The 69584-nt window shown below is 47.5% G+C and overlaps 4 protein-coding genes and 1 long non-coding RNA gene across 9 annotated transcripts; 3 read left to right on the top strand and 2 right to left on the bottom strand.

Annotated features, from left to right (window-relative positions):
* The first annotated feature begins 13451 nt into the window (after positions 1–13451).
* LOC148687000 (uncharacterized) lies at positions 13452–24577 on the top strand. Its single transcript, XM_088662463.1, has 4 exons — positions 13452–13541; positions 15960–16086; positions 21729–21842; positions 23415–24577. Exons 1-4 carry the CDS (start codon positions 13452–13454, stop codon positions 24575–24577), a joined length of 1494 nt encoding a protein of 497 aa, XP_088518589.1.
* A 4011-nt stretch (positions 24578–28588) lies between these two features.
* Positions 28589–40530, top strand: LOC118080908 (uncharacterized). 2 transcript variants are annotated; one of them, XM_035106928.3, is made up of 2 exons: positions 28589–28769; positions 35225–40530. In XM_035106928.3, the coding sequence occupies exon 2, from the start codon at positions 35239–35241 to the stop codon at positions 36829–36831; it is 1593 nt and encodes a 530-aa protein (XP_034962819.1). In that variant the 5' UTR covers positions 28589–28769; positions 35225–35238; the 3' UTR covers positions 36832–40530. The 2 variants fall into 2 exon arrangements, with proteins under 2 accessions (XP_034962819.1, XP_034962820.1); XM_035106929.3 differs by having other exon boundaries at positions 28644–28769; positions 35228–40530.
* Positions 40229–43510, bottom strand: LOC148686999 (uncharacterized). The gene is made up of 2 exons (XR_015948477.1): positions 43386–43510; positions 40229–40681 (listed from the first exon to the last, which is right to left on the bottom strand). It is a non-coding gene; the product is annotated as an uncharacterized LOC148686999 (long non-coding RNA).
* Positions 43511–43623: 113 nt separating this feature from the next.
* LOC118080907 (E3 ubiquitin-protein ligase TRIM58-like) lies at positions 43624–57353 on the top strand. 2 transcript variants are annotated; one of them, XM_035106927.3, is made up of 6 exons: positions 43646–44094; positions 45972–46067; positions 48116–48346; positions 51267–51289; positions 53192–53298; positions 55487–57353. In XM_035106927.3, exons 1-6 carry the CDS (start codon positions 43714–43716, stop codon positions 56080–56082), a joined length of 1434 nt encoding a protein of 477 aa, XP_034962818.2. In that variant the 5' UTR covers positions 43646–43713; the 3' UTR covers positions 56083–57353. The 2 variants fall into 2 exon arrangements, with proteins under 2 accessions (XP_060127218.2, XP_034962818.2); XM_060271235.2 differs by lacking the exon at positions 45972–46067 and having other exon boundaries at positions 43624–44094.
* Positions 57354–57615: 262 nt separating this feature from the next.
* Positions 57616–68327, bottom strand: LOC118080080 (uncharacterized). 3 transcript variants are annotated; one of them, XM_088663332.1, is made up of 9 exons: positions 67868–68327; positions 66151–66234; positions 64937–65131; positions 64084–64106; positions 63869–63981; positions 62172–62204; positions 61316–61404; positions 59256–59379; positions 57616–58369 (listed from the first exon to the last, which is right to left on the bottom strand). In XM_088663332.1, the coding sequence occupies exons 1-9, from the start codon at positions 68267–68269 to the stop codon at positions 57762–57764; spliced, it is 1671 nt and encodes a 556-aa protein (XP_088519458.1). In that variant the 5' UTR covers positions 68270–68327; the 3' UTR covers positions 57616–57761. The 3 variants fall into 3 exon arrangements, with proteins under 3 accessions (XP_088519458.1, XP_088519459.1, XP_088519460.1); XM_088663333.1 differs by having other exon boundaries at positions 67918–68287; XM_088663334.1 differs by having other exon boundaries at positions 67840–67917.
* Between the last annotated feature and the right edge of the window lie 1257 nt (positions 68328–69584).

Genomic DNA, 69584 nt, shown 5'->3' with positions numbered 1-69584 from the left:
GCTGGGAATGTTTAGCCTGGAAAAGAGGAGACTGAGAGGAGATGTGATAGCCATCTTCAAATATCTGAAAGCGCTATCACATGGAAGATGGAGCAAGCTTGTTTTCTCCAGCTCTGGAGGGTAGGACCCGAACCAATGGATTCAAGTTACAAGAAAGGATATTCTGAGTAAACATCAGGAAGAACTTTCTGACAGTAAGAGCTCTTTGACAGGAGGTTGTGGCTATCGTATCTCCTCTCAATCTTAGATGACATCGGTTTTTAATGTTTGACATTTATTGTGCTTTTAATATTCTGTTGGGAGCCACTGAGAGTGGCTGGGGAAACCCAACCAGATGGGGGTGGTATAAATATTATTATTATTATTATTATTATTATTATTATTATTATTATTATTACAGTATTATTTTCTCCAGGCTAAACATACCCAGCTCCTTCAACCGTTCCTAATAAGGCTTGGTTTCCAGACCCTTGATCATCTTGGTTGCTCTCCTCTGCACATGTTCCAGCTTGTCAACATCCTTCTTAAAGGTCACTCACTGCCAGACACTGCAGATAGGACTGAGTTAGACAGAGCAGTGGATTGATTTCATAGAAGGTAGTTTCGATGTTCCTGCGAAGAACACCTGAGAAACCTCGACCACCCCTGCCAAAGTCACGCCAGGCCCCCTGGCCTCCTCGGGTTGGCAGATGCGATGATGGTCATCCTCTCGCAAATGACTGGCAGCGGTCACCAAATCAGCACTCTCCTGGGATCACAACATCCTGACTCTGCTTTTAAAAGACAGGAGCTAATGCCTTTCGTTAGCTTCTTGCCAAGTAGAAGAGAAGAGGCAACCCAGGCAGCCCCAAAGGGACAGAGGCAGCCAGAGGCCAGAGGCATTATATAAACAGCAGCTAGGAAGCAAGAAACACTTTCTATCAACAGTGATTAACTTGGCCATTAAATACATGGCAAGCTCTGCCTTGGGTGGCTGGAAAGAGCTGCTGTTATATGGCTTCGGTATGACATTATTATTATTATTATTATTATTATTATTATTATTATTATTCAGAGGCGTCCTTCCCATAGGGGATAGTGGCTCGTTGTGCCAGGGCAACGGCCTCTCAGGGGCGCCCCAGCATTGGCGGGGTGCAACAAGCCACTAAGCCCTATTGAAGGCACCCCCAAACTTTGGCCCTCCAGATGTTTTGGACTACAGTTCCCATCATCCCTCACCACTGGTCCTCTTAGCTAGGGATCATGGGAGTTGTAGGCCAAAACATCTGGAAGGCCGCAGTTTGGGGATGCCTGCCCTATGGCTCTGCCACCGCCACCGCCTCCTCCTCTCCTTCAGCCACAGGAATCCCCTGCCCGCCGAGCTGCTGTCGCTTGAGGGAGCGGCAGAAGCGGTGGTGGCGGGAGCAGCTCCCGAGGGGCCTCCTCCACATCACCGCTGCCCGCCGCCCCACCACCACCACTCCCGGGCACAGGCGGCGGCGTGACAAGCACCTCCTGCTCCTTAGGCCACTGGGCAGCAGTGAGAGCACTGGCAGCAGGCTGTAGTCAGGTAGCCCCAACGGCGCCCTCCACCCCAGGCTAAATTTTGGGAAAGAGAGGGGGCGCCGGAGGGACCTTTGTGTTTAAGATGGCCCTGTTGTTGTTGTTGTTGTTGTTGTTGTTATTTACAGTTGTGCTGAAATTTCTCAGAAGGCATCCTCCGCCCCAGAAGAATTTCTGAGATGGGTGTGGTGGTGGTTGGTTTTAACTCAACCACTCTGGAAAAAAGAAGGCTGCTTTGCATCATTTTCTATGAGTCTTCTCCACCATTCATTCTCCCTCCCTCCCTCTTTCTCCCTCTCTTTTTGAAGCAGATGCTGTTCTCCACCGCCAACACATGGCCGTGGAAAGGCATTCGGTCCTGGGCATTGTGGAGGATGCAAAAGGGTTGCCAAGCTGCCAACACAGTTGCAGCTGTTGCCTCTTGTAGCAGCAGCAGCAGCAGCAGCATCCAAAAAAGGAGGAAAGGAAAGGAAGGAGAGATGGGCTCTTCCTGTTGCCAATTGTGACTCCCAGTCCTTGAGAAACTGTCGGATAATTTTCCACAAACCAACTGGAGAAAATCAGTGAAATGATCCGCTCAATTTCTCTAACCACAATTAGGGTGGAGACATTTTGAAAGGCCAAGTACTTATATGCTTTTTTGTTTGTTTGTTTGTTTGTTTGTTTGTTTGTTTGTTTGTTATGATAACTTTATTCTCACCATCCCTCCAAGATGTTCAGGAAGACAGGAGTGCCTGGCGTGCTCTGGTCCATGGGGTCACGAAGATCTAGACAGAAGAAGAAGAAGAAGAAGAAGAAGAAGAAGAAGAAGAAGAAGAAGAAGAAGAAGAAGAAGAAGAAGAAGAAGGAGGAGGAGGAGGAGGAGGAGGAGGAGGAGGAGGAGGAGGAGGAGGAGGAGGAGGAGGAGGAGAAGGAGAAGGAGAAGGAGAAGGAGAAGGAGAAGGAGAAGGAGAAGGAGAAGGAGAAGGAGAAGGAGAAGAGTAGTTTGGATTTGATATCCCGCTCTATCACTACCCGAAGGAGTCTCAAAGCGGCTAACATTCTCCTTTCCCTTCCTCCCCTACAACAAACACTCTGTGAGGTGAGTGAGGTTGAGAAATGTGACTAGCCCAAGGTCACCCAGCAGCTGCATGTGGAGGAGCGGGGAAGCAAACCCAGTTCCCCAGATTACAAGTCTACCACTCTTAACCACTACACCACACTGGCTCTCAAAAGACTAAACAACAACAACAAATCATCCTCACAATAACCCTGTGAGGTGAGAGACAGGCAGACAGACAGACAGACAGACAGATCCCAAGGCACTCGTGAGCTTTCTGGCTGAGTGAGAATTTGAACTCAGGCCTACTCTGTCACAGAGGAAGCTGGTCTGATGCATCAGGGGAAAGGAGGCACTGCCCAACCAAACTCAGCCAGATCTCGGCCACTATCTATCTAGCTGCCTGCCTTCTTACTTACAGCCAAACCCAGGGATGGTCCTGGCTGTCAGTTTCCTCCTTCTTGGTTTCAGTGTTGCCGGAGGAGGAGGAGGAGGAGGAGGAGGAGGAGGAGGAGGAGGCTTGAAACCACACTGGTCTGGGTTGCCTCCACCTGTCCTTGGCTCTGACTCCACCTACGGTTTGGGCTCCCTGGCCAGAACATAAGACGAGTCCTGCTGGGTCCATCTGATCGGCAAGCCCAAGAGTCTCAGTGGTTTAGGCCATGGCGCCATCCGCATCCTAACATGGGGACATGTACAAAATTGGCACGCGCGCACCCTGGACCACCAGAAGGGATGCCGTTCATTCTACATCTTGCTTCCCTCACTCATTCTGTTGCATGCGTAGGCCAAGCCAGACATAACCATAAAACCACAGAGTTTGAAGGCCGCTTTTGTCCCCTTTCTTGCTTGATGCATCCCCAACAGATGGTTGTTCAATGAGACCCTTAGTGAGGGTAAACCCTTCACCCTGCTAGTTGGTCCATTGTTGGTCCATTGTTTCAACCGTTCTTACCCTAAGAACATGAGAAGAGTCCTGGTGGGTCAAGCCAGTGGTCTACAGTGGTGCCTCGCTAGACGAATTTAATTCGTTCCATGGGTCTTTTCTTATAATGAAAAATTCGTCTAGCAAATCCCATAGGAATGCATTGAAATTTTTTTGAATTTTTTTTTGCCCATAGGAACCTCCACTCGAAAAATCCTTTCGTTGAGCGAAAATTTCGTTAAGCAGGACATTCGTTACGCGAGGCACCACTGTACTTGGTCCAGCACCCTGTTCTCACGGTGGCCAACCAGGTGAGAAGCCCACAAGAAGAACCACAAGAAGCAACAGCCACTTTCCCCACCTGTGATCCTCAGCAACTTGATATTCGGAGTCCTCCCGTGGTGGAGGGAGAAGTTATCCAGTAGCTTCCAGAAGCTTCTCCCAATGTTCAACCAAAATCTACTCTCCTATAATTTCTAAGTGCCTCAGATCTATTCCTGCCCTCTGGGGAAGGCGAGAACAAGTTTCTGTATGACCCTCCGCTCACCCTCAAAACTGCTATATAATTGCAAAATAATGCGGGTTGGGTGGGATTGAGAGAAAGAAAACAACGCTCCCAGGAATCTGGGACAATGCGATGGACTGCAGCCTGTCTGAATCTTCCTTTGAATATTACAGCTCGGAAGAAAGTCATCCACTTCGCTGACTATCTAGGCCAAGCAAGGAACAAGCAAGTGATGTCTTCGCTGTTTTCACCCTTAAGCAATTTAGCTCTAGGTGCTGAGCATCAAAAAAAAAAAAAAAAAAGGTTCTTTCTAGCCAAAATGCCTTTCTCCCATACTTCCTTACATTTATAACCCATCTTTCAGCCCATCGAAAGATCCTTTTTCAAACCATCAGGTGGTAAGACCCACAAGTGCATCATCCTAGGCCATTCATAATGCTGTATTCTTGCAATTAATTTTGTCCATCAAAATAAGGTGGGGAGGCTGTTTTATGGGGAAAAAACCCTACACAAAAAACAAACAAGCCATGGTACATCAGTGTTTTGGAAGCAAAGGTGGTTGGTGGGCTTATCTCCTCTGTCCACATGGGCCATTGCAAAACAACCGCAACAGTTTGGCACCAGTTTGGAGGGGATCCCAAATGTTGTGGTTTGTAGTTAAGGTTTTAAGGGACACAGGTGGTGCTGTGGTCTAAACCACAGAGCCTCTTGGGCTTGCTGATCGGAAGGTTGGTGGTTCGAATCCCCACGACGGGGTGAGCTCCCGTTGCCACTGCTCCTGCTCACCTAGCAGTTTTAAAGCACATCAAAGTGCAAGTAGATAAAGAGGTACCACTCCGGCGGGAAGGTAAACGGCGTTTCCATATGCTGCTCTGGTTTGCCAGAAGCGGCTTAGTCATGCTGGCCACATGACCCGGAAGCTGTCTGCGGACAAACACCAGCTCCCTCAGCCTATAGAGCGAGATGAGTGCCAAAACCCCAGAGTTGTACGTAACTGGACCTAATGGTCAGGGGTACCTTTACCTTTACCTAGTTAAGGTTAAGTACAAAACCCGTGTTTGATGTAGCAATTGCTCAGTTTGCGTGGCACTTCAAAAAAAGTTTTCACTGCAAAATGCTGCAAAGGAAAAAAAAAACCTTCAAAACTTCAGCACAGTTTTGGAGAGGATCCCAAAATTCCAGGTTTGTAGTTTTGCTGTCCACATGACCATCACACATTGGGCTCACAGCAGGAGAAAGGGCATCAAACCAAGTTAATCATTATAAAAGGCCACCCCGATAGTAGCGAATATTTCTTGAGCTAAAATGGACCGCTTTTTAAAATTGGTGTATAATTAGAGGAAGCCAAATTTCCAGCTTCTGACTTGGACCAGCAAGGTGCCAGTGGTCAGAATGTCAAACTAGGATTGATGAGATCCAGATTTGAATACCGACTCCATCCTCCTCGATCCAGCCGTTTTCTCTCAGCCCAGCAGACCTCACAGGGTTATTGTGAGGATGCGGAGAACCATGTATCCCACCTCCTTTTTGCAGGATGTCATTGTGTTAGGGAAGACCAAGGTCTTCTGCATTTAATGGGAAAGTCCATTTAAGCTTTTCCCTGATGAGCCTCCAAAGATAACAAGGCACAACATTCACTTTTTAATCGGAGTTTGGCTCCCTTACACAGAGGAGGTTGTGAGGAGAAAGCGTTATGAGTTTATTAAAAAGATGTTAATTACCGTCCCTACATTAATAGCTGGCTAATGGGAGAAAAGCAATCTCCCTTCTGTCTATGAGTGACAAAGTAAGTAGCTACGGCACACAGGGAAGAAAGCGTTAGGTTTGCTCATCTCATTCAAAGAGACAAAGCACAAAGAGAATACGCTTATTTTAGTCAAACATTTTGGATAGAAGGGAGCTCACAGTCTAACAGAAGCAAGGATCATATAATAGACATGCTAATTATACAGCATATTAACAACTTAATTGCATAATAAGTATACATTTGCTTTTCGATTTTGCATTGTTGTTGTTGTTTAGTCGTTTAGTCGTGTCCGACTCTTCGTGACCCCATGGACCATAGCACGCCAGGCACTCCTGTCTTGCACTGCCTCCCGCAGTTTGGTCAAACTCATGTTCGTAGCTTCGAGAACACTGTCCAACCATCTTGTCCTCTGTCGTCCCCTTCTCCTAGTGCCCTCAATCTTTCCCAACATCAAGGTCTTTTCCAAGGATTCTTCTCTTCTCATGAGGTGGCCAAAGTATTGGAGCCTCAGCTTCACGATCTGTCCTTCCAGGGAGCACTCAGGGCTGATTTCCTTAAGAATGGATAGGTTTGATCTTCTTGCAGTCCATGGGACTCTCAAGAGTCTCCTCCAGCACCATAATTCAAAAGCATCAATTCTTCGGCGATCAGCCTTCTTTATGGTCCAACTCTCACTTCCATACATCACTACTGGGAAAACCATAGCTTTAACTATACGGACCTTTGTCGGCAAGGTGATGTCTCTGCTTTTTAAGATGCTGTCTAGGTTTGTCATTGCTTTTCTCCCAAGAAGCAGGCGTCTTTTAATTTCGTGACTGCTGTCACCATCTGCAGTGATCAAGGAGCCCAAGAAAGTAAAATCTCTCACTGCCTCCATTTCTTCCCCTTCTATTTGCCAGGAGGTGATGGGACCAGTGGCCATGATCTTGGTTTTTTTGATGTTGAGCTTCAGACCATATTTTGCGCTCTCCTCTTTCACCCTCATTAAAAGGTTCTTTAATTCCTCCTCGCTTTCTGCCATCAAGGTTGTGTCATCTGCATATCTGAGGTTGTTGATATTTCTTCCGGCAATCTTAATTCCGGCTTGGGATTCATCTAGTCCAGCCTTTCGCATGATGAATTCTGCATATAAGTTAAATAAGCAGGGAGACAATATACAACCTTGTCGTACTCCTTTCCCAATTTTGAACCAATCAGTTGTTCCATATCCAGTTCTAACTGTAGCTTCTTGTCCCACATAGAGATTTCTCAGGAGACAGATGAGGTGATCAGGCACTCCCATTTCTTTAAGAACTTGCCATAGTTTGCTGTGGTCGACACAGTCAAAGGCTTTTGCATAGTCAATGAAGCAGAAGTAGACGTTTTTCTGGAACTCTCTAGCTTTCTCCATAATCCAGCGCATGTTTGCTATTTGGTCTCTGGTTCCTCTGCCCTTTCGAAATCCAGCTTGCACTTCTGGGAGTTCTCGGTCCACATACTGCCTAAGCCTGCCTTGTAGAATTTTAAGCATAACCTTGCTAGCGTGTGAAATGAGCGCAATTGTGCGGTAGTTGCAGCATTCTTTGGCACTGCCCTTCTTTGGAATTGGGATGTAGACTGATCTTCTCCAATCCTCTGGCCATTGCTGAGTTTTCCAAACTTGCTGGCATATTGGGTGTAGCACCTTAACAGCATCATCTTTTAAAATTTTAAACAGTTCAGCTGGAATATCATCACTTCCGCTGGCCTTGTTATTAGCAATGCTTTCTAAGGCCCATTTGACTTCACTCTCCAAGATGTCTGGCTCAAGGTCAGCAACCACACTACCTGAGGTGTACGAGACCTCCATATCTTTCTGGTATAATTCCTCTGTGTATTCTTGCCACCTCTTCTTGATGTCTTCTGCTTCTGTTAGGTCCTTACCACTTTTGTCCTTGATTATGGTAATCTTTGTACGAAATGTTCCTTTCATATCTCCAATTTTCTTGAACAGATCTCTGGTTTTCCCCATTCTATTGTTTTCCTCTATTTCTTTGCATTGCTCATTTAAGAAGACCCTCTTGTCTCTCCTTGCTGTTTTTTGGAAATCTGCATTCATCGATTTTGCATAGATGTATGCAATCCAACATGTGTGTATAGCTCCAAAGGATTTGGTATAGCTGGCACTCTTGCTTCTCCCTCTATTAATTTTTTTTTTAAAAAAAATTACATATGTAAATTCACCCTAAGCATTTTTTTTAAAGGAAGTATTGTAGCCTTTCCCCCCCAAGGTTTAAATTGCATTGGCACAATTAAGGAAACCTTTGTTCCTTTTAAAGGCAATTTGAACTCCTGGCAATTAGCAGGTGATAATGTTTTGCTCCATGACCTGAAAAGCTTCCAGACCTGGTTTCTGCATAACAAATCTCTCTTTAAAGGGCTTGGAGCAAGTCAGTTGGCCGCCCCTTAATTTGGTTAACTGAGTCTCAGGGGGCAGGAACTGGGATTTGTGGTTTGCCATCTCCTTGGTAAAAGGTAAAGGTAAAGGGACCCCTAACCCTAATGGGTCCAGTCGTGATCCGACTCTGGGGTTGCGGCGCTCATCTCACGTTATTGGCCGAGGGAGCCGGCGTACAGCTTCCAGGTCATGTGGCCAGCATGACAAAGCCGCTTCTGGCAAACCAGAGCAGCGCACGGAAACGCCGTTTACCTTCCTGCTGTGTTGTTGTTGTTTAGTTGTTTAGTCGTGTCCGACACTTCATGACCCCATGGACCAGAGCACGCCAGGCACTCCTGTCTTCCACTGCCTCCTGCAGTGCTAGCTTCAAGAACACTGTCCAACCATCTCATCCTCTGTCGTCCCCTTCTCCTTGTGCCCTCCATCTTTCCCAACATCAGGGTCTTTTCTTCTCTTCTCATGAGGTGGTGCTGTCCCGCTGTAGCGGTCCCTATTTATCTACTTGCACTTTGATGTGCTTTTGGACCGCTAGGTTGGCAGGAGCAGGGACTGAGCAACAGGAGCTCACCCCATTGCGGGGATTCGAACCGCCGACCTGATTGGCAAGCCATAGGCTCTGTGGTTTAACCCACAGCGCCACCCGCATCCCTATCTCCTTGGTGGAATGCATTAAATTTACATTCCATCTGATTCCCTTCAAATGTCTTTTGTTTTTTATGGAGGGGGAGGTACTACCTAGGACAGGTTTAGGGCTGCTTCTGATGGAGACAATGTGCATTTCATGCCCAGAGGAGGATGGCAGATGCTCTGGGGATCAAAACCTTATTTTTAACAAGTTGAAGGAGCTACCGTAGGTATGTTTAGCATGGGAGAAGAGATGATTAAGTGGCGATATGAGAGCTGTCTTCAAATATTTGGAGAGCTGTCGCATGGACTTGTCATTTTAGCCTACCTTAAAAAAAAATGTTCTGTCCTTCTTCTTCTTTGGCAATTACTCATAGCTGAGCATGGAAGATTGTCTTCCATGAACACAGACTTAACGGTGTGTCCGTAAGTGACTGTGGAGGCCAATTCTTCCTGGCGTTTAGTCGGAGATGGACTAATCTTTGCTAGAGGTTTTTAAACAGAAGGTGGATCAATGATGCAGCCCCATTTCCTGCATTGGTAGGGGGTTGAACTAGATGATCTTGGGATGGCCTCCAGCTCTGCAGCAGAGCACCTGCAGTGCATGCAGAGAGTCCCAAGTTCAAGTTCAATCACTGGCATCTACAGGTAGGACTGGGAGTTGCTGAAAATAGGGACGCGGGTGGTGCTGTGGTCTAAACCACTGAGCCTCTTGGGTTTGCCGATTGGAAGGTCAGCAGTTTGAATCCCCGCGACGGGGTGAGCTCCCATTACTCTGCCGCATCTCCTGCCAACCTAGCAGCTCAAAAGCACCCCAGTGCAAGTAGATAAATAGGTACCATTGCGGTGGGAAGGTAAACGGCATTTCCGTGTGCTCTGGTTTCCGTCACTGTGTCCCGTTGCGCCAGAAGCGGTTTAGTCCTGTTGGCCACATGACCCGGAAAGCTTTCTGTGGACAAACGCTGGATCCCTTGGCCTGAAAGTGAGATGAGCACCACAATCCGATAGTTGCCATTGGCTAGACCATCCAGGGGTCCTGTACCTTTTTTTACCTTGTCTGAAATCCTAGGCAGCTGCTGCCAGTCAGTGTAGACAGTACTGACTAGATGAACAAAGGGTCTGAACTGATAAGGGTCTGAACTGAAAGGGTCTGAACTGATAACTAAACTGATAAGGCAGTTTATTGCATTCCTATGAAGTCCCTTCCAACTCCCCAAATCTATAGCAACTCCCTGATAGGCAGGAATTAAAACGCCTCCATCTTTTTCAGCATTTCGATGAAGTTGTGACTATTGCAACGAACCTTGGTTGGCCAGCCGACGAGCATATCCAATTAACTAATGGATGGATATCCATTAGTTAATTGTTAATCCATTAGTTAATCCATTAGTTAATCCAATTAACTAATGGATGGATAAAGGGCAGAGGAACCAGAGACCAAATAGCAAACATGCGCTGGATTATGGAGAAAGCTAGAGAGTTCCAGAAAAACGTCTACTTCTGCTTCATTGACTATGCAAAAGCCTTTGACTGTGTCGACCACAGCAAACTTTGGCAAGTTCTTAAAGAAATGGGAGTGCCTGATCACCTCATCTGTCTCCTGAGAAATCTCTATGTGGGACAAGAAGCTACAGTTAGAACTGGATATGGAACAACTGATTGGTTCAAAATTGGGAAAGGAGTACGACAAGGTTGTATATTGTCTCCCTGCTTATTTAACTTATATGCAGAATTCATCATGTGAAAGGCTGGACTAGATGAATCCCTAGCCGGAATTAAGATTGCCGGAAGAAATATCAACAACCTCAGATATGCAGATGACACAACCTTGATGGCAGAAAGTGAGGAGGAATTAAAGAACCTTTTAATAAGGGTGAAAGAGGAGAGCGCAAAATATGGTCTGAAGCTCAACATAAAAAAAACCAAGATCATGGCCACTGGTCCCATCACCTCCTGGCAAATAGAAGGGGAAGAAATGGAGGCAGTGAGAGATTTTACTTTCTTGGGCTCCTTGATCACTGCAGATGGTGACAGCAGTCACGAAATTAAAAGACGCCTGCTTCTTGGGAGAAAAGCAATGACAAACCTAGACAGCATCTTAAAAAGCAGAGACATCACCTTGCCGACAAAGGTCCGTATAGTTAAAGCTATGGTTTTCCCAGTAGTGATGTATGGAAGTGAGAGCTGGACCATAAAGAAGGCTGATCGCCGAAGAATTGATGCTTTTGAATTATGGTGCTGGAGGAGACTCTTGAGAGTCCCAAGGACTGCAAGAAGATCAAACCTATCCATTCTTAAGGAAATCAGCCCTGAGTGCTCACTGGAAGGACAGATCGTGAAGCTGAGGCTCCAATACTTTGGCCACCTCATGAGAAGAGAAGAATCCTTGGAAAAGACCTTGATGTTGAGAAAGATTGAGGGCACTAGGAGAAGGGGACGACAGAGGACGAGATGGTTGGACAGTGTTCTCAAAGCTACTAACATGAGTCTGACCAAACTGCGGGAGGCAGTGGAAGACAGGAGTGCCTGGCGTGCTCTGGTCCATGGGGTCACGAAGAGTCGGACACGACTGAACGACTAAACAACAAAAATGGATGGATTAAAGCTGCCTGTTCTGTACTGCTCTAGTAGCACAGGCCCATTCACGATGCCCACTTCTTTCCTTGTCAGGGTGAAACCCAGCTTGCATATTTTTCAACTTTTCAAGAGTTTGCTAAGGAATCAGAGGCCGTTCCTTCCACCAAAGCTCTTCCATCAGAAGTAATGGCTCCCCCTGCTGACAGTTATGGAGAATTACCACTGTTATTATATTTACATTACTGTACAGTACATTATATTATATTTACATTATCTATCGTTCTTAAGTAGGACTGTCAACTTTTCTAACCCAGCTCCAATGCTTTTATCACCTGCACAACTAGCAGATATTCAGCAAGTGGGGCTTGTCCTAGCATGCAGTGGCTGGGGAAAGAAGGGGGGGGCGGGATTTCTGCTGGCTATTTTGTAATGGGCACTTTATGCATTGACAGATTAAACTAAAACCTCATCTTTCTCCCACTCATCAACATTTCTCTCTCTTGTGCCTCATCATACAACCAGCCAGCCCAGCCGGCCTGTGCTTTTGGCTGCTGCAATAGCAAGTACTGTGTATCACATTTACTCTCCAGTTAGAAGAGAAGAAATACTTGTTTTCTGGCACTTGAGACTCCAGACCAGGCACCCCAAACTGCGGCCTTCCAGATGTTTTGGCCTACAACTCCCATGATCCCTAGCTAACAGGACCAGTGGTCGGGGAAGATGGGAATTGTAGTCCAAAACATCTGGAGGGCCGAAGTTTGGGGGTGCCTGTATTAGATCATTCCAGTTGATTACTGCCTATAGTTGCCATTTGTGTTTAACTGCTTGCCAATTGCCAAATACCATTGCTTTAGTCTTGGCAAAATTCACACATAAAGGTAAAGGTAAAGGGGACCCTGACCGACTCTGGGGTTGCGGCGCTCATCTCACATTATTGGCTGAGGGAGCTGGCATACAGCTTCCAGGTCATGTGGCCAGCATGACTAAGCTGCTTGTCTAGTTTTCACTTCTTCTTTACTCTGTTTTGGGGTACTTGCTTTGAGACGTGATGGTTAGGTACCAGAACTTCAACGAACAAATCCCAGTATACTGCTTCCCCCCTCAGGGTTCCCAATGAACATTTTTTGGTGCTGATCTCCTCGCTTCACTCAGCCAAGAGGGGCTCAGGCTAAGGGAGCATCTCTTAAGAAACCTCCTCTGACCCTCTCCCTAAGGAAGCTACTTCAGAATTTTTAAAAATGGCTTTTATGCCAGGGTCAAATATGCTTAAGCCACGTCACCATTGCTCCGAAATATCTGGTTAATCAGATGCAAGGCGACACAACAATCTGAAGATGCTCCGAGGGACACTTGAGATCATCTTCTTGGGCTCAGACCAAACTCTGGTGCGCTTTTTTTTCCTTTCTTTTTTTGAATAACAAAGAGTGGGAGTGGCAGGGGGGAAGAACAGAAGTCAAATAAATGGATGTTTCTAGGAGAAGACGTTCCACCAGCAGGATATACTACCTGGTGTGGGGGCCTTTTATGGATGTATTTTCAGTGGTAGGCTTATCTGATATTCTTTTAGTCCATAGGTGTTTTTTTTTTACCAAGTTCCCCATTCCCCCGTCATTGAAATGGTTTCTTCCACCTCTAGCTTCATGATCACTCTTCTCTCGGGACGCGAAGTCCCTTTGCGCCCTTTTTTTCTTCCGCCTTCATGAGGACTAGCAGCGCGCAAGTTCAGCCTCCTTTAAAGGTTCCTTCCACCCACCGCTGCCCCTTAAGTCGTTGGAGGCGTTGATGCTGCCGCGCTCTCTCTCCTTCCTTCCTTCCTTCCTTCCTTCCTTCCTTCCTTCCTTCCTTCCTTCCTTCCTTCCTTCCTTCCTTCCTTCCTTCCTTCCTTCCTTCCTTCCTTCCTTCCTTCCTTCCTTCCTTCCTTCCTTCCTTCCTTCCTTCCTTCCTTCCATCATCCATCCATTCATCCATCCTCCCCCCCCCCACTTGTAGGATTTTTGTTTGGGGCTGGCGCTGGGAACGGGGGGTAGTGGGGCAACTCCAGGAACCAGTCCGCTTTACCGATCGCCTGTTGCAGAAATGCTGGAGCGAAGAGACGCCGCGAGTGCCGACGTCCGAAGTGAAAACTTTGCAAAGGCTGCAGGAGGTCCTGAGCGGAAAGATCTTGAGGTACAGCGGTGTTGGGGAACGTGGGCAAGTCTTCTGTCTGTGAAGTGGTTTGAAGATCTCGCCAAAGGGCTCCAGGAGAGCCGGTGCCAGTCAGTGTAGACAGTTACAAGGACCAATGGTCTTAACTCTAAAACAGTTTGGGAAGGCAGATTCCTGTCCCCCGCAGCAGCATCCACACAATTTCACCCAATGAGTTGAAATCTCAGTGGGGTTGGGTCAGATCAGAAATCTCAGTGGGGTTGGGTTCAGGCACAAATCTGCCACCCATGAAATTTCCCCCTTTTTCTCGTCTCCAAAGAGTTTTGTGGCAGCTTTAAAAGATCAGCTGATTTATTATGACATAAGCTTGTGTGTGGTATTCTCTAAAAGGTAGATCTTTTTCTTGCCAATTTTATGTAGAAGTGGAGCCACGATGCTCAAGTGGCAGTGCTTAAAAGCCCACATCCTAGCTGTGGTAGCTATTGCGGAATAATCAATCTGGAAGAGAAGTGCGTACAGTAATTGCATGTGTTTTACCTAGTTGGTTTATTATTATTGGCCTCCTAGTCACTTTGACTCTCCCTTCCCTACAGTTGAAATTTAGATTAACTCCTCACCGAAGGAACCCACATTTGTTTGTTTGTTTGTTTGTTTATATTAAATTTGTATACCTCCCTTCATCCATGGATCTCAGGGCAGCTCACAGCAGCCATGATAAGTCTGCAAAATGCCAAATACTTATTTGGCACATTTCTTGGTGAATCTTAACATCAACATCTTTATTGTTAATATTAGTGGAGTTGGGGGTGCCCAGCCATGAATGATATCTTCAGAAATCCGAAAATGAGGAATCATAGAATTATAGAGTTGGGTGGGACCCAAGGGTCATCTAGTCCAACCCGCTGCAATGCCTCTTAACGTAAGTGCACAGAAAGCTGCCTTTAAACTGAATCAGACCATTGGTTCGTCTTGCGCAGGATTGCTACACTTACATGAAGCAGCTCTTCAGACAGGGAGTCTCTCTCAGCCCTAACTGGAAATGCCGGGCATTTGAACCTAGGACCTTTTACCTGCAAAACACTAAACCTAAACCTATATATGGCCTTCCATATGTTTGGGCCAAAACTCCCATCAACCCTCACGGTTGTTGTTGTTGTTGTTGTTGCTGTTGTTGTTGTTGTTGTTGTTTTAAAATTTCTCGTTTATTCATTCATTTATACATTTCACTAATTTTACAATCATTTTGACATTTCAAAACTTGACTTCCTTCCCCCTCTTTCTGCGGTTCCTTAAATTTAATTTTAATATCTTCTGCATATCCAAATCAACTTAATTCACTCACTTATTCATCTTCTTTAAATATATACTCTTATAAAACTGCAGGTTGTTACACTGATCTGTTTATCTGTTAAATATTCAAGAGACCATTTCCATTCTTTTGTAAAAGATTTGTTATCTTGATTTTTTATACTTCCGCTGGGGCTGGTGGCAGTTGGGATCCAAGAAATTCTGGAGGACATCAGGTTGAGAGCAAGTCAACATTGAGAGGAGAAAGAACCAATTTTGGGGGCACCAACTGAGGAGGAAGGAAACCCCATTGTGCAAGCAGAAATCCCTGGTCAGGGCTTCATCCAATGTGACTCCTTAGGAAGGGTTGTTAGCCAAGCAAGTCCTCCCCAGATCAGTAGGTCAGCGGTTCGAATCCCCGCAATGGAGTGAGCTCCCCTTGCTCTGTCCCAGCCCCTGCCAACCTAGCAGTTCGAAAGCACACCTGTGCAAGTAGATACCGGTAAATAGGTACCACTGCGGAGGTAAGGTAAACGGTGTTTCCGTGCGCTCTGGTTTCTGTCACGGTGTCCCGTTGCGCCAGAAGCAGTTTAGTCCTGCTGGCTACATGACCTGGAAAGCTGTCTGTGGACAAACACTGGCTCCCTTGGCCTGAAAGCGAGATGAGTGCCGCAACCCCATAGTCGCCTTTGACTGGAAGGGGTCCTTTACCTTTTTTAGACCCACCGAAATCAAATGAGCTGAAGTTAGTTATGCCCATTAAACTCCCTTAGGTCTGCTCTGAGTTGGACTAAGTATTGGAATGCAACCCTCTCGGACCTTTCTGTGACCAAGTCCACATAGAGCAGTGAATTTAGAAGAAAGCACACGAAAGCTCATACCCATGACAAACTTTGTTGGTCTCTAAGGTGCTACTGGAAGGAATTTTTTTATAGTGAATTTAGAGTTGCACACGTAACTTGCTCTGAATCTGGGTGGGCGAAAGGCGCAGGTAGGCAGCGGAGAAGGCACTGTACACCTGTACTGTACACCTGAGCTAAGCCCACCTGGGTGTGGGAGGGAGATCTGGACTGCAGGCATTCTTCCTCTCCCGCCGCCTGCCACACAGTGCTGATTTTTGGGAGGGGCCTGGCTCTTTCCCCTCTGCTTTAGGGGCCTACAATCCTGGAAGAGGTATCTGTGGTTCTCATGGAAGAAAAGGAGTTCACCTTGGACCCCCACCTGCTTGCCCTCAGTGGGAATAACATCCAGCAGTATTGCACCATGCTGTCCTGGCTGGGTAAGTCTTGCATCTTCCATTACAATCTATGAAGCATTTCTCCAAGCTGCTCTCCAGCCATTCAGTTTGGTTTCACAACAATCCTGTGAGGTAGGTTCATTGGAGCGATTGTGGTTTTCCCCAGGGCCGGATTTAGGTTTGATGAGGCCCTAAGCTACTGAAGGTAATAGGGCCCTTTATATGTCCAGCTGTCCTTTGTCAACAACAAATGGTCGCTGTTTTTTTGTGTTGATTGTATGCTATATGGTAATTGATGGACCCAATAGGTATCTAAAGCCATTTGCACAGAACAAAATATGTATTTTATCAAAGTAATTGATATAGAAATGAGCAAACCAGTGATATTTTAGGGAGCAGGCTAGCAGGCAGGGCCCATTACTTACATCCTAGGAGCCTAACAACACAAAACACTGTTGCTATATATTAATAATAATAATAATAATAATAATAATAATAATAATAATTTATTTATACCCCGCCCATCTGGCAGGGTTTCCCCAGCCACTCTGGTTTTATTTTATTTGTTTTTTATCTTACATTTTTGGAAACGTAAATCCAGTTTTCCCCCCTATAATTTTTTGGGGGCCCCCAAGAGAGTGGGGCCCTGAGCTGTAGCTTGTTTAGCATATACGTAAATGGTGCTACCCTGTAAATGTCATCATTAGCAGGATTGTAGATGCAGCTATTATTATTATTATTATTATTATTATTATTATTATTATTATTATTATTACCATCATCATCATCATCCACTACTTCATGTTTCAATGAAGTCTCTAAGCTCTTTGCAACATTATAAAAATGTCACGAATGCATATAAAAATACAATTTAAAACATCCACATTTAAAAGCAGTACAGAGCAATTGGATGAAAACCTCTTTTAAAGCATTGATATAAGCCAGGGGTTGGCAAGGTTTACCTTGCCTGGGCCAGTTCACTCCAGCAGAGATCCCTCTGTGGGCCGGATTGCACCCGCACCCATGATTTCCAACATCTGCGCCTGTGCAGACACAATTTCCGGCGTCTGCGCAGACATGATTTCCAGCACTGTGCTGGTTTAGTGCAGCACGCAGGGACTCGCCAAGCGAGTGGCTCGGTTTGGGGGCGGCTCGGGGGCTGCTTAAACGACCCCCATGGGCCGCTTGTTGCCGACTCCTGATGTAAGCTAAAAAGTGGTCTTTCCCAGGCACCACTTGAAAATTGCTGAGGGTTCTTGGTGATTTTGCTGCCCATTGTAGCAAACGGCATGCTGTATGATTTTTAAATTGTATTATTGCAGGCATGTCATGGACACACACCCCCCCCCAATGAAGCTCATGGACCGCTGGCAGGGCTGGTGCGTCCATTTAGGCGGACTAGGCCATTGCCTAGGGCGCGAAAATGGAGAGGGCGCTGCCGAGCCTGCCCCGCAAAACCCCCGTGCCACCGCCACCCTCCCAAGGCGCACGCTCACGCTCCTCCCGCCTATGGAGTGGACGCCGAGAGCTCCCAGTGGTGGCGGCCGCAGCGAGCGAGCGACGGCGGTAGTGGCAGCAAGCGCCCACAGCCGAAGCCTTCAGTTATGGGCGCTGCCGCTGCCGCCGCTGCCCACCCGCTCGCCCGCTCACTCGCCGAGGAGCCCCCAGCGGGAGGAGCGCGAGCCAAAAGGAGAGCTCAGCACCCTCCCGCCCAGGGAGGGGACGCTGTGAGATCCCCAGCGGTTGCAGTGAGCAAGCGGCGGCAGCGCCCGCAGCTGAAGCCTTCAGCTATGGGCGCTGCTGCCGCCACCGCTGAGAAGCTCAAAGCGTCCCCTCCACAGGCGGGAGGGTGCCGAGCTCCCCCCTTGGCTCGCGCTTCTCCCGCTAATGGAGGGGACGCAGGGACATCAGCGGTGTGCGTGCGTGAGTGCGTCATGAAGGAGTTTTTGTCTAGGGCGCAAAAAGCCCTAGCACTGCTCCTGACCGCTGGGAACCCCTGAACTAGAAAAACTAACATATAGGGAGCATAGTAACTCTTGCCAGGTCAACAGAAATGCAGCAAAGACAACTAATCCCACCCACCAAATATGAAAGCATGTCTTTTCATAAGCAGTGGCATCGCGCTCACTTTCACTACTGTCTCCCCAACTTAAGCTTACGTCAAAAAGTGTTGCACAATTACACCCTCCTCTTGCATGCAGTTCCCACCCATTACTGTACTGGAGATAATAATACTGTACTGGAGATAATAATAATAATAATAATAATAATAATAATAATAATAATAATAATAATAATATATTATTATTAATACCCCGCCCATCTGGCCATGTCTCCCCTGCCACTCTGGGCAGCTTCCAACACACATCAAAATACATTAAAATATCACAGACTAAAAACTTCCCTAAACACGGCTGCCTTTAGGTATTTTCTAAATGTCAGGTAGTTGTTTATCTCTCTGACCTCTGATGGGAGGGCGTTCCACAGGGCGGGTGCCACTACCGAGAAGGCCCTCTGCCTGGTTCCCTGTAGCTTTGCTTCTTGCAGGTAGGGAACCGCCAAAAGGCCCCCGGCGCTGGATCTCAGTGTCCGGGCTGAACGATGGGGGTGGAGACGCTCCTTCAGGTATACTGGACCGAGGCCGTTTAGGGCTTTAAAGGTCAGCACCAACACTTTGAATTGTGCTCGGAAACGTACTGGGAGCCAATGGAGATCTCTCAGGACCGGTGTTATGTGGTCCCGGCCAGGGGTGGCTCTAGGGGTAGGCTGGTTGGCGCGGGGCGCCAGGGCGCCGGCCCGGCGGGGGGGCGTCGCGCGGCAGAGCCGCACGGAAGCCATACTGCGCCCTGTGCCTGCCCACCAGCCGCGACAAGAAACGGGGCGGAGTGGGGGCGCCGGAGCGATCTCCACATCACGGCGCCAGGGCGCCCGACATGGTTGAGACGGCCCTGGTCCCGGCGGCCACTCCCAGTCAACAATCTGGCTGCCACATTCTGGATTAATTGCAGTTTCCGGGTCACCTTCAAAGGTAGCCCCACGTAGAGCGCATTGCAGTAGTCCAAGCGAGAGATAACCAGAGCATGCTCCACTCTGGCGAGACAGTCTGCGGGCAGGTAGGGTCTCAGCCTGTGTACCAGGTGGAGCTGATAGACAGCTGCCCTGGACACAGAATTGACCTGTGCCTCCATGGACAGCTGTGAGTCCAGAATGACTCCCAGGCTGCGCACCTGCTCCCTCAGGGGCACAGTTACCCCATTCAGGACCAGGGAGTCCCCCACACCCACCCACCCCCTGTCCCCCCAAAACAGTACTTCTGTCTTGTCAGGATTCAACCTCAATCTGTTAGCCGCCATCCATCCTCCAACCGCCTCCAGGCACTCACACAGGACCTTCACCGCCCTCACTGGTTCTGATTTAAAAGAGAGGTAGAACTGGGTGTCATCCACAGAACAGCTGCAGGAATATGTGTGGATATCGAGAAAGGGAGAAGGCTCTTCCTCCCCATGACAAATCAAGAAAAGGAAGCCACAATGATCCATAATGAATGGGGGGAAATGTTTAAAAGTACTCCCCCCCCCCCAAAAAAAACCAGAGTCCTTTTCTGTTGGGGCTAATTCAGACTGAAATTTCCAGGTGTCAAAAAAGGTTATTTACGTATGCCATTACTGCGGCCCATGTTTTATTAGCCCCAAAATGGAAATGGAGTGAGGTCCCAACCAAAGAAGAGAGGCAATTTAAGTTGACAGAATATGCTCAGCTTGCAGAGTTAACATGTAGAATAAGAGAGCAAGAAGAACATACGTTTAGAGAAGATTGGAAGACGTTTATTGAATATATGGGAAATAACTGTGTACAGCTGAAAACTCTGGCAGCATTAAGATAAATTCAGCTGTGTAAATAAGTTACGATGGATGTGATAACAGAATACTGAATGGTATTGTTTCTGTAAAATATGCAGGGATTTGAGACATGTAAAATGAACCATAGAAAGAGCAGAAGGGAAGTCATTGATATCTTAAGGATGTAAAAATGAGTACTTTAAATTGTAAAACAGAGAATTTAATAAAAAAAATTATGTATATATAAAAGGAAGTCACAAAAATAAGTGGTGCAAATTCACCCTAAGCATGTTGACTCAAAAGTATATATTGGTCTGAATCCATGATAATTCAATATATCATACATGTTAGGTTTTTTAAAAATGTAATCCTGCAATATTATATTTTGAAACTAGGTCATTCCTGAGTTTGGGGGCAGGTGGGAGTTATAGTTGACAACATCTTTGAGGGCACTAAGTTAGGGGATGCTAACCATCAGCCGTTCTCCAGGGTTTCAGGCTCAGATATTTCCCATCACCTGCTACTCCTTAGCTGAAGATTATAGGAACTGAACATTTTCAGTGAAAAGCATGTGGTCTAGGTGCTGGAAGGAGTGATACGGAAATAAGATCCCAAATGCACATGTGGTGGAAATGTCCAGAGATGTGTAAATACTGAAATGACATTTACAAAGAACTAAAGAAAATGATAAAACTCACATTCAAAAAGAGACCAGAAATGTTCCTTCTAAATATAATTCCAGAGGATATGAAAAGTGCAAATAGAACGCTGTTAATGTATGGAATAGTAGCTGCAAGAGTACTAGTCGCGAGAAACTCATAGCTGCCAAGTATCCCGTATCTGCTGGGAAAACCCCTTTTTTCTTCCTGTTTCCAGGTGGTCTCCCGTTTGGTGATAAATCCCGGCATTCCCCCTTAAATTCGCTTCTTCCCGGCGGCCATTTTTCTGGTGCCGCTTTGCCCTTCTATGGGCACCAGAAAATGGCGCCGCCGGCGCCGGAAGTCGCTTCCGCGCATGACCGGGAGTTGCGTGACGCGACTTCCGGTGGCGCTTCACCCTTCTATGGGCATCAGAAAATGGCGGCGCCGGCGCCGGAAGTCGCTTTTACGTGTTTCCGGTCATGCGCGGAAGCGACTTCCGGCGCTGGCGTCACCATTTTCTGATGCCCATAGAAGGGCGAAGCGCCACCGGAAGTTGCGTCACGCAACTTCCGGTCATGCGCGCGCTGCCGATCCCGGATCTTTACGACCCGGACTTGGCAACTATGGAAACTGGAAAAGCAAAAACACACTCAGCATACTAGATTGGCAAATTTTAATGAAAGAATACTCACAGCTAGCAAAATTTACTGGAAGAATTAGAGGGCAAACAAAACAAAAAAATAAAAAAAGGAATGGAGGATTTTTGATGAATATATATTGAATAATAAGATATCCAAAATCCAAACAGCAGAAGATAATTGAACCTAAATTGAAGTTAAAGGAAAGATAATAAGTAAATAGAATAAGAATTGTGCGATATAGTAAGGTTAATATATGTAAATTACAGAGAGAGAAATTGGAAGTCAACATAGAGAAGGAACAAATGATGGTTTAATTTATGTTTTTGCTCTTTGCTTTCTTTCTATTGTAAATGATTTTTTGTATGTAGAATGTTCTTTTTTTGTAAATATGTTGTGTGCTAATGTTTTTAAAGAAAGAAACTAATAAAAATTTATTTTAAAAAAAAGAAAAGAAAGAAAAGCATGTGGTCTCTGCTGCTAAGGTATGTCTGCTGTTGCAGAGAGTGAGCTGAACCTCTCCTAAGATTTTTGTTCTCTCTCTCATTTGCTCTCTGGCTGAACAGAATTGAAGAATCCCAAGCCTGAAATTTACTTCGAGATGGAGCAAGGCCTCACAATGCCCCTCTCGCTGGCCCATGTTGTCGAGGAGTTTGAGTTTTTGCCGTGCTTATCCCAAGGTGAGGAATGGCGTGTTCATCCCTGAACCAAGCGGCCGAGCATGTCACCCACATTACAGATGAGGAGAGTGAGGCAGAAACGCAGAGGTGCTCAATTGTTCCACACTGAGAATCGATTCAAATGGACAGGAAATATTTGGTACAGTCCAGTTCTCCCAGAGCTGTACTACTGCAAGAGGTTTGCTTGTAATTCGTAACGACAGCGAGTGGTACCATGTCACAATTAAAACAGCTACAGTTTAAATCATAAAATAAAATCGCAAACAACCAAGGGCAAAGTAGCGAAACAAACAGGTTGGTGCGGGGATTGCGTATTTGAACATTCGCCTTTATAACTAGAACGCCCTGCACACAGAAATATAGCAGGTCAGGGTGAAGGCAAGGCCAGAGCACATTTGGGTATGTTTGTGCAAGTGTGTGCAAAGTAGCCCTTGGGATTCTTTGGACCTTTTATAATTCTGCAATTGTATATAGTCTAAACAAGACTACTGTGTAGACAGACACCTTCATTATTTTCAGTAGGTCTATGCTGAGTAGGACTATCAGGAATCCTTGAGCTGCTATTGCCTTCTGGATGGAAAGGAGAGCAGTTGAAAGAGCTGGGTATGTTTAGCCAAAGATTTAAGGCAGGTGTGGTGGGGAACCTTTGACCCTCAAGGTGTTGCTGAAACTCCCAACTCCCATCAGTCCTAGCAAGCATGGCAAGGGATGATGGGAGTCGTAGTCCAGCAACATCTTAAGACAGGCATGTCAAACCTGCGGCCCTCCAGATGTTTTGGACTACAATTCCCATCTTCCCCAACCACTGGTCCTGCTAACTAGGGATCATGGGAGTTGTAGGCCAAAACATCTGGAGGGCCGCAAGTTTGACATGCCTGTCTTAAGAGCAGCGTTTCCCAAACTTGGGTCTCCTGCTGTTTTTGGACTACAACTCACATCATCCCTAGCTAGCAGGACCAGTGGTCAGGGGTGATGGGAATTGTAGTCCGAAAAACAGCTGGTGACCCAAGTTTGAGAAACACTGACCCATAGCTGCCAAGTTTTCCCTTTTCTCGCGAGGAAGCCTATTCAGCATAAGGGAAAATCCCTGTAAAAAAGGGATAACTTGGCAGCTATGCACTGACCCCAGACCCGATTTAAGGGGAGACATGGCAGCGGTCTTCAAGTATCTAAAGAATTGTTTTCAGTGGCTCTAAAGGGTGGGTCTAGAACTAATAGGTGGAAATGGAAAGCAAGCAAATTTTGGCTCAGCAGTGGGAGAAAATGGGAAGAGCTGTTCATCCATGGAAGAGAGGCTGCCATGGGAGGTGATAATGGATCCTTCATCACTACAATTCCCATCATTCCTGGTCATTGACCAGGTTGGCTGAGACGCATGGGAGCTGTGGTCTGACAACCTCTATAGGGCCACAGCTTTCCTGCTGCTGATCCAGCTCCCCCACTGTTATACATTTTGTGTGTTAATAGGCAGATCTGCCTCCAGGATGGTTTAAGCCCAAGGCTGGATTCTTGCTCCGTTTTCAGAACTGGGTCACGCTGACTCATTCCTGTATTCCCTTGTTATCCAAGCAGACAACAGGACACTGCAGACCTCGGAGCCCGGATCCCTGCAGCAGGAGAGTGCTGCCGTGCCGCTGGTACAACTGCAGTATAATTTTGTGCCGAAATTGGAAGGAGGCGTCCTCCAGGGGAAGCCTTCGGCTGGCAGGACCGTTTCAGAGATCCAGCAGGGGACCGGCCTTCAGGCGAGGAGCGAGAAGCCCGTTTCCTCTGGAAAAAACCCTGGCATGCCTCCAGAGGTGCCGAGAGATCACCCCGGTGGGGAAAGGCTGTTGGGACGTTTACAGCAGGAAGGCTCCCGGCAGCCGACTGCAACGGGCTTTGCCGCAGCGACCGTTTCGCAGGGATCTGAGCGGAGCGATGCCCGAGATGTTGCTGGGCGGAAGCTGTTTCTGCGAAAGGGAGGGCATCGCTGCGATGGCACTGCTGAAGAACCCACCATCCACCCAAGGAAAGGAACTTCTCGCCTCTGCGGCAATGCCAGGGAAGGCGTCGGCGAGCCGCCGTCTTTCCAGATTTGCGAGGGAGCGTGTGCCGGAGGGGGATCTTTTGGGGGTCCCAGAGAGGGAGGCAAACCCGCTCTGAAGCTAAACCCCACTGCCCCCCAGCTGGTCCCCCCTGAGCAGCCCCACAAAGGCCGTGACAGCGGACCCCCTGTTAGTTTTAGCGCACACCAGAAAATCTTCACAGATGAGCGGCAGGAATTCATCAGCCCCCTTAACCTCCAGCGCCTTCCCAGCCCGGCAGGAGACACGGTAGAAAAACCATTTCAGTGTCCTGACTGCGGGAAGGGCTTCTTGCACCGATCCAGCATTCCCAGGCACCAGAAGATGCATTGCCTGGGCGCCCTGCCCCATCAGAAGAGCCCCTGGGGGGAGAAAGCCCTTCGTGGCCCTGGCGGTGGTGGGATGGGCTTGACCGGAAAAAAGCAATGCAGCGCTTGCAAGCGACTCTCCTTCCCAGCTCCGGGGGTTCAGAAGCACCGGGCAGCTGGCGAGAAACCCTTCCGCTGCCCCGACTGCGGCCAAACGTTCGCCGTGAAGTGGTCGATGACCAGGCACCAGGCGCTGCACCAAAGTGAGAAGCGCTTCAAGTGTCTCTCCTGCGGCAAAAGCTACACCCAGAGGTGCCATTTGAAGAGGCACCAACAAATGAAACACATGACAATTCCCTGATATCGTTGTGGAACCCATGTGAACGCAGGGAACGCAGCTCTCTCTCTCTCTCTCTCTCTCTCTTCTTCATTACCGGAGTGGACGGCATGAATACTTTCATCAGAGTCCTCCAGCCTGAGCCCGTCCTTCCTGAGATCAGGGGAAGGGGGCCCTCCTGGAGGTTCCTGGACTTCAACTCCCATCAGCCTCAGCCAGCATGGCCAGCAGCCAGGGGTGATGGGAGCTGCAGTCCAACAAATGTCATAGGGCCATAGGTGCCTGCCTCGGCTCATGGCTAGTGTCCTTCAGTCTCCACTTAGTTTTTTTTTCCTTTTTGCATGTGACATGGGGTGGGGAGAGAGAAGGAGAAGCCAAGGAAATTGCCCATCAACCTTCTGGCGGAAACAGCATCCGTTCACTTCGAGGCTGATCTGGACCGTCTAGACCAGTGTTTCTCAACCAGTGTGCCTCCAGATGTTTTGGGACTACAACTCCCATCATCCCTAGCTAGCAAGACCAGTGGTCAGGAATGATGGGAGTTGTAGTCCCAAAACATCTGGAGGCACACTGGTTGAGAAACACTGGTCTAGACTTTGGGATTATTTTTCTCTCCGAGGCAGGAGGGTTCTCATATTCAGAAGAAGCAGGAAAGTGTGGCTTGTTGTAAGCCACGAACAATTAAACTTCCTTCTCTCACATGCAAAGACCCCTGAAGAGCACGCAATGCTCACGCTCTCATTCCCTTGGCGGCAAATAACACCAGTTGTTGTGCTTTGGTGCGAAAGGGTCAGAGAAGCACTCTGGCAAGTGTCACATAATTACAATAATTGTGCTTTCAGATCTGCAGAGGAGACCCATCACCCAAGCCCACTGATGAACATGGCTCATGGGATAGTAATACGGGGAGGACCTTAGAGCTGTCACCCACCCAGTTGTCTCCTTCCTTCCTGAGTTTCAGGCATGGCCTGAAAGCACCCCTCTTTAAGCCAGACTGATGCTGTTTGTTTGTTTTTATTAGGATTTCTGCTGCATTTTTAAAAATGGTTTGTATTCTTTAATAGCAGGACTTCTTAGTTTGCATTTTACTGTTTTATCGTGCACGTTGCTATTTTAACTGGAGGGATGTGTAAAATCCCCTGGGTTCTTTCTTTTTTTTTTTTGGATGAAGGGTAGTAAAAACACTGAAAACAAATAAATATTTTGAACACACAAGCCTGGCACAGATGCCTACAGTAAGCGTAAAGTCAAGCCTCAAGCGTAAAGTCAAGCCTCAATCAACTACTGTACTGCTCTGGCTGTAATGAGCAGGGCTGGGTGGCGCAGGGCACAGGGCCACCAGGGGGCGCTGTGCGGTTGACCCTGCGGCAGCCGCGCTCCACCCACCAGACAGCCGCGGTGGGAAACGGGGTGGGGAGGTGGGGCGCCGGAGCGATCTTCACACCAGGGCACCATATATGCTTAAGACGGCCCTGGTAATGAGCATAACTTATATTTAAGGAAAAGAAAAGAAAAATGGTACGCTGCCAGAAGACAGAATGGCTTGTCAAAATTCAAGCTGTTTTCTGGTGACCTGCTAAAGTCTGTGGATGTTAGAACCACACACACACACACACCTTTCCCAGTGCTGGCTGGGGCAGATAGTAGTTCAAAAACTCCAGGAGGGTGCCAGGTTGGCAAAGGCTGCCTTAAAGGTTAAGGGCTGTGTGAGCAATGAACGTATTACTATAAGAGCCAGGCTCCATGCACAGTGTGGCCAAACCAGTCATAAAGGTAAAAGTAAAGGGACCCCTAACCATTAGGTCCAGTCGTGACCAACTCTGGGGTTGCGGCGCTCATCTCGCGTTATTGGCCGAGGGAGCCGGCGTACAGCTTCCAGGTCATGTGGCCAGCATGGACTAAGCCGCTTCTGGCAAACCAGAGCAGCACACGGAAACGCCATTTACATTCCCGCTGCAGCAGTACCTATTTATCTACTTGCACTTTGAGGTGCTTTCGAACTGCTAGGTTGGCAAGAGCTGGGATCGAGCAACAGGAGCTCACCCCATCATGGGGATTCGAACCGCCGACCTTCTGATCGGCATCCCTAGGCTCTGTGGTTTAGACCACAGTGCTGCCCGCTAGCGAGAATCCCCACAACTGGTATTCAGAGGCACAGAGCCTCTGGTTACAACAGCCACCATGGTTAATATTTTATTTATTTACCGCATTTATATAATAATATAATCATAATAATTTATTATTTATACCCCGCCCATCTGGCTGGGTTCCCCCAGCCACTCTGGGCAGCTTCCAACAAAATATTAAAATACAGAAATCCATCAAACATTAAAAGCTTCCCTAAACAGGGCTGCCTTGAGATGCCTTCTAAAGGTCTGGTAATTGTTGTTCTCTTTGACCTCTGGTGGGAGGGCATTCCACAGGGCAGGTGCCACTACCGAGAAGGCCCTCTGCCTGGTTCCCTGCAACTTGACTTCTTGTAGCGAGGGAACCGCCAGAAGGCCCTCAGCACTGAACCTCAGTGTCCGGGCAGAACGATGGGGGTGGAGACGCTCCTTCAGGTATACTGGCCCTTTCCTCCAAGGTGGTGTACCCGGTTCTCCTTGTTTTATCTTCACAACAACCCTGTGAGGTAGGTTAGTCTGAGAGGAAGTGACTGGCCCAGATGTCACCCAGTGAGCGTGGGATTTGAACCCTGGTCTCCCAGGTCCTAGTCCGACACTAACCACTAGGTTCTCAAACTTTTCCCTCAGGGACCACACTTTCAGAATAAACATTTGCTCACACCACACCGAATTTGTCTGACCCCCCACCCCACCCTGGTCCCTTCCAACTACAATTCTATTGTAAGAAATACATTGGAAAACCAAAAAGAAACAAGTCATAGCAGTGCTTGATTTATAACACAGAACACAACTACTTCATAATATTATCACGGGACATTCAGAAAGTATAATAAAACAATACAGCTACCTAAGTTCATGAATCATTCCCAAAATATAATTATAAACAAGCCTCATACATATGTACCTTAAGTATGTATACAAAGTCAATGGGAGGTGTGAGCTTGCTTTTGCCAGGTAACCTCATTTATATTGGGTCCTAATTCTCATCTCCTGATCAACACGAAGAAACCTCCCCCCCCCCGGGAGTTTTCTCATATTTGTAAGTGGAAAATCCCCGTTCACAACAATATGTCATGGAGAACTGTAGAAAAATAGCTAACATTCTCGAAGAGAGGTGTGGCTCCTCTTTATGGTTGTACAGTATATCCAACAAATTCTTTTGATATACAATACTAGGGTTGCCATATTTCAAAAAGCAAAATTCCGGACACCCGCAAAACTGGGGAGCTTTTAAAACCCAAATTGGGGAGCTCTTTTTGGGTCAACCTGGCAAAAGTAGTGGTTTTAAGCTACACATTCTACTCATGTAAAAACATGCTGATTCCCGGACCGTCCGGGAGCCGGATTTAGAAGGTGATTGGGCCTCATCCGGCCCCCGGGCCTTAGTTTGGGGACCCCGCTTTAGGAGCTGTTTCCAATTATTTTCCCATCGCGTTGCCATACATCCGATTGGGCAAAAATACCCCCTGACGTGGTTTTTACACCAGGACGTGCCAGGAATTTTCCTGACATATGGCAAGCCTAGATATACTCTACTGCACTGCAATGTTTGCATGTTTCTTTTATTGCCTTTGAATATTCCCGCCGCACTCGCTATCCTCTCCCGCCAAGCTCTTTGAGAGCCGCTGCTCTAACCACTTCACCACACTGTCTCGCAAGACCCATCCCTAAGTTGCATCTATTCTCCGAGAATCCTTCCCAGCCAAAACACGAAGGCTGTGAGGTTTTATGTCTTTTTGTGTCTTTCTTGCCGGGAAGAGTGATTTTATTCCTTCCTCCCCCCCCCCCAAGAGCTCTTTCTCCGCTGCCACCAGAGGGCTCTGGCCAATTTAAAAAGCTCAGGAGCCTGCTCTCTCTTTCGATCTCTCCCTCTCTCTTTGTGTGTCTTTTTTTCGCTTTTACGCGCAGCGTTCCTCGGGATGAGTTTCCTGTACCAGGAGCTCGCTGCATCCGGATCAGCGGGAGCGAGCCTCGCACCGGGAACTGGAAGGAACAGCCGCCGCCGCCGTTGCTCGGACGAAGCGACGCCCGATCCCTTCCCCTGCCTCCCTCCCCCCATCCCCCAACCCAACCCCCTTCGCCGGACCGAGGTGGGAACTCCCTCCGGCCAAAGCGGCTCCAGAGGGCTCCGCCCAGGCTCTCTTCTGCAGCCATTCAGCCAAATACGCCCCACCCTCCTGCGCCCCGGGAGGAGGGATGGAGAAAGCCGCCCAGGAGGAGGATGGCCATTTGTCCGACACCCCCGGGGTGGGGGAAAGGAATAGGGCGGTGGGGTGGGGTGGTGTTCTGAAGGGAGGTGCAATTCGCTAGAGAAGCGGGGAAGGAGCCAGGGTCGCCGCGTAAAAAGCCCAGGTTGTCCTCGGGATCCCAAGAGAGGAGCCGCGTTGTGGAGGAAAAATTCCCCTCCCTTCGCTTCTCTGGCTTTCTTAATCGTGCTGTTTTCAAAGTCTGCCTGGGAGGCTGTTTCTGGCTGGAGAAAAGGGGCTGGGTCTCTTATCCGAAGGATACTGGATAGAACAGGGATAAGGACCCTCTTGTTAGGCTACTGCAGCTTCCGACCTCCCTGGCGATTAGGGCTGGCGTTCCGCAACATCTGGAGGGCCAGAGGTTCCCCATCACCTCTGCAGGAAAACCCTCTTCTGTGAAAAGGGAGTGTTTAAGAGACATGCCCCTCTGGGGAGTCTGGATGAGCGCGGGACCTTCCTTTCCCCCTCCCCTTGCAAAGCATCCCCCCCCCCCAGGGTGGGATCTCACATGCTTTGGGATGCGATGGTTGCCTATGGGCTGATCTGCATTGTTAGTTTATTTAGGGCAGGTATCCCCAAACTTCGGCCTTCCAGATGTTTTGGACTACAATTCCCATCTTCCCCAACCACTGGTCCTGTTAGCTAGGGATCATGGGAGTTGTAGGCCAAAACATCTGGAGGGCCGCAGTTTGGGGATGCCTGATTCAGGGCATTTGGATCCCCGCTCCTCAGCCAAACAGGCTCCCCAGTAGCTTGTGTGCAATCCATAAAAACAAGGCAAAAGCGCCTTCCTGCAGGCTTGCAGTTGAAAAGTCAGGGCACAAAAGGAAAGGGGGACCTGGAGGGAAGAGGAAAGATGCAAACTCCGACAGGCACCTGCTCTTAAAATTAAACATTGCTTTTTCCACCTCCGCCATCAGAGGCAGTGTGCAAGTTTTTCCTGGGTGGGATGCACAGAGTTGGGTGAGGTGTCCTCAAGTGGGTCTAAGTAAGTCATGTGTACATTGAAAGCACATTTCCTCCCCCAAGAATCATGAGAACTGCAGTTTACCCCTTTGCAGAACTATGGTTCCCAGACTTATTTCTTGGAGTTATTTTAAATCAGGCATCCCCAAACTTCGGCCCTCCAGATGTTTTGGACTACATTTCCCATCTTCCCTGACCACTGGTCCTGTTAGCTAGGGATCATGGGAGTTGTAGGCCAAAACATCTGGAGGGCCGCAGTTTGGGGAATCGGATGCCTGTTTTAAATAGTTGGGTGTGTAGGCATCCTCACTCTTGGAAGGCAGGAGGCCTGAGCATTAATTCAGCCAAGCAAGGAGGTGTGTTGCGCAGTCTCATTTCAAAAATGTGTGCCTTGGATTTCAGGTTTCTGTGGGAAGGCTTAGGGGCCCGAAAGAGGGAGAAGCAACAGGCTGTGCACATTTTCAAATGTGTGCATAATCATGAGGCCTAGAGATCGCTTAAAATCCAGGCTAGGCTGTTGCTGTTCTAAGAAATGCAACTCTTGATTCTGTTTGCTGTTTGCACAAAGAACCTTAGTAGACCAAAGTCCTACCTGCATTGTGGGGGTGGGTGGGGGGGTGTCACAGGAGAGTATTAATGGGGTGGGTGTTGCCATGGGTGGGGTAACTTGAGCAGTCCCTCCAGGCTAGATTATCCCCCCCCCCTGAAAGCAGTTGCATAAAGCCGAGCTAATTACGTAAGAAAAGTTAATTAGCCGGCTGAAACAGGCTCCCTGATCAACACCTGCTTAATCAAAGGTTATTTTTCAAAGCAGAATTGGGTATTTGTGCTTTGGTGTGAATTGGGGTTGGCGTGAGATGCAGAGCACTTGCAAGACCAGGCACTTTGCTCCCCCCCCCACATAAAGTGAGATATGATAGACGGTTTGTGTGTATGTTTTTCCTGTTGTTTTCCTTTTTACTTGAGCAGTTAATTGTATTGGTACGGTAGGTTAGGATCACAAGCTTGTGAGTTCTGCTTTTGCCTTCTGTATTTCCATTTACTCTGGGTATCGGTACTGCGAGAAAGCATTGCTTGCTTAAACAGCCTGTCCGCCTGGTCACCTGGGAGTGTGATAGCTCGGTAAAAGTGTGGCTTTCTTTTAAATTGATGTTATTTCACAAAATCGATAGACCGATTGATCGTAATAAAACCTCACAAAGCGGTCTACAAAAAGAATAAGATTCGCAATGTGGATTTTGCTTTGTGGGTGTGTCCGTCCCATGATTTACGGTACCTTTTGCCTATGGCATCCAAAAGTAAAACCCCTGCCCAGTTGTGAGACCGAGATGCCTCTGCGGGAGAAAATATGGTTGCAGTGGCCCACATGGTCCAAGAATTCTGCTGCAGGAATACAGGAGCTTGCCTTACAGCGAGTCAGACCATTTGGGGGGGGGTATTAATTCGTTATTATTTTGATTTTATATATTGTGATCTTTTTTGCGAACCACCCCGAGACCTCCAGGTATAGGGCAGTATATAAATTCAATCAAAATCAATCAATAATATCACCAGCAGCAGCTCTCCAAGATTTCCGACGGGTTTCTTGGTGCAGCAAGAGTAGCAAACTCCAAAAGCGGCATCCTGTTTTTCATCCTATTCTCCATAATGCAGGTTGGCTACCAACAGGAGAGCCCTGCAGGGTTGGACCGAGGGTTCGTTTCGCCCAGCGTACTGTTTCAAACATTTCCCCGCAATGGGAATTGCGGGATGGCAGCTAACAGATTGAGGTTGAATCCTGACAAGACAGAAGTACTGTTTGTGGGGGACAGGAGGCGGGCAGGTGTGGAGGACTCCCTGGTCCTGAATGGGGTAACTGTGCCCCTGAAGGACCAGGTGCACAGCCTGGGAGTCATTCTGGACTCACAGCTGTCCATGGAGGCGCAGGTCAATTCTGTGTCCAGGGCAGCTGTCTATCAGCTCCATCTGGTACGCAGGCTGAGACCCTACCTGCCCGCGGACTGTCTCGCCAGAGTGGTGCATGCTCTGGTTATCTCCCGCTTGGACTACTGCAATGTGCTCTATGTGGGGCTACCTTTGAAGGTGACCCGGAAACTACAACTAATCCAGAATGCGGCAGTTAGACTGGTGACTGGGAGCGGCCGCCGAGACCACATAACACCGGTCTTGAAAGATCTACATTGGCTCCCAGTAGGTTTCCGAGCACAGTTCAAAGTGTTGGTGCTGACCTTCAAAGCCCTAAATGGCCTCGGTCCAGTATACCTGAAGGAGCGTCTCCACCCCCATTGTTCTGCCCGGACACTGAGGTCCAGCATTGAGGGCCTTCTGGCGGTTCCCTCATTGCAAGAAGCCAAGTTGCAGGGAACCAGGTAGAGGGCCTTCTCGGTGGTGGCGCCCGCCCTGTGGAACGCCCTCCCATCAGATGTCAAAGAGAAAAACAGCTACCAGATTTTTAGAAGACATCTGAAGGCAGCCCTGTTTAGGGAGGCTTTTAATGTTTAATAGATTATTTTATTTCATTTTTCTGTTGGAAGCCGCCCAGAGTGGCTGGGGAAACCCAGCCAGATGGGCGGGGTATAAATAATAAATTATTATTATTATTATTATTATTATTATTATTATTATTATTATGCTGCTAGCTTAATTTGCAGCCTCTTCTTAAGCCTTCCTTTCTTTTCACACTGCTTTCCTTTCCTGGAACTTTTTGAACTCACACTATGTCCGTTGCACGACCAAATCTGCATCTACACAAACGGGGTGGGGTCTTGTGACTCTGCCTTGCATGCAAAAAGTCCCAGGTTCAATCTAGGTAGGTTTGGGAGTCTCCCTGGCCTGAGTCCTCGGGCAGCTGCTGCCAGCCAGTGTAGGCAGCACTAGCTAGATGGAGCATTGGGCCAACTCGGTATAGGACAGCTTCCTATGTTCCGTCTTTGCTTACAATTGGCTCTGTACACTGCAGAGTGCCATTCCAAAGACACCCCAGCCACTTGCCCTCTTCATCAGGCAAATTAAGCCCTGATAGCGAGTGCCCGGGGGGGGGGGGGTCCTCTTCCTACCCCAATCTGAAAGTCAGCCTACATTTGCATCTTTAAATATAAATTAGCACGTGTGTGTTTTATGGCACTTTGTGTTAGACTGAGGCTCAAAGTCTTCTAAATACCTAGATCAGGCATCCCCAAACTGCGGCCCTCCAGATGTTTTGGCCTACAACTCCCATGATCCCTAGCTAAGAGGACCAGTGGTCAGGGCTGGTGGGAATTGTAGTCCAAAACATCTGGAGGGCCAAAGTTTGGGGATGCCTGACCTAGATGTTCTCATGGGCGAGACATTGGGCAAGATCACCTCTCAACATGCATGCTCTGCATAATCAGATGTCACATGATGACAGCAAGGAAGGCGTTGGACTCCAGCTCCCATCATCCCCAGTCAACATGGCCAACGGTTGGGGGATTATGGGAGTTGTAGTCCAGCAACATCTATTGCAGGGGTGGCTGATAAGGTTCCCCCCAGATGTTTCTCCCCTCATCCCTGATCATTGGCTGTTACTCTCTTTTTTGAAATAATTTTTCTTTGATTTTACAAATACAAGGTTATAAAAATCCAAATATAAATCCATATACAGAGATTCCTCTGAATCTTGTGACTTCCCCCCGCCCCTCCATGGGGTCCCATTTTGAACATTTACAACTGCGTATTCTTCCATACTCTCACTTTTATATCAATCCACATTGTCCATGGTATTTGTTAGACTACAAGTAAAATCAAAATCCTGCTAATAATAATGCAGTGGTGCCTCGGTTTAAGTACACAATTGGTTCCGGAAGTCTGTACTTAACCTGAAGCGTACTTAACCTGAAGCGAACTTTCCCATTGAAAGTAATGGAAAGTGGATTAATCCATTCCAGACAGGTCCGCGGAGTACTTAAACTGAAAGTACTCAAACTGAAGTGTACTTAAACCGAAGTATGACAATAATAATAATAATAATAATAATAATAATAATAATAATAATAATAGAAATAATAATAATAACAATTTATTTATTTATATCCCGCCCATCTGGCTGGGTTTCCCCAGCCACTCTGGGCAGCTTCCAACAAAATCTTAAAATACAATAGTTGTTCATATATTAAAAGCTTCCCTAAACAGGGCTGCCTTCAGATGTCTTCTAAAAGTCTGGTAGTTTCTTTTTTCCTTTGACATCTGATGGGAGGGCGTTCCACAGGGCAGGTGCCACTACCAAGAAGGCCCTCTGCCTGGTTCCCTGTAACTTCGCATCTCGCAGTGAGGGAACCGCCAGAAGGCCCTGCTTACAGTGGTCTCCTAAATAACTTATAATTTCCCCCACATTCTTTTATAATTTTTTGTCCTCTTGGTTTCTGAGTTTTCTAGTCACTTTGGCCATTTCGGCATAGTCCCATCACCTTGGTAGGGACCTTTCTTCTTTCCATCTCTCGGGCGGCTGTTGTTCCATACATAAAAAAAACCATTTTGACCACTGGCTATTCTAGCTGGGGCTGAAAGTCTTAACATCTAGAAAGAACCATGTATGGTCCCTGATCTCTAGGATGGGACGTTGGTTAAAGCGTTTGAGCCATGAACATCCATCACCATGAGCCAGGAATGGCGAGTTGCGGCAGCCCAGATGTTGTTGGCCTCCGCAACTCCCATCAGCCCCTAAGCCAGCATGGCCAATGGTCGGGGATGCCAGGAGCTGCAGTCTAGTAACATCTGGAAGTTACAGGACCACATCTGGAGGTTCCTCTGCCACACAGCAATGGGTTGCCTTTCAGCAGAACATTACTGGTTATCTTGAGCAGGGGTCAGCAAACTTTTTCTGCAGGGGGCCAGTACACTGTCCCTCAGACCTTGTGGGGGGCCGGACTATATTTTGATTTTTTTTAATATATATATATGAACAAGTTCCTATGCCCCACAAATAACCCAGAGATGCATTTTAAATAAAAGGCCACATTCTACTCATGTAAAAACACCAGGCAGGCCCCACAAATAACCCAGAGATGCATTTTAAATAAAAGGACGCATTCTACTCATGTAAAAACACGCTGATTTCCAGACTGTCCGTGGGTCGGATTTAGAAGGCGATTGGGCCGCATCCGGCCCCCGGGCCTTAGTTTGGGGAACCCTGATCTTGAGCATCTAAAACAGTGTTTTTGGACTACAACTCCCATCGCCCCCTAGCTAGCAAGATCAGGGATGATGGAAACGGTAGTTCGAAAAACAGCCAGAGACCCAAGTTTGGGAAGCACTGATTTCAGAAAACAATAGTTGTGAATATGACGTGACTTCTGGACTCTCCTTGTTTATCCCAGCAGGTGATGGAACAATGAAGGACCCAAAAGGGAAGACTCTTCAGGAGGAGGAAGAGGAGGAGGAGGAGGACTTTGGGCCCCAAGTCGAACTGCACTTCACCATCTTGGAAGAATCCGAAGGCGGCATTTCTCAGGGGAAGCTCTGGCATTGCGAGATCGATGCCGAGCTGCAGCCTGCCGACTCCTCCCAGCCGGAGCTGGACGATGACTCCGTTTACTCTGACCGGTCGCGCTCCCCATCCCCAGAACTCCAGGAGGTCCTCCCGCACCCTGACCGGGAAGCCGGAAAAAGGCGAGCGGAGGCCTACCCTCCGCAAGGTCCTGAGCAGCAGGTGGAGCTTCATTTCACCATCCTGGAGGAGTCGGAAGGGGGCATCTCCGAGGGGAAGCTCTGCGCGAGCGAGGTCAGGCCGGACGAGCCCCTGCAGGCCAGCTACCCCGAGCGCCCGTGGGACGGACCCGTTCCCTTGAGCAGGAAGCTCAGCCCGCCGTTGGAGGCGGCGAAACCTTCGTTCCGACCAGCTGAAGGCCGGCTGGAAGGAGAAACCAAAGGCAAGGCCCCTGCGCAGGAGGCCTCCGACCAGCAGGTGGCGCTGCACTTCAGCATCTTTGACGACCCTGAGGAAGCCAGCCTCTCCCAGGGCGCTGAGGATTACCCGATCTGGGAGAGCCCGTTCAAGCCGGCCATGTACCCGGGGAACTACCCGAAGGAGGACTGGGATATGTCCATCGACAGCCTGGGGGATGTCTTTGAGCAGCAGTTCTACCCTGGCGGGCGGGTGTACCCGTGCACCGAGTGCGGGCGGGTGTTCAACCGGAAGTCGACCCTGACGCGCCACTGGCGGACCCACACAGGGGAGAAGCCCTACTCGTGCCTTGACTGCGGGCGCAGCTTCAGCCTCAACCTGAACCTCCTCACCCACCAGATGACCCACACGGGGGAGAAGCCCTACAAGTGCCCCGACTGCGGGCAGAGTTTCACCCGCAGCACCAGTGTCACCCGGCACCAGCGGAGCCACCGGGAGGAGGACGGGCCCTACAAGGGCGACCTGTGGGAGGAGGCTTTCCCCTACATGTTCCCGGGCCCTTTCCCCTACCCGATGCCCCCCATGGTGGAGGAGAGGCCCTACCTTTGCCCCGACTGTGGCGAGGCCTTCGCGCACAGCGGCAGCCTCAACCGCCACTTGCGCATGCACCGGGGCGAGCGGCCGTACAGGTGCGTCATGTGCGGCGAGGGCTTCTGCTCCATGTCGAAGCTCTGCCGCCACGAGAGGATCCACATGGTGGAGAAGCCCTACCACTGCGAGATCTGCGGGAAGAGCTTCGCCGTCAAGTCCACCCTGACCCGCCACCAGATGCTGCACCAGGCCGAGAGGCCCTACATGTGCCCCCACTGCGACAAGGGCTACGTCCAGCGGAGCCACCTGGCCAGGCACCACCACAAGGCGCACCCCGGGGTGCCCTTCAACCCCGTCAAAGCGAACAGTATGCCCGCCACCATCTTGGATTCCGACAACCTCGTCACCTATTTCTGGGGCGACGAGGAAACGGACGGTCCCGCCGAGCCTTTCCCGACTCAGTTGATCTACTCGGGAGCAGACTCCTGAGAGCTAAGCCTCGTCTGAAGCTACGGGTGCATCTTCCACCCGCCACCCTTGCCCAGGAGAGAAGCACTTTGGACATGCCAGCCTCTTCTGCTCGGTCTTTTTTGGGGGGGGGGGGTGCTCAGTCTTTTTTCTGGGGATCCTTTGGATCTTAAGAGCTTGAGGATTCAGCACCCCAGAGTTGATTCCCAGTGCGGGGTTTTGTTACGGTGCCAATATTTCTTTATCGGCTTGCTGCTTGCTTTTTTTTTTTTAACTTGGAGTCGGGATGCCAGCGTGGCGCCTATGGAGAGGCTTGGCCCTGTTGCCAGGGTTTTCTCCACCTGCTCTGACCCATGCCCCCCCCCCCGGTCGGTGGCGCAACATCAAAAGTTCTCCTGCCTGTTGCGGGAGCTGGACACCATCCAGCGATGGACAGACTGGGTTCACACTGACCGCTTCTCGTGCTGCTTAACAGATCATAAGCAAAAGCGCCCCCCCCTTTTGGAGGGGGAAAAGGGGGAGCAGCCTGCCCTGTAGCAAAATGTCTAGTGTTAGGGGAGGTGGGCAAGACCTTGGGAGTTCACCTGAGTTTGTTTTTCATTTGTAGTAGGGGGGGTTATTATTTTTCCTGAAAAGAAAACTATGCCTTGTTTTATCTCCTTAAGTTTCTAGTGAGAATGCTTGGAAAAAATTAGTAAAATATGGAAATGGAGAGAACAACAACAACAACAACAACAACAACAACAACAAATACCCCAGAGCCAAAATTCAGATGGCAGTGGTTTCCTTGTCATTTTTTTGCAAGGAGTCAGGGATGCAGAACCAAGGCTTCCCTCAATTCATCCTCAAATGTGGTCCCTATCTTTTCCACCCCTCCCCCTGCACAGCTGTAGCAGATTTTTAGGAGACCACAATGAAGGTGGAAAACACTCTTGCCTTGAGATCTGTGTCCTCCATAGGCAGACTCCTAGGGATCATAGGATCGGGGCCCTTAATGCCTATGTTGACTTTCAAAAGGTGGGATTGGGTACCCTTTTTTGAGGATGCAGACTGGGGGAGACAGAGAGAGAGAGATGATTTGTCATCAATTAAATATGGTGTAGAAAAGAAAGAGTAATATTTTCTGTTTTGAAATCTAGAATGTTTCCCTTTTTTCTGCACAGTACCAAAGCCAAAATTGGTGGCTGAATTCCATCAGTATTGTGGGGAGGTATAGGTGCAAAATTTCTAGCAAAATCATTAGCATGGTTATATCTACAGTGGTGCCTCGCTAGACGAAATTAATTCGTTCCGCGGGTCTTTTCTTATAGCGAAAAATTTGTCTAGCGAATCCCATAGGAATGCATTGAATTTTTTTGAATTTTTTTTTGCCCATAGGAACGCATTAATTGAATTTCAATGCATTCCTATGGGAAACCACGATTCGCTAGACGAATTTTTCGTGAAACGCATTCGTCTAGCGAGGCAACCTCCGCTCGAAAAATCCTTTCGTTAAGCGGAAATTTCGTTAAGCAGGGCATTCGTTAAGCGAGGCACCACTGTATATCACACTAGCAGCCTCACAACTGGCGTTTGGGGGAATTCTGGGAAACAGAAAAGAATCAGTACAGTGGTACCTCTACTTACGAATTTAATGCGTTCTGAACGCACATTTGTAAGTCGAAAAAATTTGTAAGTCAAATCCCATAGGAATGCATTGGGAGAAAAAATTCGTAAGTAGAAGCAACCCTATCTAAAAATTCGTAAGTAGAAAAAATCCTATCTAAACCACATCCAAGATGGCGGACGGAGCTCCATTCGTAAGTAGAGTTTTTCGTAAGTAGAGTACCACTGTACAAGATTTAAATCAGTGGTAAAAATCAAAGCAAGTTTGAAAGGTTCAACCTGGCACCTTGATTCAAAATTGTGCCCAGTTGTATGCTAACATGGAGAAAAATCTGCCCCTTGATTTCAGGAACGATCCTGCAAAATGTGGTTAAAATCAGGGCACTTTCTGGAAGGTTCAGTCGGCTGTCATGATTCAAAATGGCATCCGATTGTATCCCGTCATAGACAAAAACTTGCACCTTCACAGGAATCCACGTTTTGTTACAGTATCTTCACAGGCGTCCACATGCATAACGAATTAGCAGCTTTCCAAAATACATAGTTGATTTAATTTATGACCCGTTTCCTTTTATGGTAAACCTCGTGGTGATGTGTAGAGGGTTACTGTGCGTGCCAGGGCTGCTCAGACCCCTGGCCTGATCGGCTTCAACAAGGTTTCTGCCTGTGTCTTGTGCCTACAGACCATATTGCCAAGGGCATTTAACCTTTGAGTCTTACTGCTAGGAGGAAACTCTCGCCTGGGTTTTCACCAACAGACAAAAAATACAGTGGTACCTTGGTTCTCGAACGTAATCCCATTCCGGAAGACTGTTCAACTTCCAAAACATTTGAAAACCGAGGTCTGCAGAAAACTGAAAAAAGTAACATGCACGGTCTGCAGAAAACTGAAAAAAAAATAACATGCACGCAGTTCGAAAACGGAAGCATTTACTTTCGGGATTTTGGTGTTTTGAAAACTGAAATGTTCAGCTCCCGAGATGCTCCAAAACCGAGGTATCACTGTACCTGCTAGCTTTGGATACAGTACAAACTTGAAGAAAAAAACCTCCAGGTTTCTTTCCTCCATCAGAATAGGCACAGGCAGGGGAAAAGCCTGGCACATTTGTGCAAATTGCACAACACACTACACAGTACCGCCTGCCTGTGAGGTGTTGTCGCTCTTGTTGCTCCTGTATGCTGAGATCATTGGTGCATCTATGGGCTCTCTGGATGTCGTCGAACTACAACTCCCATCAGCCTCAGCAAGCACGGCCAATGGCCAGGGGTGATGGGAGCTGTGGTTCAGCCACAGCTGGGAAGGCCAGCAGTTCCCCACACCTGGTCTGCAGCCAAGTGCAGAGAAGCCGTGGCCTTGCAGATGTTGGGCTGCCAGCTTCCATCAGTCGGGATGGCTGAGAGTCTGTGAGTGCCTTGTCCTTGCTGTGTAAAGCAGAGGGTAGGTCACTTTGCCTTTCCCATGGGAGAATGGCGTAGCCTTGGGGGGGCTTTCTCAGCGAAGCAGAAAATGAGAACTGATCATATGCTGGAATCCTAGAACTATGAGTGGGAAGGGACCACCCCCTGGTTATCAATGCAGGATTTTTTTTGCCCAACGCGGGGCTCGAACCCATGACCCTGAGATTAAGAGTCTCATGCTCTTAACAACTCAGCTATCCCAGCTTCCAAGAGTGGATGTTGCCGTCGCAGAGTGTGGAATACACAGCACGCTGTCATCGACTTAGGTCGCTTCTACCAATGAACGCTTGAGGAAGGATTTGAGCTGTACAAATGCAACATTTGCGAATGAAGCACGCAGACAGATAAACTGAGATTTCTTTTTTAAAATAATAATATTTATTTGGTTTTTCAAATTACAATTTTACAGTCACATGTCCAACTGACAACATAAAAACAAGATTCCAAGGAATTTCTTAGACTTCCCTCCTCTCCTTTGTGGGTCCTATTGTTAATCATTTCCTCCTGCACCTAAATCTTTTACCTCTCCATTGTGTCCAAAATTCATTAAACTACAAGTGATATTCCAATTCTACTAACAATCTTAACTGTTTACAATGGTTTTTAAGAGAAGTTATAAAGTTCCCCCGTTCCTTATTAAAATTATGGTCTTCCTGATCTCTGATTCTTCTGGTCATTTTGGCAAAATCCATCAACTTGATCTGCCATTCTTCTCTGGTAGAGACTTTATCTCCTTTCCATCGCTGAGATTTTGACATGACAACACAATATATTACACCAGCAGCCTTGTTCCTGGAGTTCCTTGGGACTAAGAAAAAAATTCTTAGTCATTTTCATGAATGGACATATTGATGTTTCCGTATTCTAAGAACACAAGAACTGGCTGGATGAGGCCAATGGCCCATCTAAGCCAGCATCCTGTTCTCATAGTTGCCTCCCAGATGCCTTTGGGAAACCACCAGGCAGGACCCGAGCCCAAGACCCCTCCCCCCTCCCGTGGTTTCCAGAAATTTATATTCAGAAGTTCTACCTCCTCTGACCATGGAGGCGCAGAGCATAGCCTTCGTGTTTCCCTTACAGTGGTACCTCGGTTTATGAACACAATTGGTTCCGGAAGTCTGTTCATAAACTGAAGCGTTCATAAACTGAAGCGAACTTTCCCATTGAAAGTAATGGAAAGTGAATTAATCCGTTCCAGACAGTCCGCGGAGTAAGCGTTCATAAACTGAAGCAAACTTTCCCATTGAAAGTAATGGAAAGTGGATTAATCCGTTCCAGACGGGTCCACGGAGTATTTAAACTGAAGCGTTCATAAACTGAAGCATGGGTGTAATTGGTTCTGGAAGTCTGTTCATAAACTGAAGCGTTCATAAACTGAAGCAAACTTTCCCATTGAAAGTAATGGAAAATGAATTAATCCGTTCCAGATGGGTCCGCGGCGTTCATAACCTGAAAATTCATAAACCGAGGTGTTCATAAACCGAGGTTCCACTGTATTTACGTTCCGAGGCACTGTGTGTTTAAATGGAATTGCATATATTTGAAACGCCGTTGGAAAAAACCTGCAAATGCCCTCTAAACCCCTGGAAAACCTTTGAAAAAACCAGCAGTACTTACCAGAACAGCCAAATCCCACCACAATTCCTCCCTCCAAAACTTCCTTGCTCAAGCTCCCAACTCTCCACAGGACTCAATGGTCAGTACAATGGTACCTCGGTTTAAGTAGACAATTGGTTCCGGAAGTCTGTACTTAACCTGAAGCGTACTTAACCTGAAGCGAACTTTCCCATTGAAAGTAATGGAAAGTGGATTAATCCGTTCCAGACGTACTCAATCTGAAGCGTACTTAACCCGAAGTATGAGTGTAATTGGTTCTGGAAGTCCGTACTTAACCTGAAGCGTACTTAACCTGAAGCGAACTTTCCCATTGAAAGTAATGGAAAGTGGATCAATCCGTTCCAGACGGGTCTGCGGAGTACTTAAACTGAAAGTACTCAAACCGAAGCGTACTTAAACCGAGGTATGACTGTACAAGGGCTCTTGGGGTTGCAATTGCAAAGGGTCATGATGGGACTGCCCACAGGGGTGCCCACCTGAATAAAATGGGGGGGGGTGCAGGTAAGCTCCACCCCACATAATTGATCACAAGACACAGCACACACACTATTTGAATGGCAATGCCCATCAACCTTGGGGGGGGGGGACCTGGCCCCCTCCAATATTTTATTGGGAAAGGGGGGCAAAGGCAACTTGGTCCCTAGGAGTTGACCCCTGTGATCTCTAGGCACCTTTATTAAACCTTTCTGTGCAATTTTAGGGCCGTTTTTCACCATTTCCCCACTTCCACGTTCGGGCTGATGTGCGTATGTGCAGTTGTGCACTAATCGGACAACAGGACAAGCGTAAATGGGGAGCTGCCTGTATTGTGAACTGCAAACAACTTGGGGGGAGGCGTGTATCAACCACACTACCCTGTCCTCTGTTAGCTAACTGTGAGATGAATATAATAATAATTATTTATATCCCGCCCATCTGGGGTATAAATATTAAAATACAGAAATCCATCAAACATAGAATCATAGAATCATAGAGTTGGACGAAACCACAAGGGCCATCCAGTCCAACCCCCTGCCAAGCAGGAAACACCATCAAAGCATTCTTGACATATGCCTGTCAAGCCTCTGCTTAAAGACCTCCAAAGAACGAGACTCCACCACACTCCTTGGTAGCAAATTCCACTGCCGAACAGCTCTTACTGTCAGGAAGTTCTTCCTAATGTTTAGGTGGAATCTTCTTTCTTGACATTAAAAGCTTCCCTACAAGGCTGCCCAGAGATGCCTTCTAAAGGTCTGGTAATTGTTGTTCTCTTTGACCTCTGGCGGGAGGGCATTCCACATGATGGGTGCCACTACCGAGAAGGCCCTCTGCCTGGTTCCCTGTAACCTCACTTCTTGCAGGGTGGGAACCGCCAGAAGGCCCTCGGAGCTGGACCTCAGTGTCTGGGCAGAACGATGGGGGTGGAGACGCACCCTGAAATGATGATGGTGATTTATTTAGTTTATATACTGCCCTAAACATGGAGGTCTCAGGGCGGTTCACAGAAAAGATCACAACATATATAATCAGAATAAAAACAACCCAATAACATCCCCCCCCCAAGAAAAGAGTCACATTTTAAAAGGGTATAGTATAGGATGTCAAACAAAGGCATGGCTAAAAGGGAACGTTTTTGCCTGGCCCCTAAAGGTGTGTAGTGAAGGCGCCAGGCGAACGTCCCTGGGGAGAGCATTCCACAGACAGGGAGCCACTGCAGAGAAGGCCCGTTCTCGTGTTTCCACCCTCCGGACCTCTCAAGGAGGAGGCACACGAAGGAGGGCCTCAGAAGATGATCCGTTGATGAAGGGTAGTATACAAATTGAATAAATAATGGTAATAACCGCTGCTGTTTTCCTAGAAAAAGAGGTGCCGGAGCTCGCTCACCCTTATTCTCTTAGAATGGCAACAGCACCTACCTGGGAGGTGCCGGAGCTGAGCTCCAGCAAGTTCCGTCGGAATATTCTGGAATATTCTGGATTCTTGCTCCCATGAACTTGTTATTGCCTGGCTGTAAATGCGTCAAATGCCACTCTGAGCAAAAGCCTCTGTGCTGAACTTTGCACAATGGAACTTGGCACGCTCCCCTAGCAATGCCTTTCTGCCACACAGCGCTACCTTGCCCTGGCACAGAGCCCAGCAATGGGCAGCTGCGAGAAGAACCAGCAGCTGTGCTTTCGGTTCTGAAGGGATTCCTCAAGCGAGGGAAACGAAACCTGAGCAGCCTGCGCTTCCTGGAGGGCAGAGATGGCTGACGCTCCTGCTTCGAAACCGGCCTTCAAGCCCAAACCCCGGAGGCCTGTCTGTGCCCTATGCCAAGGGCCCTACAAAACTGCCGTGGTCGTCGCAGGACAGAAATTGTGCCGGTTCTGTTTTTCTCGCGTGAAGAGGGAGGCCGCAGCCAGCGGGACTTCCCCAAAGGATGACCGGGAGGAGAAAGGGGAGCAGGAGCAGGAGAGAGGAACTGAGGAAGAGGGGGAATTTCAGAGTCTATGTGAGGAGCACCGAGAAGACCTGACATGGTTCTGCACAAAGGAAAAGGCTCTCTTATGTGAGACCTGCAAGGCCTCCGAGGCTCATGCCTCTCATTCCGTGGTGCCTGTTGAAGATGCTGCCCAGGAATACCAGGTGGGTTTTTCCCCCTTCCTTCCTACAGTCCCATTGCGTTCCCTTCCTAGCCTGCCCTTCCGTAGTTGTAAATATCTGAGGCAGCAAACGCAGGGTTAAAACCGAATGGAATGTCCCAACTAAAATGAGAAAACCCCTCAGACATTCATAGAAGTTAGGGAATCAAGCTGCATTTTCCCTTTCTGCATTTTTCCTCTGGAGACAGTGTTCCGCGAGCAGGGTGCCACCACAGGAAAGGCCCCGTCTCTGGTTGAACACCTGCCTAATAGTGCCTTGTCCGCTGGCAGCTGGGCGGAAAGCCTCTGAAACAGACCTTGAGGGGAAGGGGTGTAGCTCCGTAGCAGAGCATCTGCTTGGTTCCAGGTTCAATTCAGGGCGTCTCCAAGTAGGGCTGGCAAGACAGCCCTGTGTGAAAGCCTGGAGAGCTGCTGCCAGTTGGTGTAGGCAGTGCTGACCAATGGTCTGACTCATTGAATAGTGAGTGAGGTTATTAAATTGAGTTATGGAGAATGTCAGCAGCTCAGGTCACCCTTAAGGTATTTTTCACTGTTATAAGGTGCTTTTGGGGGGAAAGGGCGGTATGTTTAAATTCTTCCCTGGCCTCCACATTTAAATTCTTCCCAGGTCTCCTTGCTGGCCCTAGTAGGACCAACTTGGCCAGTTAGCCCTGGTGATCATTTGATGTCTACTGACTGGGTTTCTTTTTCCCAAAATGACCCCTGAATTTTTGAATTTTATTGATATCGATGCTGCATTTTATGTTGCATTTTATGCTGTTTTAAAGTCACATTTTAATCAATGTTTTATATTTGCTGTTAGCTGCCCTGAGCCCAGTTTCTAAAATGGGAAGCGCAGGGTATAAATAAAGAAATAAATAGGAATTTTAAGTATATGTCAGGGATCAGCAAACTTTTTCAGCAGGGAGCCAGTCCACTGTCCCTCAGACCTTGGGGGGGGGGACTATATTTTTTAAAAAAATATGAACGAATTCCTATGCCCCACAAATAACCCAGAGATGCATTTTAAACAAAAGGACACATTCTACTCATGTAAAAACACCAGGCAGGCCCCACAAATAACCCAGAGATGCATTGAAATAAAAGGACACATTCTACTCATGTAAAAACATGCTGATTTCTGGACCGTCCGCGGGCCGGATTTAGAAGGCAATTGGGCCGCATCCGGCCCCCGGGCCTTAGTTTGGGGGGCCCTGGTATATGTAAAGCCATGATAAACGTTAAAAGAATAAGGAATGAATATAGAAATGGAAAATACAATGAACATAGAAATGGAAAAACTTAATAAAATTTATTGCAAAAATAAAATAAAATAAATGTTGTGGTGGAAAAATAACAGTGGAATCACACACACACACACACACACACACACACACACACACACACACATGTCAGCCCCATTGAGTTCAGTGGGACTGACTCTCAGGGACTGACATTTGGGTTTGTCGCCTAAGTAACACAAAGTAGCAGTCGCTCAGTTTGATGGGTGGAAATCTGCGAGTCACTTGGCCCATGCCAAACCAATGGGCTGAGTATTTTGGTACCAACTGAGGTTGCATACACCAAACATTTAAGGTGCCTGGGTTCTCCCAAAGAACCCTGGTGTGTTCAGGGTGCTGGGAATTGTAGCTCTATGGGGCAAAATAGAAGTTCCCATGGTTTTTGTGTAGGGGGTGTGTGTGTGCTTTAAATGTATGGTGTATACGCAGCCTTTGCTGAGCTACGATTTAAGCTGCCAGGGTTCTCTGGAAGCGGCGAACTGGGCTGAAAGTACGTACTGAATAGAATTGGCCTGGGGGAAACCAAGCTGGAATAAACAAACCTGATTTGCTCGTAATTCTCTTCCCGTTTTCCTGCCAGGGGAAGCTGCAACATGCCGTATCTTTGCTCACTCGACAACTGCAAGCGTCTGTGGAGCAGAAATACAAGGAAGGGAAGAAAACAGCTGTGTGGAAGGCAGGTGCCAAGTTTGCAAACCTCCAAAGATTTCCTCCTGCCGTAGGGCGCAGGTGGCACTGCCGGAAATTCTCCTCCTCCTTAGTCTCAGTATTAATCTTTGCAGAACTCGCAGAGCAGGAGGAGGAGGAGGGTGGGAACAACACAAAAATTAGTCGGCTCTGTCCTTGGTTCTGGTGCAACATACTTTTGGGCTCCCTGCCAGCCTCAATGAACATCAGCCACCACGGGGTACAGACACACACCGGTTCCCTGAGGGCTTTTCTGAAAATAGCCCCTTTGGAGGCAGCAGGCAGGGATGGCCCTGCTGTTAAAGCAGTGCCAGATTACCAAGTAGGCAGAGCAGACATCGGCCTAGGGGTCCCACAACAGTGGATCAAAATGATAAAGGTAAAGGTAAAGGGACCCCTGACCATGAGGTCCAGTCGTGACCGACTCTGGGGTTGCGCGCTCATCTCGCATTATTGGCCGAGGGAGCCGGCGTATAGCTTCCAGGTCATGTGGCCAGCATGACAAAGCCGCTTCTGGCAAACCAGAGCAGCACACGGAAACGCCGTTTACCTTCCCGCTGTAGCGGTTCCTATTTATCTACTTGCATTTTGACGTGCTTTCGAACTGCTAGGTTGGCAGGAGCTGGGACCAAGCAACAGGAGCTCACCCCGTCACAGGGATTCGAACCGCCGACCTTCTGATCAGCAAGCCCTAAGCTCAGTGGTTTAACCACAGCGCCACCTGGGTCCCCACAACAGTGGATCAAAATTATATTGCGTAATAAAATGGGTAAAAAAAGAAGAAGAAATGTTAGCAGGTAATTTGTGAGATTTCGACCGCCTAGGGACCTCCACCAGGTTTAATTCGGCACTGCATTAGAGACAGAATGAGACAATTGCTTCAGTGTTGGCAGCCCTGTCCATAGGTGAAAAAAAGGTAAATAACCCCTGGATGGTTAAGTGCAGTCAAAGGCGACTCTGGGGTTGCGGCGCTCAACTCGCTTTTCAGGCCGAGGGAGCTGACGTTTGTCCACAGACAGCTTTCCAGGTCATGTGGTCAGCAGGACTAACCCGCTTCTGGTGCAATGAGACACCGTGACGGAAGCCAGAGCACACGGAAACGCTGTTTACCTTCCCGCCACAGCGGTACCTATTTATCTACTCGCACTGGTGTGCTTTCGAACTGCTAGGTTGGCAGAAGCTGGGACAGAGCAATGGGAGCTCACTCCATTGCGGGGATTCGAACCACCGGCCTTCCAATTGGCAATCCCAGGAGGCTCAGTGGTTTAGACTACGGCGCCACCCGCATCCCTGTCCATTGAAGGGCTGATAGGGCTGACTAGTTGATGCAGAAGAACCCACACAGCCCAGGCAGTTCCCCTTTGCAACTGGCCATCATAATCCTATCAGGGGCTATTAGCCACAATGGCTATGTGCTCTACCTCCAGGATACCAGTTGCTGGAAACCTTAGGAGGCACTTGTGCTCAGATCCTGCATATAGGTTTCCCTCAGGCATCTGGTTGCGCACTGTGAGAGCAGAATGCTGGCGTAGGTGGGCTGTTGGCCTGATCCAGCAGGCTCTTCTTATGCATATAATATTTATGATTTTCAGTTTTATACATTTCAATAACTTTACAATCATTCTACCATTTCAAAACTTGACTCTTTTTGTGGTTCCTTAAATTTATTCTTAATATCTTCTGCATATCCAAGTTAACTTAATTTGCTCATTTATTCATCTACTTTAAATATATACTCTTATAAAACTGCACGTTATTACAATGATCCTGCCAATGTTCTTATCTGTTTACAGCTTGTTTGTCAATATTCCATAAACTATTTCCATTCTTTTATAAAAAAAAGTTTGTTTTCTTGATTTTATTTTAATTTTTCCGGTACGTTTTGCCATTTCTGCATATTCCGTAAATGTTTGTATCCATTCTTCTTTTGCTGGGACTTCTTCTTTTTCTTAACTCTTCTGACGGTCTTAACCCTGGAGCCAAGAGCTGGAAGCGCTGCTGAATCTCTCCATCTCCATCTTTCTTTTTCTGATGAAGGACAAGGTGCACAGTCAGAAGGAGCGGGTGGAGAGCGAGTTTGCAAAGCTGTACAACTTCCTAGTTGAGGAAGAGGAGGAACTCTTGCAGAGGCTGAAGGCAGAGGAGAGGCAGACCCTGAAGAGGCTGGATAGAAATTTAACCCGACTCTCAAAGCAAAACTCCTCGCTGAAACAGCTGGTTAAGGAGATCAAGTCAAAGAGCCAGAAGGCGCCTGCTGAACTTTTGAAGGTGAGATTAGGCATAGAACCAGATTTGTAGAGTTGGGAGGGACTGCGAGGGTCATCAAGCCCAACCCCCTGCATTGCAGGAATCTTTTGCCCAACGTGGGGCTCGAACCCATGACCCTGAGATTGAGAGTCTCATGATCTACCAATTGAGCTATGGAGGGTATCTGGGAGGCAGCCCCACTGAAACCAATAGGGTTTGTGAGTAAATGTTGGGTTTCCTGCTTGTGCGAGTTCAACTTACTTTTAATTGCTGCACACTGAAGAAGTGTGCGCATGCACCCAAAAGCTCATACCAATGACAAACTTAGTTGGTCTCTAAGGTGCTACTGGAAGGATTTTAAAAAAATTTGTTTCCTCTTTTTTCAGTTTGAAATGTATGTAATAACACACGCACGCGCACACACACACACACACACACATTACTGGCCTCGGTCCAGTATACCTGAAGGCGCGTCTCCACCCCCATTGTTCTGCCCGGACACTGAGGTCCAGTACTGAGGGCCTTCTGGCAGTTCCCTCACTGTGAGAAGCCAAGTTGCAGGGAACTAGGCAGAGGGCCTTCTCGGTGGTGGCGCCCGCCCTGTGGAACGCCCTCCCATCAGATGTCAAAGAGAAAAACAGCTACCAGATTTTTAGAAGACATCTGAAGGCAGCCCTGTTTAGGGAGGTTTTTAATGTTTAATAGATTATTTTATTTCATTTTTCTGTTGGAAGCTGCCCAGAGTGGCTGGGGAAACCCAGCCAGCTGGGCGGGGTATTATTATTATTATTATTATTATTAATATATTATTATTATTTCAAGTTTATACATTTCACTAGTTTTGTACATTTCACTAATTTTACATTCATTTTGACATTTCAAAACTTGACTTCCTTCCCCTTAAATTTGTTTTTAATATCTTCTGCATATCCCAATTAACTTAATTTGCCCATTTATTAATCTTCTTTAAAAGTATACTCTTATAAAACTGCAGGTTGCTACAGTAATCCTGCCAATGTTTTTATCTGTTTGTAATTCATCTGTAAATATTCAACAAACCACTTCCATTCTTTTATGAAAACTTTGTTATCTTGATTTCTTATTCTTCCGGTAAGAAATTCGCAGTTTCTGCATACGTATTCCATAGGTTTTCGTATCAATTCTTCCTTTTGCTGGGACTTCTGCTTCTTTCCATTTTGGGGCCAGTAACATTCTTGCTGCTGCAGTAGCATACATGAATAAGTTTTGATACATTTTAGGTAGTTCTGTCCCTATAATTCCTCCACAAAAAGCTTCTGGTTTTTATTTTTACAAAGGTTATTTTAAATTTAATTGCTGCCTCTTATGGGGAAGGACCACACAACTCAGTGGCAGGGCACTTGTATAGTAGTAGTAGTAGTAGTAGTAGTAGTAGTAGTAGTAGTAATATATTATGTATTCCCCACCCATCTGACTGGGTTGCCTCAGCCACTCTGGGCAGCTTCCAGCAGAATATAAAAACACAACTAAACATCAAGCATTGAAAACTTCGCAGTAGAGGCTGTTTGAAGACTCAGCTGTTTATCCACACTTCCCTTTGCAGCGCTGCTTTCTCCTTGGAAATCCGATCTTTAGCGCTGAATCGGAACAAACAGCAATCGGGTTTTCAACAGATTGCCATTTGTTCCTATTTAGCACTAAAGAGCTAAATAGAAAGACCCCCTTCTGCTTAAAGTGGCATGGCAACTGCAAAATCGCTTGGATCTGTGCCTAGAAAGAGTGAGATAAGCACAAAACCACTCAAATCCTGCGACAAACCAAAGTGTGAACGAGCCCCGAGTCCTGGATTCAAACTATGCAGTGCCAGATTTATGTATATGCAAAACAAGCTATAGTTTAGGGCCCCACTCTCTTGGGGGCCCAAAAAAATTTAAAGGAAGAAAAAAACCTGGATGTACATTTACAAAATATAAGATAAAAAACAAATAAAATAAAACCTACATACAGCAACAGTGTTTTGTGCTGTGTAGGCTCCTATGATGTAAGTAATGTGCCCTGCCTGCTCGCCTGCACCCTAAAATATCATTGGTTTCCTCATTTCTATATATAGGGTGCCTACATTATGCTATTTATAATTATTACTAGTTTGCATCATATATTTACACCTATTATTTCATGATATAGCAAGTTTCTAGAGACTAGATTATGTGTCTTTGTAAATTGTCTTTCTAAAAGAACTTTTGTTATTGTCAAATGCCAATGTGTTTGCATTGTTAAGTTTGTTATGAATAAAAAAATCATTTTAAGTTAGAGCTTAATAATTATTTCACTATTAATAAACTTCTTAATTGTATTTCATTATTAATATACTTTTTTCTTAATTGTATTTCAGTTCAACAATTACTTTGATTAAATACATATTTTGCTATGTGCAAATGGCTTTAGATACCTGTTAGGCCCATAAGTTACCATATAGCATATATCCAACACAAAAAACAGCGACCATTTGTTGTTGACAGAGGACAGCTGGACATATAAAAGGCCCCATTACCTTCAGTAGCTTAGGGCCTCATCAAACCTAAATCCGGTCCTAACCCAACACATAATCTGGAGAGTGGAGATGTATAGTACATCTTTATTTCTGTGTTAGGCATGATCATTTCTCTTGCTTAGTTTTAAGCTGTTAAATTAGATTGGCTTGTTTGTATACGCAAACTTGAAAAGCGCAACAAGCCTTTGGGCTTGTTGAAATCATCTTTAGCCAGGCCCAGGGAGGTGACCGTGAAAATAAAGTTCATAGGCTATTTCAAAACTAGCAAGGCTATTTCAAAACATTGCATGCAGCTGATTTAAGAAAATAGATGAAGTACCGGTATACTTTTAAAGGCATTCAACCATTTATTTTTTTTACAAAAAGAAAATAATAACCACTAATTTCTCTTTTCATTTTCCGGTTGCCCAGGATGTGGAAAATGTGTTAGCAAGGTAAGCGTGTCAGTTTGCTTTCCACTTAGAAGGTTTGAAACATCCGGAAGAAATGTCACAAACTAATCAGGCCACAAAGTATGGCTTCTAGTTGTAGAATTTGAGCCCTTTCCTCTAACTGATTCATTTTAAAGCATTTCTTTTTACTCCGCTCTTTAGCCGAAAAGGCTTCGAGAATGGCTTGCAATCATTCATATTCGGACAGTTCTCCGCCCTCAAGCTTATAATTTAAAAGACATGACACACAAGGAAAAGGGGATGGGGAGGGAAGAGGGGGCTGGAAATTGCGAAAGCTTAGGCACCAGTTCTTAAAGTTACTTTTCTTATCATAAGCATACATTTCTTATCATAAGCAGTTCTGGCAGCTTGATGGCATCGTAGCCTACAAGGTGACATTTGAGGGAGCCAAAGGCAGCTGGTCACTGAGCAGAGGCAATGCTTCTCCTCATCCTGGAGAGTAGTGACTAGTGGGGTGCCACAGGGTTCTGTCTTGGGCCCAGTCTTATTCAACATCTTTATCAATGACTTGGATGATGGGCTTGAGGGCATCCTGAGCAAGTTTGCAGACGACACCAAATTGGGAGCGGTGGCTAATACCCCAGAGGACAGGATCACACTTCAAAATGACCTTAACAGGTTAAACAACTGGGCCAAAGCAAACAAGATGAATTTTAACAAGGAGAAATGTAAGGTACTATACTTGGGCAAAAAAAATGAATGGCACAAATACAGGATGGGAGACACCTGGCTTAAGAGCAGTACATGTGAAAAGGATCTAGGAGTCTTGGTAGACCACAAACTTGACATGAGTCAGCAGTGTGATGCAGCAGCTAAAAAAGCCAATGCAATTCTGGGCTGCATCAATAGGAGTATAGCATCTAGATCTAGGGAAGTAATAGTACCACTGTATTCTGCTCTGGTCAGACCTCACCTGCAGTACTGTGTCCAGTTCTGGGCACCACAGTTCAAGAAGGATACTGACAAGCTGGAATGTGTGCAGAAGAGGGTAACCAAAATGGTCAATGGCCTGGAAACGATGCCTTATGAGGAACGGCTTAGGGAGCTGGGTATGTTTAGCCTGGAGAAGAGAAGATTAAGGGGTGATATGATAGCCATGTTCAAATATATGAAAGGATGTCATATAGAGGAGGGTGAAAGGTTGTTTTCTGCTGCTCCAGAGAAGCGGACACAGAGCAATGGATTCAAGCTACAAGAAGGAAGATTCCACCTCAACATTAGGAAGAACTTCCTGACAGTAAGAGCTGTTCGGCAGTGGAATTTGCTGCCAAGGAGTGTGGTGGAGTCTCCTTCTTTGGAGGTCTTTCAGCAGAGGCTTGACAACCATCTGTCAAGAATGCTTTGATGGTGTTTCCAGTCGTAGTCCACGATGTCTGGAGCCCACAGCAGAGGCGGTTTTAGGGTAGCATGGCCAGTATGGCCAGACTGGGTGTGGGCGTCGCAACAGTGGTGTCAATAGTGAAGGGGGGGGCGAAGTTTAGCGTCATGCAGGGCGCCACTGAAATGGGAATGTCCGAAGTCCACCGCTGTCCACAAGTTCCTCCTAATTACAGTGGTAGCTCGGTTACAAAATCTTCGGGTTACAAACGCTTCAGGTTACAAACTCCGCTAACCCAGAAATAGTACCTCGATTTAAGAACTTTGCTTCAGGATGAGAACAGAAATCGTGCTCTGGCGGCGTGGCGGCAGCAGGAGGCCCCATTAGCTAAAGTGGTGCTTCAGGTTAAGAACAGTTTCAGGTTAAGAACGGACCTCCGGAACGAATAAAGTTCCTAACCAGAGGTACCACTGTACTTTAGAACACTCTCTGCTCCCCCCTCCCCGTTAGCCTCCCATTAGTCGGGAAATGCATATATAAATGAAATGGATTATGCCTTTGTGTAGGACGGAAAACGTGACGCTGTTCGAACCGGAAGTCGTTCCTACGGAACTGAAGAACGTTTACAACATTCCTTGCCTTGACATGATTCAGATCTTAACCAAATTCAAAGGTACGCGCACACTGGGGCTTTGGTTTTCACTCAGCATACATTCCCATTTGCTTTAGTGAAAGGATAGGGGGAATGAATGGGCCTCCAGAAGGACTACAACTTCCATCATACCTGATGATTGGCCTTCTTGGCTGGAGCTGTTTTGACCCAATGGCATTCATAGGGGGGAAGGGGGACACAGGTTGCCCAGCCGTAGTGTAGACAAAACTGAACTAGATGGGCTAAATAAGATTCCCCCCCCCAAAAAAAAACCTGGTGCCACCCAGACGCTTTGAACTACAATTCCCATCAGCCATACCCAGCATGGGATAAATGGTATGGCGCAGTATGTTAGCCAGTGCAGTGTAGTGTCCAGAGTGTCAGACTAAGTCCTGGGAGACCAGGGTTCAAATCCTTGCTGGGGCCTGAAGCTCAATGGGTGGCCTTGGCCCAGTCACCAGCTCTCCACCTAAAACCTACGCACAGGGTTTCTGCGAGGATAAAATGGCGAGGGCAGGGAGAACCACAAACACCACCTTGACCTCCTTGGAGAAAATGTTGGGATATATACAGGTGAAACTCGGAAAATTAGAATATCGTCGAAAAGTGCATTGATTTCAGTAATGCAACTTGAAAGGTGAAACCTATATATGAGATAGATGCATGGCATGCAAAGCAAGATATGTCAAGCCTTTATTTCTTGTAATCATAATTGGGTGTCAGGGGACCTCCGTACAGGGAACCTCCGCCTCTCCTGTTGACCAGCACTGCGCCCAGTGAGAGCAGCAGCAGCGGGTCAGGTGGGGGGAATGAGGAAGTTAGCGAGTTGGAGGAACCAGGGCTTGGCTATGCTAGAGAGCCATTGCAAGGCCCTGACCAACAGGTGGAGGGGAACAGGCAGCCCCTTCTGGCGCCCAATTTAAGGCAAACGTAAGGTCGAGAGGAGGCGTTTCGGGGTGCCCAAACTCTTATGCTGGGCACGTAACAGGAAACGTCCACTCCCGGATTCTGCGAGTGACTGAGAGGTCATGTTTTCTGCTATCTCTGCACTGTGAATACTATGCACAATAAAACTCTTAAAGACAGAGCGGACTTTACTCAAGAGTAGCCACAACAGCACCATTAAGGGTAAAGGGACCCCTGACCATTAGGTCCATTCGTGACAGACTCTGGGGTTGCGCGCTCATCTCGCATTATTGGCCGAGGGAGCCGGCGTACAGCTTCCAGGTCATGTGGCCAGCATGACAAAGCCGCTTCTGGCAAACCAGAGCAGCACATGGAAACGCCGTTTACCTTCACGCTGTAGCGGTTCCTATTTATCTACTTGCATTTTGACGCGCTTTCGAACTGCTAGGTTGGCAGGAGCTGGGACCGAGCAACGGGAGCTCACCCCGTCACAGGGATTCAAACCACCGACCTTCTGATCAGCAAGCTGTAGGCCCTGTGGTTTAACCACAGCACCACCTGGGTATGGGACCATTACAGTGGGTCAATTATAAATGGAATGTAATTGTTGAAATGTAATAGCAATGTTTATTTTTGTATTATTGTAACTATTTGTTTTATTACTGTGGAATTTCCAAAAGAAAGCATTTGTAAAAATTAAAAGAAAAAGAAAAAAATAGTAAGTTGCATCACTGAAATAAATGCACTTTTCGACGATATTCTAATTTCCCGAGTTTCACCTGTACATGTGTGTGTGTGTGATGATGAAATAAATATATAGAGGAAGCCTAAACAGATGGAGGGCACCAGGTTTGGGGCTGGACTAGAGGATCGCCTAGGACCTGAAGGAGTGTCTCCACCTCCATCGTCCTGCCCGGACACTGAGGTCCAGTGCCAAGGGCCTTCTGGCAGTTCCCTCACTGCGAGAAGCCAAGTTGCAGGGAACCAGGCAAAGGGCCTTCTCGGTAGTGGCACCCGCCCTGTGGAACGCCCTCCCACCAGGTGTCAAAAAGAAAAACAACTACCAGACTTTTAGAGGACATCTGAAGGCAGCCCTGCTTAGGGAAGCTTTTAATCTTTAAGAAATTACTGTATTTTAATACTTCTGTTGGAAGCCGCCCAGAGTGGCACCAGATGGGCGGGGTATAAATAATAAATTATTATTATTATAGGATCATTTCCAGCAGTTCTGTTACGGGTTTTGTGCCTGTCCCCTGTCCCAATTCCCCCTTTTCCTATATCTCTCTCTCTGACCATCCTCTAGTGGACGTGTCTCTGGATCCAACCACAGCGCATCCAAGTCTTCTGGTCTCCACAGACAGGAAAAGTGTGGAATACAGAGGATCCTGGCAGCTGCGGCCTCCAGACGACAATAACAACACAGAGAGATTTGACACTTATGTCCTTGTCCTGGGCTCCGAGGCGTTCACCTCCGGGAGGCACTACTGGGAGGTGGAGGTGGGAGAAAGCCCAGAATGGGACCTGGGGGTTTGTAGGGAATCGGTGAGCAGGAAGGGTCAGCAAACCATTTTCTCCCCCATAAGTGGGTACTGGAGGCTGTGGCTCCGGAAGGGAGACCAATACAAGGCTTTGATTTCCTGCCCTACGCTGCTCCCCGTGAACACAAGGCCAAAGCGGGTGGGAGTTTTCCTGGACTATTCCGAAGGGGAGGTTTCCTTTTACGACGTGACCGAGAGAACCCACATCTACACGTACATCGGGACCTTCTGTGGCCCCCTGCGGCCCTTCTTTAGCCCCAGCCGCCAACAGAAAGGGGCAAACGGGGCCCACCCCTTGCTTATCTGCCCAGGCCCAAAAGCAAGAATGAGCAAAAAAACGGCTACCTCTGCACTAAACTAGAGCTTCTCCCAACCCGTGTCATTCGTGTTGATTCAAACAGTAAAAGGCAGCCATTGTCCTGCTTGCCAGCTGCCTCCCACATCCCCTCCCATCTTCAACTCTATCCTGACTGACAGTAGGCTGCCCCACTGTTGCATGGTCTTGCAGGGGCCCCCCCTAATTATCGTCCCTCGCTTTTGATAGGGGAAACGGCCACTCTAGACTCCGAACTCAGTGTGTTTCCAAAGCCAAAACAGCCCCCATCTGTTTCCGCTTTCCATTCAAGTGGCAAGAGAACTTCCTAACAGTAAGAGCTGTTCCGACAGTGGAATTTGCTGCCAAGAAGTGTGGTGGAGTCTCCTTCTTTGGAGGTCTTTAAGCAGAGGCTTGACAGCCATTTGTCAAGAATGCTTTGATGGTGTTTCCTGCTTGGCAGGGGGTTTGCACTGGATGGCCCTTGTGGTCTCTTCCAGCTCTATGATTCTATGAGAAGCCTTTTTCTCCCCTCTCTCCTCCAGACAACTTGCACTCTTAGGAGGAAAATCCGTAGCAAATTTGTCTTGAAAATCCATTTATGACGACCCTACAACTCCTAAATATAATCATCCCCCACTTTGAGGTTTCAGTGTGACAGTGGCGGAGGAAGCCGCTGCATCACCCAGGGCAGCAAATCGCCGTGCACTGCGGGTTGAGGGCGTCGCTCGTAGGGCGCATGCATCACTACGTAATAACGCATGCGTCGCTACGTAACGAAGCTGCGCATGCGCACCACGTAGAGGGCGAGCCTCCAGGCAAAAAGCCCGCTCAGCGGACCGCCCCTACGCCCCTGCAGTGAGATAAGAATGAACAGCTTCCCTATAGACCTGTAGGGCCCTGCCCTGGTTCTCTTCACCTGGCTTGGGGCGGGGCCTGACAGGCTCCATAAACATAAAGGATTGAGACTGCTGCTGCTGCTGGGCAGAGAGGGCTCAGTTTTTGTTTTCTAAATTGCTTTTATTTTTCATCTATATCGTTTTAAATTGTGATTGATATTAATGCTGTATTCTTAGTTTTAGATTTTATGATTCATGTGGAAATTGTTTTCCACTTGGTTGTGTACTTTTTGATGTGTTATTCATTGCTTGAGACTTTTGTTATGTTGGTAATTATGTAAATCTTGTCATGTTGTAAGCCACCTTGAGCATTGTTTTAACTATGGAAAGGCGGCATATAAATAAAATGATGATGATGATGATGATGATCAGTGGGTATAGGGCAGTATATACATTTAATAAATAAATAATAATAATAAAGACTTGATCCTACCTTATTCTCTGTATAATAATAATAATGAAACCCTTATCATGAATCTTCTTGGTAAAATTTTCAGTGTTGGAAGGGCCATCTAGCTCAACCCCCTGCAATGCAGGAATCTTTTGCCCAACGTGGGGCTTGAACCCACGACCCTGAGATTAAAAGTCTCATGCATCTTCATTCCAATTTACTTAATAAGGGCAAGCAATGGATCATTAGTTAAGTGTCTGGTATTTCCTGGCACAGACGACCAGCACTGTATTCAACATTTGACCCATTTTATTTATTTATTTTTAAACTACACACACACACACACACACACACACACACACACACACACACACACCGGACCTCTACTGGATCAAGCCAAAGGTCAGCATTCGTCCCGTCCTGCCCCACCCCTTAACTCAAATCCGTGACTTCTTCCCCATCGCCCCTGCATGAGTCCTCTGGTGGATAGTGAGGTTCGAGGACCGGCTGAAGCGCTTTCCGCACTGGGGGCAGGGGTAGGGCTTCTCCCGCGTGTGGCCCCTCTGGTGAATGGTGAGGGTGGTGCTGCGGGTGAAGCTCTTCCCGCAGTCGGCGCACCGGTAGGGTTTCTCCCCGGTGTGGGTCCTCTGGTGCGCGATCAGGTTGGAGTAATCGCTGAAGCGCTTGGCGCAGTAAGTGCAGCTGTAGGGCTTCTCGCCCGTGTGCAGGCGGTGGTGGGTGAGCAGGACCCCAAACTGCCGGAAGGTCTTCCCGCATTCGGGACACGGGAAGCATTTCTCTTTCCTCTTCTGGGCAGCTGCCTTCGTGCGCCCTCCCTTGGGCCGTGCGGGCTGACCTGCGCCCGTTGCCAGATTAGTTCCTTGCCACCTTCCTGTCGCAAAGGCGGCTTGGCCTGCACCCGCCCGCTCACGACTCTGAGGAGCGCCCCATTCTGAGCGTGGTGGTCTTGTGGCGGGCAGTTCCACCGGCTCATGACCGTTCTGCTGCGGGTTCTCTTCCTTAATTCCGCCTGACAGTGTTACGCCTGGTGGAATGAAAAGTGCACAAGGAGCCAGGGGATGAACAAGTAGGAGAAAAACGAGCTTGGATAACCATCAAATGGTACCCAACAATGCTTCCCCTAATTTTTTTAAAAAAAATTTAAATTTTTATTAGCTTTCTATTATGTTATACAGTGGTACCTCGACTTACAAACAACTCGACAACCAAATTTTTCGACTTACGAATGGGGCTAATGGCCGCACGCTTACGAATGTCTCGACATCCGATAGGAAACTGCGGCGGTTTTAGATAGGGATTTTTCGACTTACGAATTTTTAGATAGGGTTGCTTCGACTTACGAATTTTTCTGTTTCCAATGCATTCCTATGGGAAATCACATTTTTCGACTTACGAATTTTTTGACCTATGAAGGTGCCTTTGGAACGGATTAAATTTGTAAGTCGAGGCACTACTGTAATTATATTACATTACAAATCCATTAATTCCACCACCCTTTCCCAATCTACTTCCCTCCATCGCAACTCGATTTCCTTCTATTATCTACATTTACATTGATCTTTGCATTCTGTAATTTTCCGTTAACCCGTTTCTACTTTCTTTCTTTACTGACCTGTCTTCTATATCATACCTCACATTTCAATCTAGGCATATTAGCATGTCTTTTTCTGAGCAGTGCTTTGCCATATAGTCTTCATAACATTTCCACTCTTTAAAAAAATTAAAATTATTTGACTGATTTCTTATAGCTTTGCCTAGATATTCATTTAACTTACAAAATTGCACCCTCTAATTATTGCTGGACTCAAACTCCCATCATCCCTGACCACTGGTCCTGATGCTTGGGGCTGATGGGAGTTGGAGTCCCCAAATCCCACCTCAGTGAAACAAGTGGGGTCTGGGCCGCCTACCTGCAGGGATCCCCGCTTCCTCCTCCTCTTCCTTGATCGTCCTGGCGATGGCAGCAGTTGTGAGGGGCGAGTCCACCAGCAACTCATCTGAATGCACTGCAGCTCTCTTGCAGGTTGTCAACTCCTGAAACATCAAGAACAGGGATGGGAAACTTCAGGCTGGGCCGGAAGGGCGGGCACAACTGTGGCCCCCAAGTCTCTTTATCCGGCCCTGGGCACTGCCCCCCACTGACCCTGCTTTAAGAACATAAGAACTCTGCGGTTCCCTCACTGCAAGAAGCAAAGCTACAGGGAACCAGGCAGAGGGCCTTCTCGGTAGTGGCACCCTCCCTGTGGAACACCCTCGCATCGGAGATCAAGGAGATAAATAACTACCTGACATTTAGAAGACATCTGAAGGCAGCCCTGTTCAGGGAAGTTTTTAATGTGTGACATGTTAATGTATTTTAAATCTTTGTTGGTGGCTGGGGAATAAATAAATTATTATTATTATTATTATTATTATTATTATTATTATTATTATTATTACTATTACTATCCGCTGAATCAGTCTCACAGCCCATTTAGTCCAGAATCCTATTCCTACAGCAGCTGCCCACATGCCTGTGGGAAACCAGCAAGCAGAATTCGAACACAAGAGCCCTCTCCCTTCCTGTGGTTTCCAGCAATTCAGAAGCATTGCTGCCTCCAACCAAAGAGGCAGAGCATGGCCATCAGGGTTAGTAGCCACCAATAGCCCATGATTTTGTCCAATCCTCTTTTAAAGCCATCCAAGTAGGGGCCATCACTCCTGGGGCAGTGAGTTCCACAGTTTAAGTATGTGATGCATGAAGAAGTACTTTCTTTTATTCATCCTAAATCCTCCAACATTCATTGGGTGTCCACAAGTTCTAGTGATACCCCATTCCATTCCCCGTGGTTTTCAGTTTCCCCACCAGCAGTCAGGGCCTTCTCGGTAGTGGTGCCCGCCCTGTGGAATGCCCTCCCATCCGATGTCAAGGAAATAAACTAGCTGACTTTTAGAAGACACCTGAAGGCAGCCCTGTATATGGATTATTATTTTTTAATGTTTGATGTTTTACTGTGTATTAATTTGTTGGAAGCTGCCCGGAATGGCTGGGGCAAATCAGCCAGATGGGTGGCATAATAATAATAATGATGATGCATTATGTGTTAATGCATTCAGTGTTCACTGAGAACACTTGCTTCTCAATGGTTTTGTGAACTTCTGCGAACCTTGGGGTTGGGTTCCCCTAAGCCTGCAGATAAATCCCCTCTTGTGTGGATGATGCTGTTTTTTCCCTACGGTATACAGTGGTACCTTGGTTCTCAAACTTAATCTGTTCCGGAAGTCCGTTCCAAAACCAAAGCGTTCCAAAACAAAGGTAAATGCAAAAGTAATGCAAAAGGGATTAATCCGTTCCAGACTTTTAAAAACAACCCCTAAAACAGCAATTTAACATGAATTTTACTATCTAACAAGGCCATTGATCCATAAAATGAAAGCAATAAACAATGTACTGCAGGCACACAATCAATCAATCAATCAGTAGCTGAACTGGGTTCCACATAGTCACAAAAAAATAAGAGCCACAAGAACAAAAATGCAAAATAAATAGCAAGAACAGACAGACCTCAGCGTAACACTCAAAATGGAAGTGTGGCACTCAAATCGGAAGCGTAACACTCAAAACAGAGCATGTTCGGCTTCCGAAAAAAGTTCGCAAACTGGAACACTTACTTCCGAGTTTGCAGTGTTTGGGTTCCAAGTTGCTTGAGTACCAAAGCGTTTGAGAACCAAGGTACCACTGTATAAGGATCCATACTCACCTCTGAATTTTGGAAACAGAACAGTTAAGCAACATTTAATAGGGAAGGGTCTTAGCTCAGTGGAAGAGCATCTGGTTTGTATGCTAAAGGTCCTAGGTTCAATCCTCGGTTCATCTTCATCCGGGGCTGGGGTGTTGCTGCCAGTCAGTGTTGACAAGACTAAGCTAGATGGACCAAGGGATCCGTCTTCCCAGATTCCCAATACTTTCTGCTCTCCAAAAACCAGATACCTGGATCACATTCGCTGCAGATTTTTCGCTTCTGTCTTCCTGGGGAGGGTGGATCGGCACGGACTGAAATGAGGGTGTTGTTCTGTAGCCTGCTTGAGCAAGGAGGGCAAAGGGTGAGAATTTGGTCCATAGGAGAGGAAATAAATCTTAATTTAATGGGCTCTAACTCTATAGACATGGGACGGGCATTTTATTCAGCACAGAGGCCTAGGAAGAGGAAGCAACATGGCTAGCCAAGTGAAGGCAAGCCTTTGCTTGGGAATTCTGTTTGCTTGCAATTCATTAGCTCCCCTGAACATCAATGGGTGGGAATGAAATTTGGTACACATATTTGGGACACCATTTTGCATTTCAGGTTCAAATGTCAGCTCAACCTCCCCGCCTGCCCGCCTGCCCTCAAAGTGGGGTGGGGGGGGAGGAAAGAAAGCAAAATACCATGCAATGCCTCCCACAAATTATATAAACATACACACAACAGCAGAATAGGAATTGGGGTAAGCGTCCAGAATGAAGATATGGACCACCCACCCCTTCTATTTCCAGTGGGGGAGGGGGAGAGAAAGATCTAACCTACATATTTCAGAATATCACTATTTTAAAAGCACATATCCGTTTGCCCCTCTAGTATGTACACCTGTCTCCTCTGTGTTTCCATTATTTTGTCCCTTCAGAGGATGCGGAATTTAAGACAAGCAAAAATCAGGGACCCAGCGGTTACCATTTCAAAGGCGTGAAGGTAAAGGAGCAACACAGATCAAAGGGGGGGGAATATATTATTTATAGAGAGATCAACCTCTTCGTCCATCAATGGTCTTTCGTGTCATCTATTGCCTCAGAGGCAGCCATTGTCACATACCTATGTCTCCATCTACTTCCATGCAGAGAGTCTCTGGAGGAGGGAAAGAATAAGGGTGTAATCGAAACTCGCTTCCTTGGGAGAAAGACCCATTGAGCTCAGTAAGGACTTCCTTCTGGGGGGGGGCATGCATAGTCAAGGAGGGAGGAGAATTAAACTCTCACAATAGGTAAAGGTAAAGGGACCCCTGACCATTAGGTCCAGTCGTGACCGACTCTGGGGTTGCGGCACTCATCTCGCATTATTGGCCAAGGGAGCCGGCGTACATCTTCCAGGTCATGTGGCCAGCATGACAAAGCCACTTCTGGCAAACCAGAGCAGCACACGGAAACGCCGTTTACCTTCCCGCTTGGAGTGGTACCTATTTATCTACTTGCCCTTTGACATGCTTTCGAACTGCTAGGTTGGCAGGAGCTGGGACCAAGCAACGGGAGCTCACCCCGTCACAGGGATTCGAACCACCGACCTTCTGATCAGCAATTTACGAGACAAAAAAATCCTTGTGGTCTGCTGATCTAGGCGACTAAGATTGGATCTTTCTGTAGGAGGAGTCAAGAATGGAACCAAGGGCTTGGATCTGAATTGCTTAACTACCTCCCAATGAAGCATTTCTCCAGCATACATATAACAAGCAGCAGCACAACCCCATGTGTGTTCATTCAGAAGTCAGTCTGCCTGATTCACACACAATACTAAACCATATTTTATTAAACCATGGTTATATGAACCATGGCTGAGCAATATGTATAAACCCAGCCCTAACTATGGTTTGTTCACTGTCTACAAACCAGTCTGAAACAAAGGCTTGCTGTTAGTAAAGACAAAGCAAAGTTTGTAAGTTTGTAAAGCTTGGCGTTATGTGCAAACCCAGCACTGTCCCATAACCATGGTTTGATTCACCACACCAGCTGCTGACGCTCACCAAACCGCAAAGGAACGAGGCGAAAGCAGCTGGAGACAAACCTAACTTTGGAGAAACACGTGATGGTTTGTTTGATAATCTGTGGGACAAGTTGTGGTTAAATGTGTGGCTTAGCATGGTGGGCAAACCATATCAGCTCATAACACAGACGCTCCCAGCAAAGCTTTTTTTTATAAAAAAAAATACCCCGCCCATCTGGCTGGGTTTCCCCAGCCACTCTGGGCGGCTTCCAACAGAAAAATGAAATAAAAAAATCTATTAAACATTAAAAGCCTCCCTAAACAGGGCTGCCTTCAGATGTCTTCTAAAAATCTGGTAGCTGTTTTTCTATTTGACATCTGATGGGAGGGCGTTCCAGAGGGCAGGCACCACCACTGAGAAGGCCCTCTGCCTGGTTCCCTGCAACATTGCTTCTCGCAACGAGGGAACCGCCAGAAGGCCCTCGGCGCTGGACCTCAGTGTCAGGGCAGAACGATGGGGGTGGAGACGCTCCTTCAGGTATGCTGGACCGAGGCCATTTAGGGCTTTAAAGGTCAGCACCAACACTTTTCAGAAAATAACCCTCAAGCTGCCTGGCAAACTAGGTTTTTCGTGTTGCTTTTTAACATTTGGAATATCAGAGATGAGGAGAGTTGTAGTCCAACAACATCTAAAGTCCAACAACATGCTGGCAGACTCAAAAACCCACAAAAATCAACCCCACCCACATGGCTGCAGGCATCACACAAATAACACAAGTCCCATGAGGCAGTGCCGCAGCAAGACTCCTGCTTACCTTTGAATTGCAACAGCACCTCCTGCAAGACGGCCCGTTTCCTGGAGAAGTTGCCGAGTCTCTGCTTTAGCTGTGCTACAGCAAGGTCTGTCTTCCACATGCCATCTTCCATGCTGAAGGGTGAGGAAGTAGAGGGATGATCCCAAAACCCAACATCCATTTCTCTGCTTGTTACAAAGCCAGCAGAGATGCAGAGGGAAGGGGCCAATATTTACCTGCTCCTAGTTCTTCCAACACCCTAAAAGGAAAGACAAAAAGAGGTTTATGCGCACAACAGTCAGGGAAGCATACCAACCAGAATGCGGCAGCGAGACTGGCGACTGGGAGCGGCTGCTGAGGCCATATAACACCAGTCCTGAAAGACCTACATTGGCTCCCAGTACATTTCCGAGCACAGTTCAAAGTGTTGGAGCTGACCTTTAAAGCCCTAAATGGCCTCGGACCAGTATGCCTGAAGGAGCATCTCCACTCTCATCGTTCAGCCTTAGGTCCAGCACTGAGGGCCTTCTGTCGGTTCACTCACTGCGAGTAGCAAAGTTACAGGGAACCAGGCAGAGGGCCTTCTCGGTAGTGGCACCCGCCCTGTGGAACGCCCTCCCACCAGATGTCAAGGAAATAAACAACTATCTGACTTTTAGAAGACATCTGAAGGCAGCCCTGTTTAGGGAAGTTTTTAATGTTTGATGTCATTATTATTATTAATAATAAATACTGTTTATTGAACAGTAAAATAATAATAATAATAATAATATTCTGTTGGGAGCTAACCAGAGCGGCTGGGGTATAAAAATACATTATTCTTACTATTACTACCATGTTTATTATTCTTATTACTGCAAAGACCATTGCAAAAAATGGCGATCACTGGGCCATCGTTAAAAGTACAACAGCTTTACTAAAAGTAGGAACCGGCTTCCGAATTGAACAAGACATCCAAGCTGCATTCAGATGTTATAAAATATAAATACAATTATTATTATTATTTAAATAACCAGCACGTTTCAACCAGGAAAAAGCACCTGATTGTAGCTTTAGCCCAAGGTTCCCCACCCCTGTTGCAGAACTTACAGGCGACACTTGGCCAGGCTCCCTGTACGGTTCCTGCTGCAGACGATCCTCACTGAGCATTTTGCGGGCTCCCTGGGCGATGTCTCTCTTGAGCTCTTCCAAATGGTTCTGCAACTGCCTCTCCTGCTCCTCCAAAAACCCACGCAGCTCCTTCCATTGCTGGGTAAGCTGCTGTCCTTCCACTTCCGCCTGCTTCTGCAGTGGCAGGATCAAGCAAAACAAATTGAGTGTGTGGCAAAGGAGAGTTCCTGGAAGAATCACCAAGGCAGCATTCCCCAGCCGAGGCTCCTCCTAACACAGTGTTAACCTGCGGGGAAGCTCCACAGGCTAAATTTCTACCTGCGACATGCAACAGGCAGCACAGAGATGGGGAACCGGGAGCTGTTCAGGTGGGACAGGAAATGGCCAATGGTTAGAGATGGTGTGGGGAGCTGTGATGGACTGGCTGGATACAGAGGAGTGGTGGGAAGCACCCACTGGGGAACCGCCCCCCCCCAGGGGAAGAAGACTAAGAGCCAGGGGAGTGGTGACAATGACGGTGAAGAAGGAGCAAACTGGGAGGTGGTGGCGTCAGAAGCTGAAGGGGCAACAGGATTCAGTGAGCAGGAAGAGGCTGTGGCAGAGAGCAGTTCAGAATCAGAAGGTGAAGCCCTTGCAACTCATCCAGGAAAGGTCTACTGGGAAAAGTTGCTGCCAGGCCTGCGCTGTTTTGGTTTCTTTGAATAAAGGGTTGACTCCACAGATACTACTGTTCATTTATTGCTGACCCACTCCCGGCTCCAGCGCCTGACGATGAACACCCAGAGAGCCCCAGGACGAATACAGGTCCACACCCCCTCTCAGAGCCACGGACGTCATTGGGAGACCTGGAGCCAGTCTCCATCTCTCAGCCTAACCTACCTCACAGGATTGTTGTGAGGGCAGCAAGAGATGGCAGGGAATCACACACTTCCCTGAGTTCCTTGAAAGAACAGTGGTGTGTGTGTGTATATAGAATTCAACAAGGGTGTCCTTGTTGTGTATATAGAATTCAACAAGGATGCAAAAGCGGTTGTGGCTTCCGCACTTTTAATTGCTGTGCAGAAGAGGAAATTTGCCGTGCAAGTGACGTTTACTGGAATCCCCACTTCTGCATATGATTATTAAAGGCGCAGGAGCCCTGCTCTCTTTTGCCTCTGGCTATCCTACTTGCAAATCTCATTTAAAAGACCCACCAGCAGCTCGCCTCTCTGCTTCTCTTCAATGGTGCTGGCTTCTCTCTCTAGCTTCAGACCAGACTGGTCCACCACCAGCATTCCCTGAAAGACAGATGTGGTTATTTTTCTGAACAGCTGAGCAAAGCGCTGCCAACTCCCAACACTACGCCGTGCTCTCATGTCTTTATCAAATCTCTACTTGTTTCGAATGTTCAGGGTGCTGCTGGAGCAGGCTAAGTGATTTTATTTCTCTGGCCACGTAGCAACCCTGGCTTTAAGATGTTTCATAGAATATATGCAGGAGCCTGATGAATGGTCCCCATGTCAATGAGAAATTGTTCCTTCACTTTCCCTGCAAAGTTTCAGGTGTCAAGTCAAAGCAGTTTTATTCCTTTGCATCATGAATTCTATTCTAATTTTCTGATGCTTTAAATTTTGCACATTGCATGTTTTGTTTTGGCTTTTTTTGTAAGCTGTCTTGACAGGCACATGAAAAGCAGGGCATAATTTTTAAATAAATTCCAACAGTTTGTGGTGATCCTTGGACCTATTTGTCACTGCTCACTGGGGGGGGGGAGGGGACCATCATTCTGGCTGCAACGCTATAAACCAGAGATCAAGAACCAGTAGTCCTCCGGACATTGGTCGGACTCCAACTCCCATCAGCCCCAACTAGCATAGCCAAGGGTCAGCGAACATGGAAGTTGGAGTCCAATAACATCTGGAGAGCCACAGATCAGTTCCCTTGCTAGGCTTATCTGAAAGGAATCCCTATTGAAAACAAAACAATTTACATCTGACCAGACATGTGAAGCTAGCCATTAGCCAAAGCTTGTTTGGATCACGCTGCAGCTTACAGCTCAGAGGCATATTAATAAGCAATAAGCAATAGGCAGGGGAAGACCAGGATATTGTAAAGGAGGAGTTCCCTGTGGCAGGTAAAAGCATCATCCACTCAAAGGTCCTCCAGGCATTTGCTTACCTATAGACCAGGCACCCCCAAACTGCTGCCCTCCAGATGTTTAGGCCCACAACTCCCATGATCCCTAGCTAACAGGACCAGTGGTCAGGGATGATGGGAATTGTAGTCCAAGACATCTGGGGGGCCGAAGTTTGGGGGTGCCTGCTATAGACTTTGATCACAGTGATGGATACCAGCAAGGCAAGGTTATTTGTTCCCTTAACTCAATAATGTCTTTGCATTTTTTTTAAATAAAAACAAAACCCAACACATTATGACAATATTGCTGCTGGCTTAAAATGCTGCTCAGTTTTTCAGCGAAAAATCAGATCCAAAACAGCATTTTTAAAACCTGGCAGGATCTGGTCCAGGAATCTGCACTCACAGGGGCCAAGCCTCTTGGAAGCCAGCAAAGAGACATGGGGAGAACAGCAGTAAACTGCCTCTGAGAGTGGAGACATAGCAAAGCCATTGTTCTTTGTTTTATGGCTCAAAACGCTTCATTTCCAAGTGACCCGGATACCCCCCTCCCCCCCAAAAAGAAACAAATACTCTTATGGACATCTAGATGCGTGCTTTTTCTGTTTCTTTTTAACGACAGCTGGAAACTTTTGAGATCCTGGCTTCATTTAAACACAGACACGTCCAAAGGATGGAGCAAGAGGCAGACCTCAACACCCCCCCCCAGCCCCCGCCCCGCCGGACCATCGAGGTTTCTTAAACCCCGCCACGCAGCTTCCACCCACCCCATCCCGGAGTATCTTTCCTGCTCACAGACATTCCCCCAAACACCCCCGCCGCCGTTCCCACGATCGAGGCCGAACCAGGCGCAATGCTGAACGAGGATCCTCCGTCCACGGAAGCAGCTTCTTCCAGGGGGCGCTTCTCTCCCTCCAGGGGCCCGGCAGCAAGCGGCGGCGGCAGCGTGGGGCCACGGGGGCTCCGGAGGCGCTCCGCGAGGCTGCCCAAAAGAGGGTTGGGCTGCAGCAGCCGATGCAGCGGGAGGAGATCCCTGCAGAGCGGGCAGCGCAGGCTCCTCTCCAGCTGCCCCCAGCAGCGACTCACGCAGGCCCGGCACAGGTTGTGGCCGCAGCCGGACACCATCACCGGGTCCCGGAAAAGGTCCAGGCAAACGGGGCAAGAGAGCGCGCTCCGCAGGCCTCCCAGATCGGCCATGGTCGCAGTTTGGAAAGCACAAAAGGATCCCGGGCAAACAGGGTGGGATTTGGGGAGGTGGGCGGGCCCTTGTGTTAGCCCCGCCCTTTCGGGTGTGGGGGGGGTGCTTAAGGGGGCGTGGCAGGCAGCTGAGTTTTCATTGTTACCCCCACTTCTGAGCTTGGCGATCGCTTTTACGCGTAGGAGCAAGAGAAGAACGCGGCTGGATCATGCCAATGGCCCACCCAAGGCCAGTCAGTGCCGGATTTAAGCTAAACAAGCTATTGCTTCTTAGGGCCCCACTCTCTTGGGGGGCCCCCAAAAAAATTTAAAGGAAAAAACCCCTTAATGTACACTTCCAAAATATAAGATAAAAAACAAATAAAATAAAACCTACAATTGCACTGTACAGGTTATAACACTTAATTTCATATTAATAAAGCTATTTATAATTATTACTAGTTTGCATCATATATTTACACCTATTATTTCATGTTATAGCAAGTTTCTAGAGACTAGATTATGTGTCTTTGTAAATTGTGTTTCTAAAGGAACTTTTGTTATTGCCAAATGCCAATCAATGTGTTTGCATTATTAAGTTTGTTAGGAATAAAAAATCATTTTAAGTTAGAGCTTAATAATTATTTCACTATTAATATACTTCTTAATTGTATTTTAGTTCAACAATTACTTTGATAAAATACATATTTTGTCATGTGCAAATGGCTTTAGATACCTATTAGGTCCATAAATTACCTTATAGCAACATATATTCAACACAAAAAACAGCAACAATTTGTTGTTGACAAAGCACAGCTGGACATATAAAGGGCCCCATTACTTTCAGTGGCCAACCAGTGGGAAACCAGTGAGCGGAGCAGGAGCGCAAGGGCTCCTGTGTTTTCCAGCAACTGGGATTCAGAAGCATTACTGCCTCTCAATGCCAGAGGCAGAGCGTAGCCTTCATGGCTAGTAACCATGGATTCCTTTTGCTCCATGAATCCCCTTTTAAAGCCATCCAGGTTGGGGGGCCGTTGCTGCCTCCTGGGCGCGCGAGTTCCACAGTTTGAGAGGGAAAGATATGCTTTGGCAGATCGTAACAAGTGCGGGTGGCGCTGTGGGTTAAACCACTGAGCCTAGGGCTTGCCAATCAGAAGGTCAGTGGTTCGAATCCCCGCGACGGGGTGAGCTCCCATTGCTTGGTCCCTGCTCCTGCTCCTGTGCCTCTGAATACCAGTTGTGGGGATTCTCGCTAGCGGGCAGCGCTGTGGTCTAAACCACAGAGCCTATGGCTTGCCGATCAGAAGGTCGGCGGTTCGAATCCCCACGACGGGGT

The sequence above is a fragment of the Zootoca vivipara genome, chromosome 2, assembly GCF_965207765.1.
Source record: "Zootoca vivipara chromosome 2, rZooViv2.hap1.1, whole genome shotgun sequence".
Lineage (NCBI taxonomy): Eukaryota > Metazoa > Chordata > Lepidosauria > Squamata > Lacertidae > Zootoca > Zootoca vivipara.
Note: the sequence above shows the minus strand (reverse complement) of the source record. Positions and strands in the feature narration are given on the sequence as shown.

Excerpts from the sequence above, each read along its gene's own strand:
- LOC148687000 (XM_088662463.1), top strand. The coding sequence starts at position 13,452 with ATGCTGGAGCGAAGAGACGCCGCGAGTGCCGACGTCCGAAGTGAAAAC. Across the intron at positions 13,542-15,959 it reads CTGAGCGGAAAGATCTTGAG|GGGCCTACAATCCTGGAAGA; the intron begins GTACAGCGGTGT and ends CCTCTGCTTTAG. Across the intron at positions 16,087-21,728 it reads CACCATGCTGTCCTGGCTGG|AATTGAAGAATCCCAAGCCT; the intron begins GTAAGTCTTGCA and ends CTGGCTGAACAG.
- LOC118080908 (XM_035106928.3), top strand. The coding sequence starts at position 35,239 with ATGAAGGACCCAAAAGGGAAGACTCTTCAGGAGGAGGAAGAGGAGGAG.
- LOC118080907 (XM_035106927.3), top strand. The coding sequence starts at position 43,714 with ATGGCTGACGCTCCTGCTTCGAAACCGGCCTTCAAGCCCAAACCCCGG. Across the intron at positions 44,095-45,971 it reads ATGCTGCCCAGGAATACCAG|GGGAAGCTGCAACATGCCGT; the intron begins GTGGGTTTTTCC and ends TTTTCCTGCCAG. Across the intron at positions 48,347-51,266 it reads CGCCTGCTGAACTTTTGAAG|GATGTGGAAAATGTGTTAGC; the intron begins GTGAGATTAGGC and ends CCGGTTGCCCAG.
- LOC118080080 (XM_088663332.1), bottom strand. The coding sequence starts at position 68,269 with ATGGCCGATCTGGGAGGCCTGCGGAGCGCGCTCTCTTGCCCCGTTTGC. Across the intron at positions 63,982-64,083 it reads GTTGGAAGAACTAGGAGCAG|CATGGAAGATGGCATGTGGA; the intron begins GTAAATATTGGC and ends CTCACCCTTCAG. Across the intron at positions 62,205-63,868 it reads GGTGCTGTTGCAATTCAAAG|AGACTCTCTGCATGGAAGTA; the intron begins GTAAGCAGGAGT and ends TCCCTCCTCCAG.